The sequence below is a fragment of the Emydura macquarii genome, unplaced genomic scaffold (assembly GCF_026122565.2).
Source record: "Emydura macquarii macquarii isolate MOO-44397 ecotype Brisbane River unplaced genomic scaffold, CSIRO-AGI_Emac_v2 contig_712, whole genome shotgun sequence".
Classification (NCBI taxonomy): domain Eukaryota; kingdom Metazoa; phylum Chordata; order Testudines; family Chelidae; genus Emydura; species Emydura macquarii.
The window spans coordinates 476,095-548,183 of NW_027130849.1; the positions used below are offsets into that span (position 1 = coordinate 476,095).

The 72,089-nt window shown below is 41.6% G+C and overlaps 1 long non-coding RNA gene across 1 annotated transcript; it reads right to left on the reverse strand.

The window, feature by feature from the left end:
* Positions 1–40,496: 40,496 nt before the first annotated feature.
* LOC137149163 (uncharacterized) lies at positions 40,497–53,700 on the reverse strand. The gene is made up of 3 exons (XR_010918689.1): positions 53,562–53,700; positions 53,258–53,301; positions 40,497–40,699 (listed from the first exon to the last, which is right to left on the reverse strand). It is a non-coding gene; the product is annotated as an uncharacterized lncRNA (long non-coding RNA).
* Positions 53,701–72,089: the final 18,389 nt, after the last annotated feature.

Genomic DNA, 72,089 nt, shown 5'->3' on the forward strand with positions numbered 1-72,089 from the left:
AAAATTATTCACAGAGAAGATGAATTGACAATGCACTAATCCTGTGTTCTGCAGGGTTCTATCCTGCAGCCTCATTTTACGCAATACTAATGCACAGAGCTGTCCGCTGTAGAACATTATTATGCAGTTGTGTTCATTTCATTTTGTTTTAATTGAACAGTTCCAGGATCACAGCAATCACTACATGGCAGGGGAGCATGTACTGAGCAATATCCATCTCCTGTGATGCATAAACTACTCATCCTGAAGTCTTCAGTGTTTATCACTCAGTGGTTCTGGAGATGTAAATTAACAAATACTGAACATGAGTATCTTTATCAAATAGCTATCACTGAAAATGGTTTCCTTTTTTTCTGCAATTTATTTTCTATGTTACTAACTTTCTTTGAGATTCTTTAACTTTATAGTACACATCAGTGTCTTTAATGTTGTACAAACAATAGGCCAATTTCAGACCCAACTTTATTTTAGTGCTCAGTAACTTTTGCAGCCAGATTTTCTCAATAATTGACTTAAACTGCAAACACATACACAAAGTGTGAAAAATGTTCACAAAAAGACCAGACATGAATGGTGCCTAAGGCCAGGTCTACACTACAGACTACTATCAATATAACTACATTTGAACAATCCATACCCCGTAGCGATGTAATTATACCATCCTAATCCCCCCTGTAGACAGTACTATGTCGATGGGAGAAGCTCCCCCGTCAACATAGCCACCACCTCTCATAGAGGTGGATTAACTATGCTGATGGGACAAGCTCTCCCATTGGCATAGGAGCATCTTCACTTAAGCATTACAGCGGCACAGCTATATCGGAGCAGCTGTGCCAATGCAGCGTTTTAAGTGTAGACCTGTAGAAAAGAAAAAAATTAGAGAATAATATTTGCAAAGGGCGGAGTTTACTACATCTGTATAAAGTCTGGGTGGAATGTGGAGAAGAAGAGAGGTGAAATTAACTTCTTCAATTCATGGCCAATCAATGTAGCTGACATGCAGTCCCCTTGTGGCTACTACTGCAGCTTGTGGCCTGGAATGGTAAACAGAACTCCTTTCCTTTGGTTCAACGGGTCACTGATGTCAGTGGTTTTGCATAAAATCCAGGATCCCTTCCCCTGTTCACTCTGTAAACATCCCTTTGTCTCTTCCTCCTCTCATCCTTGTTCTGCACCAGCATACATAGGATAGCATAGTAACCAGTTTGGTTGTGTGCAACTGGTGTGCAGGCACCACCGTTAGGTTATTCAGCATCATTGATTGGAGTAGAAGTACTTATGCCCACCCTTCACCTGAAGGGTAAATTTAGCCTTGATAATGAATTTTGAAGTTGTAATCACAAGCAAAATTACTCATTTTAAAAGATTCTTTAAGCCGGACAGGAAATAGAAATGTCCCATTTGACCTATAGTCCCAATAAAAATAACTAGAATTTTGAATTGCGTATACTGAATACTCACTCACGACTAAAAGTTAATGAGCAATCCACAGGCTGAAGTGTGTTTGTAGAAAATATTCATCAAAACATTTCAAATTGTGTAAATTAATGGAAACATTTTAGATTTTTCAGCAGGTGTAAATGAGTAGATTATTGGCTTCAATGGATTTGTGCGAGTTTACACCACCTGAGTATCTGGATAGTCTATTCTTGGACAATTCATAAACAAGAGAAATGGTGAATACACTGAGGAATGGATTCTGTTCCCCTTACTCATATTGAGTAGTAGCTTACTTTGTAAGCAGAGCTATTTATTTCAGTCAAACCTTACTTTATGACCTTTTAAAAAAGTTTAACTAAAATTTGTTCTGGAGGTAAGAAGGATCACTTAATACAGGCTTCAGAACCTCTTAGAGTAGGATTATACATACAGGTCTGATTTTGCAAGGAATGCATTTTAAGTGCTTAAAAAGTGCATAGGAAAGATAAAAGTTTAAATAAGATTAATTAAGTAAATGGTGTATATGGAAGTAGAGAATTTGTATCCAACTGAGACCACCCTGAACAAAGAAATGTAATTTTCAGAAATGTTTCTATGCTCATAATTTCACACAGATCACTAATCTTATGCTTAGTTATCATAGACATCCCTCTCTTATTTGTGTGCTTATTTCTCCCTTGTAAACAGATTCTTACAGCCCTTTCTCCTTTTCACTGTTATAGACACTCCAATATTTTCCTTGCTTAGCAGTAGTACTGGTTTTACACATTGAGAGTACAGGTGACAGAATCTGGACCTATGTAAACTGCTTGCTGCAGATTCTTCACCTACTGTAGTTTTGCTTTTCAAGTTCATCCATTAGCCACTGTTAGCATGTAAGTGACTTATCAGTGTGCGCTAATAAATAATTATCTATTTCACTGAATCCTGTGTCCCTGTTTCTTCCTTTAGGTAGTAATTTCCAAAGGGAAAAAAATCTTTCATATATATTCAACTTAATTAAAAACTATGTGTCTTGTAATTATTCCTTCCACATTTCCTAATTAACAAATATATTTTTGTTTGGAAACTCCTTCTCAGCAATTCTTTGTTCCTACTTTTCATGAAATGAAACTATATTGCAGAATTTGTGATATCATAAGGATTTCCATGACATTAGATTTTGTAATGGTGCAACAGTGTGAAGGATAACTCAACCCAATCAGTTTCAGAAAGTGCACTGCTATAAGTGATTAAGCCCTGCATTTCTTTCACAGACTTTCCCTTCTTCGGCTTGCCTATAGAATTTATTTCCCCTCCCCTTCCGATTCAGGATGAAGGACAGAAGTATGCTGTCACTGGACAACTCCACAAATCAGGCAAATGAGATGGCTGCCTTATCCAAGACCTTTCCCAGATGGAGAGGTTATTTTCTTGGGCTCCAGTGGTGATTGGGTTCCAGCCATTGAGCAGTTAGCAAAGTCTTTGCACTTCATTCATGTAACCCCCAAGTTCATGTGAGATAAGTGCAATTTCTGGATCTTGACAGTATGGGTCATCTCCTGGTGCAGATTTTCCATTTAGCTAGGAGGTTATTGAATACATTCCACATTTATGGTTCCTCTCTTCCCCTGCCTCCCACACTATGATGGCACAGACCATCAAGTGGCCACTGGCAGCTTATAAGAGAAGATCTCAGTTGGCATACTGGTGACAGCATCTTCTGTTGTGAAGCCTTGTAAGGAAGGGGAAGTGCAACAGAATGGCAATGAGGAAATGGTGAAAGAAAGGAATGACGAGACAGAATGAAAGGAAGGGGTCAGGTTCTAAAGGGTTTTCCCTGCAGCTTTCTGTCTCTGATGGGTGATGCCTGGACTTGAATAGCCTCTGATGCAGAAGCACAAGTCCTAAATAAACTCAGCAAATATTGATGCTGAAGCTATTTAAATATTCATGACAGATATTGAAAAGTTATCCTGTGTTTCAATTGACTGGTTTTTTTAACTCTACCACACAGAATATTGTAGATCTTATCAGTGCTATAACTACCTACAGTTCTTAAAGCTCCACGCACCATAAAGTGGATGAGAAACAGCTAAGCACCTTCAGTTTTTTTTAAAAAAATGAACCATAGAATCTGGGAAGCTGGATGTATACCATCTAACTTTAGGGTTGAAAATTCAAACAGTTCTGCAGTGTTTCAGCTGCAAAATTCCCACTGATTTTATTGGGATTCACACAGCTACAACCCACACAATCCTGTTCTTTGCAAATTTACCTATAAGTGACAAAATTGGAGGGGGATTATTTAGAGCAGATGTTCTAATATATACACCTCCTCCCTTCTAGCGACACTTTTTCTAAACAAACTGCAGGTTTTGTTGCTGCTGTCATTTGAATCTAATGAGAAAAATATCACATAATGAAGATGTTGGCTTTGTTTTGATTCAAGTTGCTTATTAATGATGCATGTGGGCAAACACCTGCCTCTTTCCAGACTTCTTCATTATTAAAATTACTTATTTCAGATATTTTCTCTGTGCTTTATTGCTTCCTAAGTGTTTATTTTTGTCCTGGAAGGAAGGATGGTTTAGTGGATAAAGCACTATACTGGAGCTCAAAATATCTTGGTTCAGCCAAAACCCTCCTGTGTGACCTTGGGCAAGTCACTTCATCCCACCTTATTCCTCAATTTCCTATCTGTGAGATGGAAGTAGGGAAGACCTATCTTGTGATATTATAAGGATTTCCATGACATTAGATTTTGTAATGGTGCAATAGTGTGAAGGATAACTCAACTCAAGCAGTTTCAAAAAGTGCACTGCTATAAGTGATTAAGCCCGGCATTTCTTTCCCAGACTTTCCCTTCTTCAGCTTGCTTATAGAATTTCTTTCCCCTCCCCTTTTGATTCAGGGTAAAGGACAGAAGTATTCTGTCATTGTCATATTTGGGGATGATTGCAATGTACTCAGATATTATGGTGATGACAGCCATAAAAGTATCTTGATAGATGTGATGCAATTCTTACCAACTGGGTTTTGATCTCAGCCTTTATTTGAGACTTTCTGCTCTTTAATCTTGTTTGCAGTGTTGTTGTAGCTGTGCTGGTCCCAGGATTTCAGAGAGAGAAGATTGGTGAGGTAATATCTTTTACTGGGCAAACTTCTGTTGGTGGAAGGGACAAGTTTTGAGCTTGATGGAGTTCTTCCTCAAGTCTGGTGAAGGTGATCAGAATGTCCAAGCTAAATATATGGTGGGACTATTGTTAAACATAAAGTATGTTGGGACAGTACTAAATTATTATAGATCACTGTGGTTGACTTAAGTCTGGTAAAGCTTGGTAAATCTGAGTGCTAAAGGATTAGCTCCTAGCATTAGACAGATTACATGGCAAATCACTAAAAATACAGAACTTACATTTGGCTCTGACATAAACCATGAATGTCTATCCAGGCCTCGTGTGCATAGCTGTGTTGATGTGACAGACCAACGGTCATGGTCAGCTAATAGCCAGTTTGCCTAGTATGTACATGTGGAGGTGTGTAATGGTGAATCTGGAACTAACTGACCTGGCTCTACTGGCCCTATAGAACAGCACAACATCAGTGCTACAACTACCTACAGTTCTTAAAGCTCCACACACCATAAAGTGGATGACAATATGTACATTTTAGCCGATCCCTGTTGTCCCTCCCAAAATTAATTAGAAAAAGAAGTTGTAAATAATCATGATATGCTAAATAAGAGCTAGCAAAGCATATTTTGGGGACATGTGACTCCTTTGGGGAAAAATATATAAATACTGGGGAAAATCACTTGCCACAGAGACATCCCAATTAACATCCGAAGAGGGATTTTAGAACTAAGAGTCTCAGGGTAGCCAAACACCTTACCACAAGGGACCATTAAACAGATCAGGTACTCAAGAAGAAGAAGAACCTAAGGGTCTCAGTAGCCAACACCCTACTTTGAGAGACTCAGAAAACAGACCAAGTACCTAAAGGGACAAGAAGAAGGAAGGAAACAGTCTCCACCTAGAATTGGTATCTATATCTGCTTTGTTTGCTAATCAGGATACTATGTGGGGCAAGCAGAGTTACTGAGGGATTATTCTTGGAAAATTGAGGCTTATTAAGGAGAGGCTTTGTACAGCCTTTTCTGTTTGTCTGTGATACCTGCTTTTAATAAATAGCTTTGCATTGAAGAAATTGAATCCTAGTCTTCACTAGTATGGTTATTGAGTGCCCAGCTGTGAGTACGTGAGTCAATCCTGACCCAACAGGGGGTTCATAAATAACTAAATTGGAGGGAGGTTATTTAGAGCAGATGTTGCAATTTATGAAACCTCCTCCCCTTGCAAACACCCACTTTGTCCTTGATCTTTAATCTGTCCTACTGTTCCCCACCTTCACTTTCTGGCTTGGAATAAGAATTATATTTGAAGCAAGAATTTAAGCTCCAATTTTTGAAAACCTTGACTTCAAATCTTCAAATGTATTATAAGATGTCTGATATTGATTATTTATTGGTAATAGGGACAACCAAGATCAGATACCTAGAGAGAAGAAATCTAATATTCCAATTTTATATAAGTGTGAGGTAATAGTCTTGAAAACTGTTAATAATCTCATCAACCGTTAGTCTCTAATTTATCTCATTACAAGTTTGGGACTTTATATACCACAAAACATAATATATATCCCATGTAACTCTTTACAAATGATCATTATTCAACTGTCTCAGTTACATGCAACACAAAGACTGTGGTGGCAGTTTCATCCCAAATAACTAAAGGAAGAATTTTCTAGTCCCTTTTCTAGACACTGACAACACAACACAGTATTACAGATAATTATTAAGAGTGGCAAATCTGTATCCTCTCTAAAACTAAACAAGGACCATTGGAATTTTAATATTCAGACAGGGACAGATTATTTTGTTTGTTTGTTTTTTCCTGATCACTTTATTTGGAAAGCAATGTAAATTATAGTAACTTTTCAACATTTTAGTCTACTTTTAACTCAATTGTTTCAATAAATTAATTGAAATGAAATGTAATCCTTTCACTTTTTCAGGTGTGGTTAGAAACAACTGTACCTAAAATATACATTAAGTGAACTCCATTAGTGAATCTGTTTTGAGTTCATATCCATTGCAGATGTCTAAAATATTTCCAAGATGATAGGACATGGCAAACATAATTTATTTTCATGATCAAATTCAAAGCAAATATACACAAGTTTTATTATTTGCAGGAATTACAAGCCATTCATAAAAATGGTTTATATAAAACAGATTTTTATTTTTTAAATTAGGTAATTTTAATTCCCTTATGACACAGTCTTTACACTTGATTGAAGACAGAGGCTGAATAAGCATAATCTTTTTTAATAATTTCAATAAATTCTGCTAAGTGTCAAAGAGCCAGTGTTAGTGATGATTAAGTAAAGGAATATTGTAGAAGTTAATATTGCATTGGAATTAATTATTGAGATATATATATCACTGCACATTCAGCACACATTAAGGGAGTGTTTGTGGGGTATCACATTAATCCTTTAAGTCCAGGGTCAAGGAGGGACAATGAAGGGTCAAGGAGGGACAGCCTCGCAAGCTTTTTAAGATCTGAATTATTATATGAGGGTCCACAGGCTCTGCAAAGTGATAGTTGGCAAAACATTTGCTGAATAAAATGTGATCATTATAAGATCTTTGTGTAAAGGAGAATACATTATTCTTCTTGGGCACTCTGATATTCTTGATAAGTGTTACCATAATTCACATAATTAACATAATTAACATATTATACTTACTTGCCACTCTCACCAGAAAGCATCATGAACGAATATTCAGTGGCACCTCAAGTACTGAAGCAATAAGAATGGAAAGATTGGTAGGTGGAACATGAGCACTTTGAAATGCAACAAAAAGGCAAAAAAATGTGCATGCATATTTTCAAACAAAAACAGTTTGATACTGCCTCCTGCCCCCACAACATAACCTTTTTCTTATTGCATTTTCCAATACAAACGTTTTTCTTTTGACTTTAACTAAAGACTGACAAAACGGGGTGACTTAGATCCAAACAACACCGATCAAGAAATGGTATTTATTATGCAAATCATCTTTTAAAACAAGATAAGGAAAGCATTTAAAATTGGCTTAAATTATCTGAATGTATAGTGCAAGGCTTACGACTGTCCTCAATTTGATTTAAGTTCCTGGCACCACTAACTTGACTTTTGCCTTTGTTTGAGAAAAAAAAATCCATCTGCTGCAAAACTTTACTGAACCTTCTGTTAAACAGTTCATGGTGATATATAGTACACTGTAAGTTTACAGGAAGCACAAGAAGTTGTTTCCTTTCTTGTGTGAGGTTAGGTACTTTTGGGTCTATTTATAAGGGAATAAAACAGTGGTGGACATAATGAAAAAAATATTAGCCCTCTAAGAAGGTATGAAAAATGTCTAAAAATCATTGTATTTAATTTAATAGGTTAACATAATTTTAAAAAGAGCATACCATAGAAAATAGATCAGAGACACTAAAAGAGAACAACCCTGCTGCTCTTTCACAAAGAAAAATCTTCTGGAGATATGCACAATACTAATCTTATAGTTTTCTCTGTCTTCTCTTTATACATTTCAACATCAAAACCTTTTTACTGACAAATGTTACATTTAATATAATTGTAAAAAAGGTCATTTGTATTTCTAGCAACATAATTTGACTACTGAACTGAGTGAGGGCTATACTCAAGGATGGAGAAGCCATCCACTTTCTTATGAAAGCTGAGTCAATGTGTTGCACGGTAAATATACATCCTATGTGTTTGTAACAAAGCCAGATTTAATTGTCAAATGTTCAAAAATCATGAGTCAGGCCACCAAAAATCTTCAGGTTGGCTTAAAAATCATGAGATTAAAAAATAAACAAACAGAAAACCAACCTAATTTGAGTTATTTCATTTCTGTTTTGGTTTTGAGGGATTCAGGCAGCACTTGGGTCAAGCTTTGCTCAGCAATGCTAAGTCTAGAAACGTAACTCTTTTTAAAAAATAAAACCCAGGATTCTCATTAAATCAATTGCCTACAGGACCTGGGGTTTTAAGTAAACCATAAACTATCACGAGACTCATGATAAAATTGCAAGAATTAGAAACACTGCTTTATGCATGTGTGGTCCCACTGAGTCCATGACGGTGCTTAAATGTGGATTCAATGGTGCTATACTTGTGCATAATGTTTCTCATGTGCACCTGTGCTTGCAAGATCAGAGTTTGAGATACCAGAATAACAAGAAGAGATAACACAGGGAAGGGTTGGGAAAGGGGCAGGGTAACGGAGATGATTATGTGATTACTTATGAGGCTAATGTATGTGTCCTGGTGGTTATTGTTAGCTAATATAAATTATTTTCCTAGAATTAGATCTCCAGGCTGATGGGGAAGCCTGAAAAAAGGGATAGAGGTGGGTATGGAGAAGTCATCTAGACAAGTAGCTTGGGCAGAGAAACATTGCCAAAATCAGGATCAGGAAGCCGAAAGCAAATGGGGCGGGGGGTACTGAGCTGTAAAATGTTAATACAGACATACACTGTTTACAAGGGGGAGACGTTATAAATAGATTCCTGTGATGAGAGCTATATTTTGACTTTTCCCCTTGTATAGCACTCTGTCACGAATGCCACAGACCTTAACATAGACCTTATATAAGAAAATATTGATGATTTTAGAAGAGTTGCTCATTTAAATGTAAATATTAGAGCAACCTTTGTTTAGTGGGAAAATAAATAAAGCTGGGATCCCTAATGCCACAATACATTTGTTAAACAGCTGGCTTAAATAGACAATGACTCTATTTTGATAGGTGGTTTTACAAGAGTGCCACATTTTCATTTTCGGTTAATAAGTGTGTTTGCATTTTAATTTCTAGTCTCATTTGGCATTTTCCTATTTTGAAAATAATTAATAAGCCAAAATTATTCTTAAAGACCTAGTCAGAGATTGGTCTGAGTGTGCCGAATGTGCAGGGAGGATTTGTTCTTTTGGGGATGCCATGATGTTGATGTGAATGAATGAATGAATGAACATTTAGGGCCAAATTCTGTCTTCCAATGCTAAACATACAACTACCATTGCAGGCACATCTGGGGCAAAATTTTGGCTTTTTTTTTTTTTAGGAAGTTATCTTGCAAGGGCCCGAGAACCCTCTATGCTTATTGACTTCAGGATCAATGGAAAGCGTGGAGAGTTTTTCAGGAAGCACTCAACCCTATGCAGAATTCGACCATTACTGTCAGCCTGGTGTCAGTCTAAGACCTGGACTACACCTAAAACGTAGATGGTTGACCAGACTGTATCTCTCAGGACTTTGAAAAAAGCATACCCTGTGCAACGTAGCTCACTGTAAGTGCAGCTAGGGTGATAGAAAAATTCTTCTGATGACCTAACTATCACCTCTCGAGGGGGTGGATTTACTGTAGTGATGCCGAAAGCCTTTCCCTTGCTGTAGTAAGTGTATACACTACAGTGCTACAACAGTGTAGCTGCAGCACCACAGGTGGAACACTTGTAGTGTAGACATACCCTAAGCAGGACAGGATTCTTTCCGAGATTAAAACAAAAAATCTAGACTAGACAATATTATTATTATTATGAACCTGCTTGACTTTTGCTTTTGTTTTTTTGAGATGGGATGACTAGAATTGCAGACAGTATTCCAGGCAAGGATATAGTATTGATTTATATGCTGAAATTATAATAATTTTAGCTTTACTTATAGCCTACTCTTAAAGCAGCCCAGTATTTGTTTGCCATCACTGTGTAGTGGCTATGACACTGTTCTGGGAAACAGGGGACTTCGGTTCTAATTCTGGCTCCACCACCGCTTTGATTGGTGACCCTGGACAAAAACACCTTCTCTCTCTGCCTTTCTTTTCCCCTGCCACTGGTTGTCTATCTTTTACTCTGCACGTTCTTTAGAGCAAGGACTATCCCTCACTATGTGTTTATACAGCATCGAGAACAATGAGGCCTTATTTCAGTTGGGACTGCAAGTCATCATTGTGATACAAATAAATAATCATAATAATAACAGCCACCGCCACCACCATAGCACAATGAGCAGAGGTTTTCATCAAGCTGTCCACACTGATGCCCTTAATGGTTACAGTTAATTCAGAATCAAGCAATATATACAAGCAGTTCAAATTATTGCGTTCAATATTTGTTACCTAGCATTTTGAGAGGATGTTTCATAAGTAAGTTTGCAAAGTTCACAAAACTTATCACCCAGGTATTTCCTCTGGCTAACTCCTACTGATTTCTCTCTGGAAGGGGTCATCTGTCCCTTGGATAGTATTATCAAAATGGCGAAAGATTCCCTCAGGCTGTTTTAAGTCAAGTTATTTCATGAGATAATATTTATAGCAAATGTGTTATCTAAGTCATGTTTTAGGAGTCTCTCAATTTGCAGGTTCTACCTCTTTTGGCACTAGAGCTGAAAAATGACTGTAAAAAGGGCTCAACCTGCTTTCTTAAAAAGAGTCTACATTGATTCTGAAGACTTATGGAAACAATGGGATAAGATTGTTCTGACTCACTAATAAACATTAACCATCTATTACCAGGGTGCTTACACTGGACAGTAATGCCATTTTGGGGCACTTATTCAGTATCAACTAGAACTAGTCAACCTATCGTAAGAGATGAATTTAGTAATTTTTTTCTGTTCAAAGTGATCATCTAGATCATAGTGTTTACAAGTTTTTTGTTATTCAAAAACTGTTCATGAACAATTTTAATGAACATATTTAATCAATGAATTGTTCATAATGACTATTGAGTTGTTTATTTGCATTATGTAAAACCCAGAGTTCAAATGTTGCCATCTAAATCACATAGTTCACTGACTGGGTAATCTAAAATTAATTCTGCTTTCATTTTAAATAATTTAGTTTTGTCATGAAACAAACTCTGTTTTGGAAAAAACAAAACCCCCATTATGTATTAAAACTCACTCTTCTAGAGCGATGGAAACTTCCGCTGCCTTCCTCAATAACGTTCCTATATCTGAAATATGTAGGGAGGCCACTTGGGTTTCTAAACACAGGTTTATAAATCACTACGCTATCAAAACTAATGCGAATCTGGACACTCAGCTAAGGTTTGTTGATACTGGATGCTTAGTGTTTAGTGTGAATACCAGTGAGACACAGTACGCTCGATTTGCAGATTACTAAGGTTTAACGTGCAAGGTCCACAGTATTAACATCAGTTACTGAGACTGCTCCGAAGTTCCCCCACCAGTAGCAGGACACTGCTTTTCAGTCATCTGAAGTGGAGCACCCACAGGGACAGCATTTGAAGAAGAAGAGAAAGTTACTCACCTCGTGCAGTAATAGAGGTTCTGTGAGATGTGTGTCCCTGTGGGTGCTCCACTACCCGCCCTCCTCCCCTCTACTTCGGAGTATCTATAAGTCTCCATGGTAGAGAAGGAACTGAGGGGGTCGGGCTGCATGAGCGGCGGTTAGGGCGCCAATAATACTGCGAGATGTCTTCCATGTATGCGCGGCCCGTACAGGTACATTGCACAAATCTCCGATCGACGGCTCCAGGACATCACCTTACATCTTTTCTTAAGCACCTATCATAGCCTAGGACTCTCCTCAACATTGGGAAGACTAAGATGCTGCCCCAGCACAAGTTGTCTTGATGTGGACATTGAACATACAATCTGTTGTGCCAGCATATCCTTTGGAAAATTGCTCTGCTGTGTCTTTATTGACAGAGATCTGTGGATGGAAACTCAGATACTGGTCTACAATGCAGTAGTCATCCCCACTCTTCTTTATGGGTGTGAGACATGGGTGACATATCAAAGCCATCTTAAGTGTCTGGAGTGGTAACAACAATGCTGCCTTAGGAAGAGTCTGCATATCAGATGGGAAGACTGTCATACCAAGGCCAGTGTTCTCTCTGCAGCTAACATCACCAGTGTTGGGGCAAAAGATTATGAAACATTAACTTCACTGGGCTGGTCGTTGTGTGCGGATGATTGATACCTGTCTTCCGAAGCAAGTCCTCTTTTCTCAAATTAGTCACAGAAAGCGGACCTGCGGGGGACAGAGGAAATGCTACAAAGACACCCTGAAAGTATATCTTAAGAAATGAGGCATTGACCCCATGAATTGGGAAGAGATGGCTGGCAATAGAGTCCAAAGGTGGCACATCATATATCAATCCTCAGCCCGTTTTGAAGTTGATCACCTTGCTCAAGAGGCTTAGAAATGACAACGGAGGAAGGAAAATGTACAACATCCCAGCCAGCAGTTGTGGTCTCTCCAAGCAACCATCTGTCACATATGTGGAACAATCTGTAGCTCATGAACTGGACTCCTCAGCCATCTAAAGTTTCATCAATGACTTTCCCGATGGCAGACACCATCTTTGTATCAAGGGATAAGTGCTGCTGCTGCTAACAACTTGTACAAAACTTAACTTTCATGAATGTTCTGAAACAACAATAATAAATAAGTATGAACAAATCAGATCAATACCCAGAATGAAATCCTGGCCTTCATTGAAGTTAATGACAAAACTTCCATAGATTTCAATGGGGTCAGCATTTTACATAGTTTCTAATTTTGTGAACTATCTGGGGGCAGGTTTTTATCCAATTCATCCAGCTGTGTGAAAAATAAAGGCAACATGTACTGAATCTCTAACAGTATTTCTTGCAGTTCCCTTTATGTTTCTTATAAGTGTCCCCTCCAAATATTAACTAGACTTAACTGATATAGCTGGAGACTTGGAACAAAGAATGTTAATATCCCTTCTTACTCATGTTTCAGAACAAAATCTGCATAGTCCAGTATTAAGAACAGACAACATTCTAGTTCACTCCGTGACAGTAAAGTATTGCACATTTTATTGCTCTGTGCACAAGTGCATCTTGGGATGTCTTAGGACTCTCTCTCTACAAGTTTTATAGGATTATCAGATGCATGTGTTCAGCACAAATGTCTTGTTTGTTTTACAGCTGATTTCCGAGGGCTCATCTGCACAAGGGGGGTGTAAATTGTGGTGTGCGCTAGTGTGTTGCTCACTAACTGACACATGTGGGCTCTATTGGCAAACACTAAAAATTCCCTAGTGCACATTAACATTGTACCTTTTGAAACAGGACTACATTAACGCTAACTAGGGAACTTTTTTGTTTGCACCACATGAGCCAGTTAGTATATGACATGATATCGCACACTAGGATTAACACATCTTGATGAAGACTAATGCACCATTTAGACAAGCGCTTATATAATTTTGGTAGGATTTATGGCTTGCTATGGAAACAAACAGAAGTCTGGACAAAGGTCAGAGGTAAGGGGAAACTAATTTTCCATCTGTCAATGAACTACTATTTTTCTCATTTTTGTATTAAATCTGTTTAGCTTTTTTCCTTGCTTTTCTCTAGAATTGTTTATTACATTTTTAAAAACAAAAATCCTATGGGTGTTCACAGTTAACCTCTTTGATGACTCTTCTAGAACAAATGGCTTGTTTTATAAAATAATCCTTGTTATTTCATTTTAAAGGTATAATGTGCAGTTTCATAATGTCATGGGTGTTAAAAAATACAGAAATGCATTCTTCTTTATAAAGACTGTTTCTAAAAAGAAAAAATAATAATCTCACAATCATTGATAGCTAATAGAATTTGTTCTTCATCTGCTTCCAAATTTTGCTTATTGTATTTTAAAGAGTGGCTCAGGCAACAGAATTTGTCTCCATTTCTGCATCATCATTTTCCAGCATTTAGAACATTTGGATCTCCAAGTTTGGTTTGAGTTGACATGTATAGCTAGAGACTCTGTGAAATTCATAACAGGTTATTGAACTTTCCACTGATATCTGTTGGAAAGAGATTTGGATTTTGTTTTGTGGGCCTCTCATTGTATCAAAAATCTGAAATAATTTCTGTATCCAGAAATACTCCCATTTCAGTCTTCTGAACTTTAAAATAAACAACTGAAGCTTTGTTAGATAACAGATCCATTCCCAGTAAATTTAATAGCATAAAGGGTAATAAGAAAAGATGGATTTTATATATCCCACTTAAATCATAGGTTTATTAAATATTCCCTTTGTAATAAAACCAAACACTATTTTGTTTAGTAGTTTCTAAAATAGTTTAAAAGAAGTATGTGTGTAAAGAGAATGAAAAAGGAAAGCTTTATTTAATCCAGGACCCCTACATACAGATATTATGAATTCAGCTGATAGTAATAACTTTTGGAACTTGATTATCCCAAAATACTCCAATATGGGCCTATATTTCAGTCAGGCACTGCTTTGTTCATCCTACAAAACACGAGACCCATAAATGATGTAAATAGTTTGTGGATGTCAAGGATTATCATACACTGAATGTTAATGCACTGTTAATAATGTAAGCAAACAAACTGGAGTCCAGGAACCTGGGAGAAATGCTTTTCTTCAGTCCTGAATACACTGTTCCATCACTCAGATTCTTCAAAGGCAACTTAACAAAAACAAAACAAAACACAAAAAACACATGATGTTAAAATTGCTCACTAGTGTATGCAATGAAAAAAATATTAAAATGGTGTGTAAAAGGAAGCAATTAAGAACTACAATATATTTCTGTCACCTTGAAATGGTTAATCATATGGGAATAAAACTCCAAAAACATAAATCAACAAAAAGGCAAGACCCTACAATAAAGGTGACATATATGCTGGTGAGATAACAAGTGTCTTCCAGCCACTAGCAACACCAGAAGTGTTGAAGGACTGTCTGCATTTCCATATTTGTATCTCTTCAGAGCCTGAAGGGTAAAGAAAGTGCAGATCAGTACTCATTATGTCAGACTAAAGACAGGTGTATATCCTCAGCTCTACCATGGAGATATTTTTGTACCTTTGTTCCCAGATGATATAGCATCTGTCAAACACAATACATCAAATGTATTTATGGACTACTCCTTGAAATTATAAATGAAGTGTAAAGCAGTATGTTCAGTAGAATTTGTATTCAAGTATCCATTAGACACACATTATTTGGATAGATTCAGAATTCACAGGTACCCAAAATTTGGCGGGTGAAATCTGGATAATGGGACATACGCTGATTGAAAATTATGCCATTGCTTTAAATTTTTCTGAAACAAAATTCTACCCCTCTACTCACCTTATTTTACCTTGTCTATGCTCCCACCTGCTAGCCTCTGAAAGGAATGTATCCTAGGCAGTGACCTCCCAAAGGAGGAGCCGTAGCAAAACCAAAATCAAAGTACACAAGCTTCTGGGATTCCACCATCACTGTCACATTTCATAACCTAACATTCCAATAGTAATTACCTGTAAATTCCTGAATGTTGTGAGGTAATATGTCCTGCATCCCAGAGCACTATTGAGACACCTTCCACTAAATTGACCTCTCAGGGCTTGATTCTCAAGTGTGACTTAGGCAGTGCAATACTTAGCTTTCAGATAATATGCCATTTAGTGGAATTTACAACCCTAAGTTAGGGGCCTAGACTTCTCATACAAAGCAAGGGGAGAGTTAGGTACTGTAATGGGATATATACCTCATCCTGTCTTTAAAAGAGTTAATGTGGGCCTGAGAGGCCAATTTACTCACTTGGCTACACCTGGAAGGTGGGTAACCCAAATTAAAGATGAGTCTTAGTTGGGAGAGAAACTGGGTGGTTTGCTATAAAGGTAGGAAGTTTGAAACCGAAACTCTACAGCCATTTTTGGGATTAGCAAGTGGAAAGACCAGAAAGGTCAAGGAGGAATCATCTTCTGAGTAGTAAAATCTGACAAGAAGCTAGGAGACACACAGGGTAGCCACTGAGGTGGAGGAAGCTCTGGTGGTGAGCCTGATAATAAAGCAGGATTTAGACTTCTATGGAGGGAATCCTGGGAGGTATTCAAGTGAGGAACAAAAAGATGAAAGGTAAAGCCTGAGGAGGGAAGAAGTGGGTTTAAATTTATTCTTCTGGCTTGGGATTTACTGGGGGATTCTGAGGAAGAGTCCTGAGAATCGTAGCCCTAAAAGAGGGGTAAACTTAGAGAGGTGGTGGGAAAGGCTTGCTCAGGAAGTAGTCCAGGAAGGGGACAGCAAGGAGTTTGGCAAAGTGATTCTTAATTGTCTGTCCTGAGGCCCCTGGACTGGGCCCAACATAGAGAGTGGGCCTGTGTTCCCCTATCAGCCACAGCATGAAGCCCAGAAAGGGAAATAAGAATGACTGAGAGCCTTGAGAGAAGAATGTGAGGACTATGAAGCACAGAGGCAGATCTGAAGACCTTTTGTAAGGACACCAAGCTGTTGTTTGTTGGACTTTGTTGCAATAGAAGGGGTGGGACTAAAATGTGACCTGGCCAGAGGCCCAAGTCACAAGAAGATGCGGACCACTGCAGGATCAGAGCAACTGTCAGCGAGAGGCACTAGAGAGGAGGAGAGTTAGCTATGCCATACCCAGGCAAAAGGCAGTGATGCAGCGGTGAGTCAACCTTTCTATAGGTGCCCAAAAAGATTCAAAGAAGCCAGCACATTGAGTAGGGAACAGAAGCTAGCCAGTAGGAAGGTCTAAGGAGACAGACTTAGGAATCTCCCAGGTTGGAGGGAAGCCTCTACACTGGGTTCACTGTTGTGAACTCTCTCCTAGGGTTATGTGCCTAAGATAGGTCAGCCCTTCCTTGTGGAAAAATCATGGTGATGGTAGTTTCCAAACTCCTGAGCTAAAGAGTCATTCTCTCTCTCTGTGGTCCCATGCATATTAATTATTTATATAAGGAGGAACATGTTTCTCACAGAGATTGAGAGCCCTGTGCCCCATTATAGACAATAGTCCAGTCATAGCTAGGTCACTCATTTAGGAGATCATAACATTTAAGGTCAGAAGGCATCACCCTTCTACATACCGAGTCTGCCCTCCTATATATATTCAGGCCATCAGAACATGCACACTAAACACAACAACTGAAATGAGTTCAAAGTATTATAGCCCACAGGAGACTAGACTATTATGTGCCACAGGAAAAAAATAGGAGGAACCAATATCAGAGGCTCCTTCAATGGCAGGGAAATGATTAAGTGAGATATACATGCAAACAATCCTTGCAAATGAGCCACACAGATGTGCTTCACAGGAAGGCAACTCCCTCACTCTCACCCCAAGGTCACTGTCAAGCTGACATGGTGGAAAATCCTTTCCTAATCCCTCGTCCAGAATACTGCGGGGAGAAGAAGGGTGGGCAGAGGAGATCCTTTCCTGATCTCTGGTTGTTGAAACCCTGACGCACGAGCTTTTAGGAACCTAAGACATAAATAAGTGAGCCTGACCATCATAACCAAGCCCATCATACAATCACACTCAAGTTTGTCCAGCTCTCTTAAAACTAATTACATTGTTGCACCACTACTTCTGTTGGGAGGCTGTTCCAAACCTCACACCTCTGATGACTAGCAACCTTTTTCTAATTTCCAGCCTGAATTTGTTCATAACCATTCATTCTTGTGCCAGCATTGTCCTTTAGCTTGAAGAGCGCCTCACTTTTCCTGGTATTTACCCCACCATTGTTCCCTTCAGACAGCACTCAATTTTCTAGTTGGATTATATATAGTCCTTTCACTAACTGTAACACCTACCTGACTACTACTCCAATCAATACTTGCACTTTCTTATGCCTTGTTGTGCATACTCTGACCTTGTGGTGTTTCATTTTCTCTTCCTATTTTTTTCATTTAGCTGACTTTCTTCCTCTTATATATTGAAGCTAGGCATAGAAATTACAGGAGTCTCTCCCAGGTCTCCCCTCACTCGTCATTTAAAGTTCTTTTATCAGTTGTGCCAGCCTGGATCCCAGAAGGTTTATGCCCCAGGTATTCAAGTGGAATCTGTAGAATAATAATAATAATAATAATAAATATAATAATAAACTAGAGTTAGTTTAAGTTTGGTTAAGAAAATAACATTTTCACTTTATATTTCATGGCCAGTAGGGAAAAGGCCCCAATCAACAAGTAAATGAATTCCTTGAGAATAGTAAGTAGTGTTGCTTGCTTATAAATCTTACTTACTTACTTGCTCTAAACATATCTAACAGCTGCTCAGGTTGTGAGACATGGTTAGAGCAACTGCATAAAATACCATTTGACCTTTGTATTTAATAAAAGAATGTATGGTTAGAATTAGTGTTTGGTTGCTTCCCATATCATTGTTAATAATTTCAAATATTACTAATTCCAACAGAGTCGATCAATTAAATGGTTGTCTTTCTCTGAATTTCTCCCAGTTGTGGTTCATCCCAGCATCTTCCTCATAGTACAGAAGTGGGAGACCTGGATTCAAGGTTCTGATCCAAATCAAGCAGAATGAGGATTTAAACCTGGGTCCCCCATGTTACAGGTGAGTGCAATAACCAATAGGATATTGCGTAGAGGGGGCTATCTTGGCTATTCTTTTGTGTGGGTTAGGCACACTCTGAGTATAGCACCAGGTCAGATCCTACAGGTGACATGTACAGGGGGATGCCTAGTTTGAGAATCCCACCAGAATGTAGGTGTGAGGTAGATACTGAGTAGCTCAGTGGTGCAGGGAGTTATACAGCTGTGTCCATGGCCACCAATAGAAATTTAGATATTTAGGGACATTAGGTAGCAACTGGGTAGGGGTTTTGTGAATGCCAGTGGTACCTAAATGATGAATTTAAAGCTAGATTCCCAAGGGAGCTCAAGTGCCTAAATCATCTGTAACCACAACCAGGGTGTGGTGCACACACCATTGTTCCAACAAATCATTTATTTTCTACAAAGTTCTAAAATGCAAATCATACAGTAGTTTGGCCTCTTAAAAAATATATTGCAAACAAACTGCTGGGTATAGTCCCGCACGTGCTACTGTGAAGTATTCTCATCAGGAGAGACCACATTTAGCTGAACAATAATAATTAGGTCTCGTATCTCATTCAAGTTCATGAAGAGCTTGCTTATTTGCCACAGCTTTTCATCCATGTTCCTGTGAACAGATAAGTGTTGCTGGTCAGAGTGAATTAGCTAATCTTTATACACTCACATTTTTGTTTTAACACATATGCTCCTATTGGACTTTCAGAAGAAATGTATTTATGCCACTGTATGGACCAGTGAGCCATTAAGGTTCCAATTCAGTAAACATCTGCTAGATACCAGATCACAAGTGTCTTTCTTGATTAATTGTTGATACCTTTATTGATGACAGATTCTCATTAGTTCTCAATAAAGAATGAGGGGGGCTAGATCTGGCCATTCATCACAGAAAGCACATTCAGCCGGGCTATAAAACCCCTAAATTAAAGACACAGATGAGAGAGATGGGTTGTCCCAAATAAGTCTCCTTAGGTCATTGTGGAAGACTGAGGTGATCAGGCATAACTGTAGATTCATGAAGCTAGATCCGCAAAGGGGCTTGTTGTTGTACTGCTTAACTTTTAGGCACCCTGCTGCCTAGTGGAATCCATAGCCCTGAGTTAAGCTCCCAGGTTCCTTATTATAAGAGGGATGGTTGGATGGTTAATAATGGGATTCACAGAAGCCAGCAAACTGAGCAGGGAACCCAGTAAGCTAGTCACTTTGAAATGCCAAGGAGAAAGAGTGGGGACTAAACCCTGACACTCTTGGGAAGAGAGGTGCACCCCTCTACTTGGGATTCAAAGCTGTGAAGCCTCTCATTGAAAAGCAAAGGGTGAATAAATTGAAAATGATGCTGGAGAAAAGTTAACTAAATGTCAAAATGTTAATCAAACCTCAAAATTCCCTCAAATTCAGCTTTGGTTTTGGAAGAATGTTCAAGGGAAGGTTCATTAATCCAAATTAGCTTGCTGCTTTTTCTGCTTATGAGTAATAGGTAAATATAGCTTCCTTAACTGAAACACTGTGTGCTGTGCAAATGTGCAGTTTGAATCTGAAGGAACCCAAAGATAACTCGATAGCATCATTTTCTGAAAGTTATGAAAATCTCCATGATGATGATAGTGCAAATGGAAACACTCTAACAAAGCTGTACAGAACTAAATCATTATTTTCTCCATGTACTACTTGTGATAATGTCCAGCACAGACAGGCTTTATAAATATTATAGCAATATGAAAAAAGACATGATAGCTGGCTAATAAGAGTAGATTTTCATACCTCTCTACTGTAAACATGCTAGATATTTCATCATAAAAATGATCAGTCAGAAACTGGAAGCAAGAATACCAGCACATCTAGTCATTAGAATGATTCTTCTGTAATCTAATGAACACTGGGTTAATATGTATGTCCAACTGTATAATGAGTCCCTCTTTGTTTTCTAAAGAGCACAACAGTCCCTTAATTGTTTTTTGCCTATGACTATTGTAATGCTATTATCAGTGATAACAATTGTTAAAAATACATCAATATCCATTCTTTTACTTAACCAGTAACTAAATTGTTAAGTAAACTATGTGTAAAGCAGCGCACTTTTGGTAGCACCATTAATTATTATTATTAATGAACATGAATGTTTGCTTGGATCAAATTCTTGCTCGTTCAAAAAGTTAGTTCTTTCTCAAAGCTCACTTTCAGGGTCAAAGGTTTGCACAAAGGCATTTTCTTACCAGCTGATTCATGTGGGTTTATTGATTTAAAAAGATCTTACTACCAATGGTCAACTGTTCATCATAAATAATACTGCTGTCCCATTTAGAGAAATGCAAAAATAACTGATTGTGATCAAACAGGGTCACATTTATGACGCCATTTACAAAAGAGATGTGGCTTTCTGAAATCAACAGAAAGTAATTGGAATAAATAGTCTACAAATTTAGACTTCCTAATGGTTTTAGATTAAAATGTCTCAGGTGGGATTATGTGTGTGAGTATGTCTGTAGTATGATGCTGGACATGTGTCCAGAACTAGAACCATTTTGCCATTGAAGGACATGATGGCTGAGGGAAGCTATATACATTTTTTTCTCCTTCCAAGAAACTCCAAGACAGAGCAGAATGCACCTCCATTGGGATATACTGCTAACCTCAGCAGCCATAGCTTCTTGCTGTTGTCCTGCCAACGAACAGTGATTGGAACACTGTGGTGCACTAGCTGATTTGGTTATCAAGCTCCCCTCTCAAGCAGTACATAGGCCCTGCCTACAGTAGAAAGGGTTTGCCAGTATAGACATACCCTTCTAGTATACACAGATATGCTGTCAGTGCTTTTCCTTGTACAGTTAGTACAGTACCTTGAATGACATAAACTATACCAGCAAAAGGACTTTTTTGCTGGTATAACTGCAGCTGCACTAGGGGTTATTCTGGCAAAACAATATTATTTAGGGATGTGGTCTTTCTGAACTTCTAACCAACACAGTTATGCCTGCAAAACCCTTAAATGTAGACCAGGCCTTAAACTTCTGCCCTGCTATTGCCTGGATTAGCCAGAAAGAGAAGAGGCCACCTAGACTCTTGTCACTCCCATCTGTCATGTGCTTCCCAAGAGCAGGATTGGGTCTTAACTCCTTAACAACCACTTAATAGTTTAACATCTAATATAGTTCTATATTGTATTATAGCTCAAGATTATAATATTATACTATAATAAAATACTATACAGAGGTAGGATAGTCTTGTGGCTATGGCTTTGTACTGCGACTCTGGGTTAAATTCCATTTATAATTATAATGCCTACAGATGAGGCATGTTGTTACCCCCAAAAATATTTAAAAGCTAAAAGGTCTATTCTTACTCAGGCCTATAACTGTGATTCTCCAAAAATAATCATTGGCCTTAAATAATAACCTCATTTAACAAAAATACACATCTGAGTCTAGCAGAATGCACTCTGCTGGCTGATATCATACATATTGTTTGGGCTTAATTTTGATCTCAGACTAGTGTAAATTCAGTGTCATTCCAAAAATTAATTATGTTACCTTAATTTAAAAACTAATAAAAGTGAGAAAACCCAGAATCAGGCCCTGGGTCTTTATTTCATACACTATGGAACTGCACAAAAGACAATGAGAACAAATTATTATCAGACCAGAATAAATTTACACTTCTATTTCCCCTTGAGATTCTTAAAAGTAGCATCAAGTTAATTTATCAAGGACTCTGCAAATATCAGGAGTCCACGCAAAAGATTGCTACTAAGAACACTAATAGTGGTAATTAACTTAATACCATTTATCAAAACAAACAAATATCTGCTTGAGGTTAGTGATTAGACTTAATGATATTTCTTTCTTCAGACAGATATGGTATAAAATGTTAGGCAACTTGGGCTAAATGTATTTCTCATGTAATTTCATTTTCTTTCTCCAAAGACAAATATGTCCAAGTAGCTGTATAGGGAGCTACCTTGCATCCTTTAATAGCAATGTTAAACATAAGAATAATATTAAGCCGGGGTGTGCCCAGAAATTTAACTTTTGGAGGGGCACGTTCTGTGCTGCATCCCCTCAGTCTGTCAGAAGCCTGTTCTTCTCCCCCCACTGTGGCCCCCGGAAGAAGCTCACGCTTCCCTCCCCTTTCCCACCCCAGTCCTGGCAGGAGCTCATACTTCCCTACCCAGCCCCAGCCCAGCAGGAACTTGCTTTCCCCTCCCGCTCCCGGGCCAGAGGAGATCTGTGCCCTCAACCATTTTGGGGGGGTCCCTTGCCCCTGCTTGGTCCCCCCTTGTGAACACCCCTGAAAGTGTTAACTACAATAAGTGTTGGTAACTTAGGGCAAGACTGAAACTTTACTTTTTGTCCTGATTAAGGAACATTGTACCTGTGCCTCTCCTTCCCTGGCACTCTCTTTGTGATGGTGGCAGACCCGATGCCAGCTCATGCCAAGGCCCATAGGCCCCAGCTGAACATTGAGGAATGCATAGCTGGAAACCAGTCTGGCTTACCTAGGTGTTAGTATTATTAAAATGTATATTAGATTTATAAAAGTGTGTTTAGACTTTATGAAATGCTTGTAGGATGCTGCATGTATTAATCTCACTTAACATCTGTAGCCCATGTTATAAGATTACATTAAGTGTTTGTACTGTAAACTCTGTAAATGTGTGAGTCATCAGACAAGAAAGAAGCCTTAATTAATGTAAAGGGTGGCTTCTTACAGAAGATGTTTTGTCCTGCATGCAAGAAGACTCATTGAAACCAAATGAGCTAGAGTGAAACATCAAAGGTCAACAACTTTGTTGATTCCTTCCCCCCATACCCATGAAAAGGAGATTGCATGAGGACTTGTCCCATCATCTTGAATTCTGGGGGAAGGGAATCAAAATCTTTGACCAGAAGAAACTGGGTCTCTGTGCTGTTTGAGCTTTGGGAGGGCAAGATTTCGAAGCATAAGGATCTCCAGATACTTAGCCTGAGTTAGCCCTAGAAGATTTATAGAGCTTGCATATTACAGCAACTTCTATCACCTTTTGGAACCTATGACTGTAACTCATTTGTGTGTGTTCACTTGCTTTAACCTTGAAAAATAATTCTCATTTCTTTGTCTTTGATGTGGGGTCTGATGTGCAATTGATTTGGGATAAATGACTGTGCCTTTGAGACTGGGAGCAATCTGAATATTGTTGCGATTTTTGGTGTAAGGGACCATCTATCACAAAGGCAAGCTTACCTGAGTGGCAAGAAAGATTTGAATACTTAAGGGGACTGTCTGACTCCATGGTTAGGATGTTATAGTGCTTGAGAAGTTCACACTTGACATGTAGTTGGTGATATCTAAGTATAGAACTCGCATCCAATTTGGGATTTGTGCCTTGCTTCCTAACAGTCTTCCCTAAGATTGGTATCCACACTCCTGAGCAACTCCAGACAGCTTTGTAGAGGGGCATTTTAGCAACTAGCCAGGTGTCCGAAACACTGCAATTAGAAGGACCAGCCAACCTGAAATCTGTAACTGAATCACCCAAAGAACACTTCAGACTGGTGGGGTAACTATCAGTTTTGGGGTACTCTATGTTCTATTGTGCTTGAGACTAATAAGGCAGATACTTTAAGCAAAGACATTCTGGTGAGAGTGCTGGAGACTAAATAAGGTGAAAGACTCAAGTAAAAGCACTTGATTCTGACGTGTCTGTGCTAGGCATATAGCAGATGGTGGTGCTGCGATTCCCTTAGTTTATGTCCTGTTACTGACTCGCAGAGAGTAAAATTATGAGTTTGAGGAATCCTGGGTAACAGTCACAGAGAGTGAAATTACAGGTCTGAGGACAGCTTGACACCCATGTTAGAGATATATATTAGTAGCAGATTATTTTCCCCTATGTAGTGGCTCAGATGCATTGGCTGGTGCACTGGGAGGGGAAGAAGCATTGAGGATCTCCCTATTCTCTGCCCATCTCCACCAAATCTCCACCAAAATGAGGGTGGACTAGCAGCTCTACAAAGCTTGGTCTCCACTCCTGATGTTGATTTTTGGGAGACTAAGCAAGATAATAAAGGGAAGTCTTATGTCCCAGTCATTCTCCTGTATGGTTACAAAGAGCAAGTCATTATTTTGCCCCAAATAGTTGCAATAATTTGATTATACATTTACTCAGGAAAAAGAAGTGAAAGATAAGAAACCAGCATATCCTCAGTTATTAACATTATAATAATTAGTAAATAATACATGTAAGACAAGAGAGAAAAATATTAATAATCTTTGTTTCAAAGCTCCTTGAAGATATAACGACCCTCTTTGCAATTGTTTGTAACTTTGTCATGCTGTTTGGTCTGAGATTTTCCCTACCAGGTATCTGCCTAAGACTGATTTTTTGGAAACCTTTCAGTTACAATGGTTTGGTTATTTGTGTCAACAAGGAACTAAGAAAATACTTTATTTTGCCCATTTTGTTAAAATCATACTACCAATTTATTGAGAAGATCTAGTGCTCTCATGCTTAGGCATAAGGGTTTGAAATTTTGTATCACTATGGTGTAAGGGATGTGACTTTTGCTGTTCCCATGACAAATCACTATATTTGTCCAAAGTATGAACCTCTGGAAAATCTCCTTGCACCTGCTTGGTAGAAGCTTCTTACAGTTGGGAATCTACGTTCTCTGAAGCTTTCATGGACACTGAGCATGCTGCACCAACTCACAGCTTCTACACGTCACTGGACTGTACATGCATAATCTCTTCAGAGCGATTGAGCCTGCTTTATCTCAGGGCTGCAGGAGAGGAGCAGGATTTTACCTACAACTGCTCCCTCTGGCTGATGGAGACGCTGTGATGCCAGGCACTGGAACTGAGAGCACTGAGACTATCTCATGCTCTCGATGCTTCTAGACAGCAGGAAGGAAAAGGGAGAAGCTGCCCCTGATTCAAATGCTGAAGGGGGAAGAAATGCTGAGCAGAGGGAGGGTGGCGTAGGAGCTCAGGGGAAAAGGGTTAGGAGCAGACAGAGACAGAAAGCAATTCAAAATTAAGAAATGGCAGAATTAAAGTTGCGTGCAGAACTTCAGCCCTCTTGTGCATAAGCATTATGATATATTCTTTAATTATACAATTATATTATAAAATTAATTAAGCATACAATTTGCTCATCCCCCTCAGAGGTGACACATAGCTGTGGCTAGTGGGGGCATTTCCCCCCATTTCTCAGAACACCCAGAAGCGAGGAGGCAGCACTTCCCCTGGCAGCAGTGTTCTCAGTGTGTCCCTGACTCACAGGGAGGAAGGAAGCAGCAGCAGGCTGCCAGCTGATTGCTGGCTGAACTCCTCCCCTGCCACAGAGGACTCTTTTGCCTTCTCTGCTGGCAGGGAGCACTCCAGCAGGGCTGCCGGGCGCTATTTCCCCCTGATCCAGCCCCACGCCTCTGAGACCCAGGAATGAGGCATCAGCATGGCAGTCTTTGAAATTTTTTTAGTACATTGGGGCCGCAGCTGTGTGCCAACTGGGCCACAAGCAGCCCACAGGGCGCAGGTTGAAGACCACTGCTCTAGGGGATATAATGGAAGGAAATAGAACAGCTTATTTTGAAACTCTCAAATACAGACTCAACCTGTCATCGAATTGTAAATTTAACAATCTTCATTTGAGGGATTGACTAGACAAAACCTTTGTATTGGATTCCTTTATTCTTGCTCCATCTGACTTGGAAATCCTCTGCAAATCACTTAAAGAAGATAAACACCAAAAAATGTTGTCTCTGTAAAACCCTTTAAATATTAATAATAACTTTGATCTTGAGCTGTTTATTACTACTCATTCACATAATTGTCTCTCAATCCCTTTTAAATCTCTCCATCAAGTTTAACTAAACATGCCCTAGTCTTGTAAGATTCCCACCCACCCCCTCTTCTTTCTAAATTGCCAGGCTTTTTTTTCTATGTTTTTTTCCCTCCCACCAAGCTTCCAAACCTCGGCATATAGCAGCTTGTGAGGCTTTGAAGCATCCTGTTGCTGTGATGACTCAAAAGTCAAAAGGTGGAGAGCCAGCAGCAAATTCACATATTGTGCAGGTGATCCAGATCCTTGAGATGAAAGGACGAAAGCAGACTTTGTCATCTATACAGTGACAGCTATGCAGCAGGGTAATTTCAGCTATAGTTAACTGTGGACCCAACAGTTTGTTGTTCTTCACAGTCACTCTGATTTGTCTTTTTTTATTCTAAAGAATACAGCTGCTCTGACTCAAAAAGTTGACATATGCTCACAGTAACATGGTAACACACAGTAACACAGTAACATGGCTCACAGTAACATTTGAAGACATCAGTTAAATGGACTTTCTGATGCTTATATTATATAATCTTTTAAATTTTGCTATGACTAGTTGAAGAACATATATTAAAGGTGGCATTTTCAAAAGTGCCTAAACCCAATTTAGGTGGTTAAAAGTATAAATCCAATTGACTTTTTAATAGGATTTATGCTTGTTAGTCACTTTCATTATCTTAAAATCCCATCCTAAACTAACAGTACAAGAGAGCTGTGGGGAAACAAAATCCTTATTCATGGCTTGCTCCTCCTTCTCCTACTCAAGTTGATGGCAAAACTTGCATTGACTTTCATGGGTGAGGGATCAGGTCTTAGTTCCTACCTTTTAAAGTAAAATGCAAAAATCTTCACCATAAATAGGGTGATTTATGATTTTCTAACTGAAATGGGAAGAGGTTGTATTTCAATGTGAATTCAAATTCTTAATATTTTAGAATCCTGAATCAATGTTTTTAGCTTACATGAAGATCGAGCAATTAGCTGATTTTTTGCTGGCTTACATTCAAGCTAAACTATCACAAACTGTTTTGGTGCAATATGAACCTATTTTATTTACTGCACTTCTTCCCCTTTGTGTTTTATAAAAGTTTCCCTTTTCATCAGAGCCAAAAGCCACCAAAAATGAATGTAATATTTCACAGATTTGTTGATATGATGCATGGACAAGATTAGAAGGATTAAAGTCTTAAATCTATTTTATTTATATCTATTAAATACTGTAAGAAATATGTTTATTATATTCTTTCTCTACCTACTGAAACAAAGATTATGCTCCGTTTGTTATAAAGTGACAGGTTCCCTTCAGGCCACTGTTGTTCCTCTTTCTTTAGAAACCTGTATAAAGAGTGCATGATTCCATTATTATCACTGTTCAATTTTATTTACAGGTTACAGGAAGGAAAATGCTAATTACTTTAAGAAAAAAAGGGTCTCTTGAGCCTCTGTCACTACATAATCACATTGCTTCACTTAGCTGTTTTACTAAATTTTAAGTTCTTTGAAATACTCAGAGCAAAGTTACAAGTTACTGTTGTCCTTCAAAGGAATTCTCAGTTAGAAAGAGCCTAAGGCATAAAGGAGAACGGTTCCAACACACCATGTGTGCTTGCTTGTCTACAATTCAACCTTGTTTCTTGTTGATTGTTTAATATTGGCTAAAGAAAATGTGATTAGCTTAAAATTACTGGTATTGATTTCTCCAGAGCCAAATGAAACTATTTTTGGAGGTGGCAGAAGCATGAGGGTAGGGGAGAATAACTTGAGTGGTGATCATCGTAAATTAACTCAGACATAGAGCAAGATCCAGGAGAATAATGTGGTTAAAATAAGCCACAATGTTATGACATTTAAACTGCTAAAAAAGGCTTGAATCACCTTAACTGCTTAGCCAGTAGCTGTTCAGTGCAAGTTCCCACTACTGGACCACACCCCGAAGTGTCAGTTCCCATAAACAATGAAAGGAATAGACTAGCCAGCTTTCCTTGCAAAATTTTCAAGACAAATCTCATTGACTCCTATTATAAGGTCAGAAGGAACCATTATGATCATCTAGTCTGACCTCCTCCACAACGCAGGTCACAAAACCTCACCCACCACCCACGTAATAGATCCCTAACCTAAGACTGAGTTATGGAAGTCCTCAAATAATGATTTCATAAAGTAAAGTAATTCATAAAGTAATTCAATACATACCCTATCTAACATCCCATCATAGGCCATTGGGCATATTTATTGCTAGTAATCTATGATCAGTCAATTGCCAAATTAGGCTGTCCCATCATACCATCCCTTCCATAAACTTACCAAGCTCAGTCTTGAAGCCAGCTAGGTTTCTTACCCCCACTGTTCTCTTTGGAAGGCTGTTCCAGAACTTCACTTCCCTGATGGTTAGAAACCTTCATCTAATTTCAAGTCTAAACTTCCTGATGGCCAGGAATCTATTTGTTCTTGTGTCCACATTGATGCTGAATTTAAATAATTCTTCTCCCTTCCTGGTATTTATCCCTCTGATGTATTTGTGGAGAGCAATTATATCTCCCCTCAGCCTTCTTTTGGTTAGGCTAACCAAGCCAAACTCTTTGAGTCTCCTTTTATAAGGCAGGTTTTCCATTCCTCAGATCATCCTAGTAGGCCTTCTCTGCACCTGTTCCAGTTGAATTCATCTTTCTTGAACATGGGAGACCAGAACTGCACACAGTATTCCAGATGAGGTCAGACCAATGCCTTGTATAACGGTACTCACACCTCCCTCTCTCTACTGGAAATATCTCGCCTGATGCATCCTAGGACTGCATTAGCTTTTTTCATGGCCACATCACATTGGCGGCTCATAGTCACCCTGTGATCAACCAATACTCCCAGGTCCTCCTCTTCCTCTGTCACTTTCAAATGATGTGTCCCCAGCTTATATCAAAAGTTCTTGTTATTAGTCCCTAAGTGCATGGCCTTGTACTTTCCACTATTAAATTTCATACTATTTCTATTACTCCAGCTCACAAGCTCATCCAGATCTTGTTGTATGTTATCCCAGTCCTTCTCTGTATTAGCAATACCTCCCAACTTTGTATCATCCGCAAACTTCATTAGCACATTCCCACTTTTTGTGCCAAGGTCAGTAATAAAATGGTTATATAAGATCAGTCCCATCCCTGAGGAACTCCACTAATAACCTCCCTCCAGCCTGACAGTTCACCTTTCAGTATGACTCATTGTAATCTCTCCTTTTAACCAGTTCCTTATCCTATTAGTGGGAGTGGAGGATTGTCCTAGGGAATCTACCACACTAATGATCTAGCCTGGTTGGGTTACTCAAGCTGTGCACTAGGTAGCAGCTATGTAGCATGAGAAAAAACAAATAAACAAACAAAAAACCTCAGTTTGGTGTATTAAACTGTGTTGGAATTGCAAGCGATCACTTTAAAAATGGGAATATTTACTAGTCCTCCATGCAGGCTACAGTGAACAGTGGCAATGTATGTGATCAGAGTCAGTAAGAAAAGTTTGAGCTTATAGCGAGGTGAGATGAATTGTGCCTCGTTGCCTTTGGGAACAGCCTGTTTTCTCTTTCTCTGTTTCTCAGTTCATGTGTTATTGTTCTGAATTGTAACAAAGCAAGTTGTTAATTAGAAACCTTTCAGCAAGAGTATTTATGTTTTTACCTGATTTTTCTGTGTGTGTTCTGTGAACATAACACTCAGGTGCACCATATGGATAGATAAGATCACATTTTCAAAATAAGGACTCTGTTTGGACAATACACTTTTGCATGTATGGTCTGTGAGGAATCACAGGTTTATGAACCCAGGCCCATGGGTCCCCAAGCAGCAATCAGGCCACAACAACCTCCAGCAGCTCACCTGAATAACTAGGGAAGGGGCTAGAGAAGGGCTAACTCACAGAGGGCCCTTCCCCCAAAGCTCCTGATTGGGGAAACAACCCGCCCCCTGACTGGCTAAGGAGTACTATATAAATCAGGAAGTAATAACAAGAAGTTGTCTGAGCAACTAGAGGAATCCTCGGATGGCTGTGACTAAGGACCCCCTTTCACTTACCTGATTCTTGAGCCATGTATTCCTGCCTGCTCCTGGCTCCTTTCCTCTCTTCCCATCCCAGACCCTTGTCTACTACCAGTTTCTGCTGTCCTGCCCTACCAGGTCCCTGCTCTTCCCCCTTACCCTGACACTGTCTTTGACTCTGACCTTTGGCCTGGTATCTGAAGCTATCTTTGGTTTTGATCCTCTGCTCTGACTATTAGGACTGACCGCCCATTCCCTGTTCATTGCACAGTAACTCACACAAAATTTTGATTACTATTAGTTTTGGTCTCAAACAAACAAAATAATCATTCGCACATGCAACTCAGAATGTATATAGACAATCCTATTTACATTTATTATTTGCATGCATACATGACTGCACACAGAAATAATTTCTGTGCAGAAAGTTGTGTATGCACACACAAAGAGGCTAGGCTAGGCTGTTCTCGGTGGTGGCAGATGACAGAACAAGGAGCAACGGTCTCAAGTTGCAGAGGGGGAGGTCTAGGTTGGACATTAGGAAAAAGTTTTTCACTAGGAGGGTGGTGAAGCACTGGAATGAGTTACCTAGGGAAGTGGTGGAATCTCCATCCTTAAAGGTTTTTAAGCTGAGGCTTGACAAAGACCTGGCTGGGATGATATAGCTGAGGTTAGTCCTGCTTTGAGCAGGGGGTTGGACTAGATGACTTCCTGAGGTCCCTTCCAACTCTAATATTCTATGATTCTATGATTCTAAAGGCAGGATTCAGGAATTTTGTCCCCTTCTGTCAGCATAATACTCCCTAATATAGAGTTATCCAAATTGTGATGCAGGGACCACTGGTGGTGGAATTTGGTTCAATAAGACTTGACTTGTCACATGATGAGAGTTCCTTCTTATTTCAGCTTTTGAAATGCACTGAATATTTTCCTAGTGCTTCTTTTCCATGGAAGTCAGAAGTTGCTATAGTTGTCATGAGAATTTTAGGAGACTGTGAATGGTGAACATTAGTGGTCATAGCCACTTTGCAAGCCAAGGCAGAAAATATTTCCAGTACAATCACCCCTCCTCATTTGAGTGGCAGAACAAAAAAAAAAAAAAACCTCAAAAACCAAAAACCAAGTCCGAAACAGCCATCCAGTCCAGAAAACCCAAGCCAAGGAGGCCAATGCATGGTATAATAATGTCCCCTGTAAATTGGCGCCCAGGGAGATGTCCTATTCAGCCGCCCCTAAAAATGAACCTGATGAGAAGTTAGAAGGTCCAGTCAACCATCTTTTTATTACAACATGGTTGTACCATTTGTAATCCGGAAAGTGGGTAGGCACGAGCCCATCCACTGCTAAAAGCCCCTCCCCCTGAAGGGGAAGAGTCACTGGATCCAGGACACAACTAAGTGCATGGGACAACTAATAAAAAAGGAGCGGTCGTGGGGGTCACAGGTTTAAACGAAGGGAACCAAAAGGAGACACTGAGCAGAGAACCTCAGACAGTGCCCACTGCTCCCGGAAGATGTCAAGAGAGCCAGAGGATGCTGCCCAGAGGAACTCTGCCCGGATGCGTGAGTGCACAAGGGAACGGAAGTAGGTCCCACAGATGCAGAGCACCCCCCCGCTAACCTCCTCTCCCTGGTCTTGTAGATGGCCATTTTGGCAGGGCTAGGAGGAGGTTGACGAGGAGGTCCCGTGACTTTGTGAGGCCACGGATGGGGTGTGCGTAGATGAACAGGTGTGGTGAGAAGAGCCGGAAGAGGGGCTGCAACCTGGCACACTCGAGATAAATGTGCGCCAGGGTCTCCCTCATGCCGCAATAGGAGCAGGTGTCAGGGTGAGGGGTGAACTGTGCCAAGTACACACCTGTGCTCTTGGTCCCATGAAAGAGCTGCCAACTGATGTCCCCGGCGGGCTGTGGGGTCAGGGATGAGTACAGACTTGCCCACCGGGGGTCCTCGCTCTCCGCAGGTGGCAACAGGTCCCGCCATTTGGTGTCAGAGCAGGACATGAGGGCAAGGAAGTGAAGGGTGTGCAGCACGAGTATGTAGAGATGGTCCCTCAGCGCAGTTCGAAAGAGGACAGGCTGCAGGTTGTGCAGCCAGCTCGGTGCATGGGGAGAGGGAGGCCGGGGGGCTTGAGGGGCTGGGGCCCTATGGAAAGCACCGGAGGTCTGGGACCGAGGGAGGGGGGCCGCCCTCTCGCAGGACCTGCTCAAGGTAGGCCCGAGCAGTGGGGACAAGGCTGCCCTCACCTCCTGGAGTACGTCAGGAGGTTCGAAGGGTGGAGAATCCCATGCGCCGAGCTAGCACGTGGGGATCCACCCAGTCCCCCCAGTCGTAGTCCAGGAGATCTCTGACCCTGGTGACTCCTGCCAGGACCAAACTCCGGTGCACCGAGATCTCCCCCTTGGTGGCCGCAAGAGGCCTGGAGGCTGAGACCAGCCTCTAAGCCCGTAGGAGGTCCTGGTAGAAGACCGGCAGCTTGGAGAGGTCTCACGGAAGACCTCTCGGATGGAGATAAAGGAGCTGCCGGTTGTATCGGAAGCGGCGGAGGAAGGCGTGCGCCAAGTGACTCCACGCCGGACTACCTGCACTATAACGGAGTCTCTGCAGGGCCTGGAGGCGGAAGGTGTGGACCTGGCTGCGGAGGCAGCACAGGCCCTGCCCTCCTTCCTCCAGGGGGAGACTCAGGATCCCTGCAGAGACCCAGTGCAGACCTGGCCAAAAGAACTCCAATATTGACCGCTGGAGGTGGGCAAGGAGTCTCGGGGTCGGGACCAGGGTGTTAAGCCAGTGCCAGAGCATGGACAGGACTAGCTGGTTGAGCACCAGTGCCCTCCCCCGAAGGAAGAGAAACAGGAGCAGTCCCGTCCATTTCCGCAGCTGCTCAGACACCCTGCCCGCCAGTTCTCTGACAGGTAGGGATGGGTGGCAGAGAGGTACACGCCCAGATAGAGCAGCAGACCCGCACTCCATCGGATGGCTTGAAGCGCTGGTGGGAGGGAGCTCACCCGCCACCCAGCTCCTACTATTAGGCCAGAGCTCTTGGCCCAGTTGACCCGGGTGGAGGAGGCTGCCGAGTAGATGGCCAGGCAGGCTTCTGTTGGAAAAAGATTCCCAGAAGTTTGTTTCCCTGCATCGATAGAGACCCACGCAGGTTCAAGCCGGACAGTCTCCATTTAAAAGGTTTATTCTGCAGAGGTCAATCTCCAAGCCCACACGTGGGCAGTGGAAAAAGACCCTGGATTCAAAGTTACAGACAGTTTTATACCTCATTGCTACCTACATACGAATAACAAAAGCATACATAACCCCCTTACAAGGGCACAAACCTATTTCCTTTATAACTATTGGCCTACATTATCTTTACTGCACTTACAAAGGTATGCATATTCATAAGATACTTGTACAGATGTTTTGCAACTAGCCACAGCTTATCTATCAAGGTTGCATAGCTTGCTTAATCCGGCCAAGGCTTATCCCCTTTTGCATTCCTGCGAAAACTTTCCATGATCCTTACACATCCTTTGCCTCTATAAACAAAGAAGCTAGCTAAAATGGAGTAACTATGGCCAAGCAACTAAAAATCATCATACACTTCCAACCGCACCAAGTCATCCGGATCCTGAATCGCGAGTACGTCATCGGCGTACACAAACAAGACCAGCCTCAGCTCTGGCTCATGGAGCACCAACCCCATCAGCCACCAGCAGAGGAGACAGAGGAAGGGATCGAGGCCAGACCGTACAGCTGGCCTGACAGCAGACAGCCTTGATGCACTCCTCGCCCGAAGCTGACCGGTTCGGTCAGGGTCTAGTTGAGCTTGACCAGGCACTCTGTGGAGGCATACAGCACCCGGAGAAAACCCATGCAATGGGGTCCAAAGCCGAACGCCCACAGGGTGCCCAGGAGATACCTGTGGTCCATCCTATTGAAGGCCTTCTCCTGGTCCAGGGACAGGAGGGCGAATGACAGACCATCCCCACTCCTGAGCTCCAAGAGGTCCTGGACCAGGTAGAGATTATCGAAGATGATATGGCCCTGGACGGTGTAGGTCTGGTCAAGATGGACCACGTCCTGCATCACAGACCCAGCCTCAGCAAGATGGCCTTGGCCATGATTTTATGTCTGTGTCAAGGAACGAGACGGGACGCCAGTTCCAAAGGTCGCAGAGGCGAGCACGGCCTGCCTGCATGAGAGGGGGAGCTCTCAGCTGGCCTCTGACTCGGCCTAGAAGGCGGCTAAGTCCGGGTCGAGGACGTCCCAGAATGTGCGGTAGAACTCCATGGTCAACCCATCCATGCCCAGTGATTTGTTCATGGGCATGAGGGGGAGGGCTTCCGAGAACTCGGCTTGAGTGAGAGACAGCTCCAGCTGGTCCCAGTCGCCCGCACTGACTGTGGGAAGTTCAGTCCAGAGTACTGTGGGGGGGTGACTTCGGTTGGATCCAGGGAGAAAAGGTCAGCATAGAAGGCCCTGGTCCTTCCATATATCTCCACCAGATCCGTGAGGGGGCACCATAGGCCACTAAGAGGCAGGTGACATGCTTCTTAGCCCCCCTCCGTTTCTCCAGGGCATAGAAGAAGCAGGAGCCACGATCCATCTTCCGAAGGAGACGGATGCGGGATCGAACAGAGGCGCCTCGAGCCCGGAGGTCTTCGAGGGCCCGGAGCTCCTCCCGCTTCTCCCGGCATGCTCCGCAGAGGGATGGATCCTCGGGGCTGGCGGCCAGACGCCTCTCCAGCTCTAAGATCTCCCGCTCCAGCTGCTCTATCCACGCATCCCACCTCCGGCTGGCCCCCCCGAGTGTAGTCATGGCAGAAGAGCCGGGCGCTCATCTTCCCCACATCCCACCAGCGCCGTGCCAAGGGAAAGACGTGCCTCTGCTCCTGCCAGGCCAGCCAGAACTCCTGGAAGGACGCCACATGTCCTTCAGCAGGCTGTTGTTGAAGTGCCAGTAGGCCGGCCCCAGCCTCTCCGCGAGGAGAGAGGTCGTCACGGTCACCAGATGGTGGTCTGAGAAGGGGGCTGGCCGAACACTTGAGGAGCGGGCCCGTGAAAGATGGTGACGAGAAATATAGATGCGGGCCAACCGGGAGTGGCATGACCGATCTTCTCCCACCCGCACAAAGGTAAAAGTGACAATGTCGTCTGGGTGGTGGTTGCGCCAGACGTCCACCAGTCTCCTTGAGGACGTCCGTGGCGGCCGGGCACTGCTCGGTCCCTGTGTGGTCCCGTTCCTTGAGGGTGATGTTGAAATCCCTGCCCAGGACCAGGCACTCGTGAGGATCCAAGGTGCCGAGGAAGGCGGACGCCTGCTGAAAAAAACGCAACCTCTCCGGACCTGATGTTGGGGCAAGATTCAACGCTAGCCCCTCCATGCAGACCCAGAGGTGCAGCAGGTGACCCGGCACGACCTCAACAACCCCCAGCACCTCGGGCTGTAGGTCAGGGGAGAACAGGGTGGCCACTCCGCCTGCGCGGGTGGAGAGGTGACTAAAGAACACTCTGTGCCCCCACTCCAGCCGCCAACTAGCCTTGGCGGCTGGATCCATATGGGTCTCCTGCAGGAACACCACAGAGTTCCCTCCCTCCCGCAGGAAGGAGAGCACCTGGTTCTGGCAGAGTCCCATCCTACAGCTCCTGGCGTTTAAGGTTGCGAAGATTGTTGGGGCCATGAGGAGGGCTGGGGAGGAACCTCACAGGCAGGAATGCTGGTGACCTCCGTCAGGCCCTGCAGCAATCTGTGACCAACCCCGAAGGCCAGGAGGGAGTCACAGAAGCTGAGGGCCCATTGGTAGGAGGCAGCATCCTGCCTCCCGGTCCCTTTCCCCTCCTTCAAGATGGCCCTCACAGCCCAGAGGATGAGATGGAAATCCCCCCAGCGCTGCAGGGCAAGCTGCACCCTATTCCTGGCCCCATGACAGTCGACCAGGAAGGTCCGCAGCTCGTTCCGCAGAATCTTGGGGGCCGGGTTAGGAGACCCCGGAGCGTCCTCCGGCTGGGACCCCACAGCGGCCCCATGGCCAACAGAGATGGGCAGACAAGGGGCAGAGCCCCGACGCGGCACCGGTGTCGTGGGTGCCGCACTGCCCGCCTCAACCCCCAGCACAAGGAGCGGTGGCTTGGGAAGACAGCAGCCCCTGGTGGAAGGGGGAATTCAAATACCACCTCCAGGGAGTTCGCAGATGTTAGGGGTATGACACAACCCCAGGGGCGGTAACAATATGGGAGGTGGGCAGGGGAGGGACAGGAACAGGATCGAGCAGGAACAGGGATAGAGGCAGGGACGGGGTTGGGATCAGGGGCCCCAGTGTCATAGCCACCGGGATGCAGCTCCGCCTGACCCAGCATGGGGGTCAGGGGCATAGGGTCAGGAGGGGGGCCCTCACCGACACCGGGCCCGGGCACCAAGATGGACACAGTGCCTGCAGCCCCTGTGAGAGACAGGGGGCGGCTCGGGTCAGGGCCCCAAGAAGGGGTGAGGGACAGCTGCCCTACCTCAGACCCCCCTTGCCTCAGGAGGCCTGGCATCCGCAGACATAATGCCAGCCGCAGCCAGGCAGACAGGGGCATCGGATGGTGGCTCAAGGGCAGGGACAGCAGTCTGGGGAAGGGGAGAGGGAGGATGGTGAGGGGCCGGCACAAGACCACACAGATCGAGGCCCAGTGGCAAAGGGTCGTCCTCCCACTGGGTAACGGGGGTCAGACCCAGGGACTCGATCTCAGCAAAGATGGAGCCATAATCCGCAGATGCCTCCCCAGATGCCACTCCGCCAGAAGCCGGGGCAACAAGCACCTCGGCGACGATGGGGGTTGGAGATGACAGGGTGGCTGGGGCAGCTCCCTCCGGGGCTCCCCCAGGGAGGGAGACGAAGAGGGCCTCCAAGAGGGGGACGGAGCTACTCCTCCACGCCGCTGCAGTGTCCCCCTCAACCGGACGTCATCCGGGGGCGCAGCAGAAGGCTCAGCGTTGGTGGCCCCCTTCCGAGACTTCCAGGGGGCTTCCTCCCCATCCAAGTGGGCAGGGAGGTGCTGAGCCTTCTTCCGCTTGCCGCGCTTCCCCCCAACAAGCACCCAGCCCTCCAAGATGTTGACCAAGGGCAGACCTGCAGGGTCGGGGCCAGGTGGCAAGGCGATGGTGTCAGGGATCAAAGGGGTGGGGACAGGGCGGCAAGGGGATGGGAAACCTCTCCCTGGGGCAAGCCTTTCCCAAACCCGGATCCAACCCGGGCGCCCTCTCCTCCACAGGCCCTGTCCCAGAACTCACTGTGGGGGCGACAGGGTCCGGCCACTCACCGGGGCACAACGGGGGGGCCAACCCCGCGTCCCGAGCGGAGACGTGCACAGGAGGAGGAGGAGGGGGGGCGGCCACATGGGCCAGGCGGCCAGGGCTGCTGGCGGTGGCAGGGCCAGCGCCCACTGGGACCTCGGGCGACCCAGGTGCTCCTCCGTGCCGGGCCAAGGGGCAGTCCCTCCGGACATGCCCCATCGCCCGGCAGAGGAAGCGCCGGGCCTCTCCCAAGGAATAATGAATCCGGTAGTGGGCCCCCTGATGGGGCACCAAGAAGGACCCCTTGAGGGCCTCCCCGTCATGCGCCACCGCCGGCAGTACCTGAAGCTGAACCTGCCGGTGGAAGGACAGAACGTTACGGAGGGTGGGGTCCTTGCATCCCAGCGGGAGAGGGCTAAGAATGGAAAGTGGTTTCCCCAGGGTGGAGAGGAAAGGAAGCAAGGCAGCATTAGGGAGGAAGGGCAGGACGGAGATAAGGACCACCCGTATGCCCAGGTCCTCCAGAGGCTCTAGGGGGACGTAAATACCCCCCACCGCCAGGCCCTACTCCGCCGCCTCCTGGGCGGTGGTCTCTGATGCCAGAAAGAAGACGACCTTGCCGAACATCTTGAAGACTGCCGCAATGACTGAGAGCCCCACCACCTGTGCCAGAACCCGCACATACGTCTCAACGTGGGACGAGGCGGGCACCAGGAGGCAACGGATGCTGTGCTCCCTGGTCGGGGTGGGGAAGGGGCCCCGGTCCTCAGGGATGGTGCCAGAGTCGGTGGTCGGGGCAGGTGACGAGGCAGCGAGCGGGGAGCCTGTGGCCACCTGGGCGTATGCCCTGGGAGCGGCGCTGCCCCCAGAGCTGGGGGAGGGGACAGGAGGAAGGGGAGGGTACCCCACCGCTGGAGGCGTCACCTTACGGGCAAAGCTCTTGCTCTTCTTTCCACCCTCCCCCCGGCCCTTCTTGCTGGTTGAGGGCATGCCCACCAGACCGGGGGGGTGGGTGCAGAAGCTGTGGCAGCAGCAGCAGCGGAGTCCCCGGAGTCTCTATGCGAGTTCGCCTTCACCGGTGTCCCGGGTCAGGTTCCCAGTGACCTGGGACCAGTGCCCAGTGACCCAGCAGTGGCAGCAAGGCCAGGCGCCGGGGGCAGGGACCGATCATATGGGTGCGAGGGAGAGGCGGGAGCATCCAGGGAGGGGGTCCCAGCCCCAGGCATGCCTGCCATCCTGGGAGTGGGTAGGAGCAGGTTTGGGGGGTGTAGGGGAAGGAAGAGGGAGGGGAGGGGAAGAGATGGGGATTGGGGGGGAAAGGAAAGGAGGGGGCAACCACTCCTCCCCACTAGGCTGAGAGCAGGGGAGGAGGGCACCAACACAAAGGAATAGGTAGGAATGGGAGCAGAATGGGAGCTCCCTGTAACAAGGTGCTGGGGCCATCCTCACAGTCTGGGCCCAAGGAAGGGCTGCAATGCCCCTGCTGGGCAGATCAGGACCCTGCAGGCCAAATACCCCAGGAGCGAAGGGCCGGGGCCAGCTCAGGAAGGGGAAATACAAAAGGCCGGCCTAGCAGCTCAGTCACAGAGATGTTGCTGCTGGAGAAGGATGTGCCTTGCCTAAGGCTGTGGTCTGGCCCTGATCCAAGCCCTGCAGCTGTGTGGAGCGAACACCCCCTGTGATTGGAGCCTTCAGTGCTGCTGGGCCCCAGTAGCTGGGAAGAGCAACCAGAGACTTTTGACTGGGAGAAACCCCCCAAAGCTGGCCCTGACCTAGGGGAGCTGCTTGCTGCTGGGGACCCACCGGAGCTGCTGGAGCCCTGTGTGCTAGAGGACCCACTGAGACCCTGTGACCTGGAAGAGCTGCCATCTGCTGATGGCCCTGAGAAGTTCCTGGACCTGCTGCTGGCCGATGGTGAGGAACTAGTGGGACTTCCTCTAGCTGTCTACCCCAGTGACTCAGAGGAAGATCCCTAGCTCCAGGTACCCCGTTCAGGGTGGGAGGATGTAGTCCAGGGGCAGCTGACCATAGTTTGGCTGAGTTTGTGGTAGCACCAGTGTCAGTGTGTTGTGGCTGGAGTCCTGCTAAGCCAGTGGCAGAACCTCTTTGCCACTGATAGGGACCTGGGCTGGGAAGCAGTGGGGTTGGGTGGGCCTGTGTCCCTCTCCCTCACCATCCCGAGCCACCCTGGGAGTGTTTGTCCCCTCTGAATCTACTGCCATTGGGGAAACTGAGCTGGGGACTATAGACTACTTTGGCTGCCCTGCCCCACCTGAGGGCTGGGGACTATAGACTCCTTTCCAGCTCTGCCCTACCTGGGAGCTAAAGACTCACAACCTGCTAGCTTCTTGTTTTGCCTTAGAAGAAGGTGCTGTGGCCTTCCTTGGAGCCTGGGCCTGAGGAAGGGTCACAATGCCCCTGCTAGGCTGAGTAGCCAGCCTACAATGGTCCATATTTAAAAACAAAACAAACAAACAAAAAAAAACTGGATGCCCCTGACCTGAACATAGGCCATGAAAATAGAAAGCTTCTCTGCAGTAGCCCTGAATGAGTCTCTTGCTTTATTGAAGAAGAACACACACTGTGTACTTCTCATTTAAAATTTGCACAGCTCTTTTATGTGGCTAGAGTAAAGTAATTCCCACTGCCCATATTTTAATTGAGCAATCAAGTAGTACATGGTCAGCCAAACTTCATCAAGGAGCCAGTTTGTGGTTATGTTCTTTTGAATATCTCTGAAGATTGTTAGGCCATCCTGAAACACAGACCATTAAGGTAAAATTAAGATAGGCACATATAATATTTATATCAAGGAATAGAACCCTAAGGATTTTATCATTGCAATCTATAATGGGAATAATTTCACTCTCCATCAGCCTAGATAGTATAAATTATTTTTTTGGCTGCTGCTATTAACACTCTTTGGAGAGGACTTAAAAATATAGATGTCATTATCTCAATTTTTTCCTTTTTTTAAATATTCCTTGTTTTAAACATGGATATAAAAATGCTTGTGAACCACTGATTTTGAGGACAACTCTTTACCTAAAAAAGTAAGACAATTTTATCTGACTCTATTAAGTTCTGTAAGGAACTGAACATAGACTGTTTCTCATCCTCTTGACTAAATAATATAAAACTAGAACAGAGCACATAACTTCAAAATGTTCATAGTGATCTATTTGAAGGGTTATAGCCTTTGGAAATTTCTGTAGATCTATAAAATTTTAGGGCCAAATTTTGCAGTGTTCTTAGACTTTCTATTATTTTACTTTTTAGAACTTCTCCTTTATCTTGTAATTATTTGCTAATCTCTCAAGTCCATTCTTTCATCATGTACATACACTTTTCATTTACCCCGTCCCCAAAACAAAATATATTGTATTTAAACAAAACAAAACAAAGAAACAAACAATGGTAGGGTTGGGAGTGGCCGGTGGGGGGGAAGTGGGTAACCCAATGGAACAGGTCCAGGGCAATGCTAGGTAAGGTAGTTAAAGTGTGAAATCCTTATTCAGCATTCATATTCAGCAAAGTGCTTAAGTTCCTTTGACTCCATTGAGCCTTAGGGCATGCTTATGGCACATAGGCAAATGTTTTGCTGAATTAGGTGGGGCTTTGAATTAAGTATCTCTGAAACCTTGAGCACAAAAGCAGGTTTGTCCCACAGAAAAGAGGAAAACCTGAAACAAAACAATACCTTCCAGGCTTCCTTCATATTATACAGAGAAGCACAATAAGGCTAAGTCCATACAAAAAATGATTTGTACATCACTCTTAAAAGTGTAAAAACTCTGTCCTATTCAACATCCGCAGCTCCTACTGCTTTCAATAGTCACTTCATAAGTTGAAATAAATAAATAAAATAGGTTTCTATCTACTTATCTCCTCAGAAAAGCTATTGCTGAGGTATAACTGGAACAATTGTCTGTTTGAATCAATGAGCCTTAGTCATGAATCATAGCAAAACTTCTCCCCAGAATGATTTTCTTCATTTCTCAGCTCACAGAAACTCAGCTAGTTTTAACATTTTAAATTTCTCATTTAAAAAAAAAGCCAAGAAATCTCCTGTCATGTCTCAATTCCTAAGTTAATGCTCCTATTTCACTGACTTGTGTGTTGCATCAGTTGCAATTTCAGATCACACAATCATAGAATCATAGAAGATTAGGGCTGGAAGGGACCTCAGGAGGTCATCTAGTCCAACCCTCTGCTCAAAGCAGGACCAACCCCAACTAAATCATCCCAGCAGGGCTTTGTCAAGCTGTTCTTTAAAAACCTCTAAGGATGGAGATTCCATCACCTCCCTAGGTAACCTATTCCAGTGCTTCACCACCTTGCAAGTGAAAAAGTTTTTCCTAATATCCAGCCTAGACCTTCCCCATGCTTCTTGTTCTATCATCTGCCACCACTGAAAACAGCCTAGTTCCATCCTCTTTGGAATCTCCTTTCAGGTAGTTGAAGGCTGCTATCAAATCCACCCCCCTCACTCTTCTCTTCTGCAAACTAAATAAGCCCCAGCCCCCTAATCATTTTCATTGCTCTCCACTGGAATTTCTTCAATTTGTCCACATCCTTCCTGTAGCGGGAAGCCCAAAACTGGATACAATACTCCAGATGCGGCCTCACAGTGACAAATAGAGGGGAATAATCACTTCCCTTGATCTGCTGGCAATGCTCCTACTAATGCAGCACAATATGTCATTAACCTTGTCAACAAGGGCACACTGACTCATATCCATCTTTTTGTCCACTGTAACCTCCAGGTCCTTTTCTGCAGAACTGCTGCTTAACCAGTCAGTCCCCAGCCTGTGGCAGTGCATGGGATTCTTCCGTCCTAAGTACAGGACTCTGCACTTGTCCTTGTTGAACCTCATTAGATTTATTTGGCCCAGTCCTCCAATTTGTCTAGGTCACTCTTCATCCTATGTCTACCCTCCAGGGTATCTACAACTCCATAGCTTAGTGTCATCCACAAACTTGCTGAGGGTGCAATCCATCCCATCATCCAGATCATGAATGCTGTTGAATAAAACTGATCCTTTCTTGAAAGGAGACTCAGATATCATCATGCACATTTAGTAGAGGAATGACTGATTTCATTGCATAAAATTATTATTGTAACAGTGACAGGACACATGACAGGTAATAGCTGAAAAAAAATTGTTGATTAAAAGATTCATGGAAAAGTCCATCTTCCGGGAAATGGACTGAATCTGTAAAACTAGGTTACATTAATGTATTCTTACTGTGACATTTGGCTTTAATTTTTGTTTACTTTTTCAATTTCAAATATCTAATGAGGTTTAATGGAATATACACCAAAGGGATGTCAGAGAATATATCCCATTCCCACACTTGCAGGTATGTGCTTTAGTGATAGTTAAAAGTAAGTCCTATACAGGCAATGTGACATCTTACAACAGTTAATTTTTATCACTCTTTGCCAAAAGGCCGAGAAGCGATTACACTACATTAGCAAAAAGTACATATAGGATAGAGGCCATAGATCTTTATTTTTATCACTGGAAACACAATGATATTTTCATTTTACATCATATAAATGAAGCAGTACTTTGACTGTGGAATTTTATAACTGACAAGTGTAGAATATGGATATTTGGATACTGTTTGTTGGTCTGGAAAATCAGAAACAGAAGGAAGCAGATGAGGAAAAAAGACATTTTTTTTTAAAAATGCAGGGCCATCATGCTATTCATTTCACTCAGACCCCACTGGCAGTATAAAGGAGTCACATTTATGATCACTTTGAAATTGTACAGTTTGGAGTAACATAAAGACACCTTGGTATAAATAAGAATCAAGGCTCAAAAGATTTTCTTCTATTTTATTTACAAATCATTTGTTGAAACATTAAAGAAATTTACAACAATGGGAGAACATGAATATCCATCTTTGATGATCTTTGGCTCATTTTATACTAGCATGGGTTATTTTGTTCAATGATCTTTGCAATGAAAGAGAACCACTTCAGCTGTACAATGCCTAACACAATGGGGTCCTAGTCCATGACTTGGTTTCTGGGGTTTTATGATAATACAAAAAACAACCAACAAGGTTAGTTGGATTTTTTTTTTTTTTTTTAGAATTTTCTTTTCACTAGATATTTAAAAGGGCTTGTGGTTTGCCAGACAGGGTTATGTACATGACAAATAAGACATACTTTTTACAGCTAGATCCTATCTGTCACCATTTAACATGACATGATCAGTATGTCAAACACAAGAGACATCTTCAGTCGTAGCTTACATGTCTACCTATTTTAGTTTTTGCGTAGAGCTTTTTAAATGCAGAATTATTCAAACTGGAGAATTATCATGGATACCTTTCTGTTTATTTTAATAGCTAATACTTTCATTTGGGAAAACAGCGACAAGAAGATTTCTATGTTCAAAATTTGTTCAAAAGTTTTGTCTTATCGTGAATAGTGTTTCTAAAGGTAATAAACTTGTTTAGCTAAAATGAATTGTATATAGGTATTGCAATGAATTTTAAATATATTTCTACCTAGCAGAATACTCAGATGGCAAATCCTCAGTCTCTTCAGAGAGAAGGTTAAGATGTGACTTGATTACAGCTTAGATTAGAAGTACCTGCATATGAGAAGTATTTCTGATAATAGAGGACTCTTTAATGTAGAGCACAAAAACAGAACAAGATCCAATGTTAGAGACCGAGGCTAGACAAATTCAGACTAGAAAAAAGGCTCACATTTTTAACAGGAAGAATAGGTAACCCTTGGGACAACTTACCTATGGATATTATGTACTGTCCATCACTTGAAGTCTTTAAATCAAGACTGAATGGATTTTTAAAAAGATATGCTCCATTCCAGCCATAAACTATGGGTTTGATGCAGGAATCACTTGGTGACATTCTATGTCCTTTGTTGGCCTTGAAACCTACAAAACTATGAATTCATGAACAGTCATCCAACTTAATATAACCATTTAAGATGATAGGCGCAAATGCTTCCGTCACTTTTGAAGAATAATTTCATTCAACTCTTTGACTCCATTGTTAGTGGTGCCATTGTTTCTAAGAGAAGAATTGGTCCTAACTGTTACTTCAGATAAAACATCTATTGAAATATACTTTAGATTTCTTATCCTTTGCCGCTTTACTTCTTTGTGATTTTTATAACATTTCTTATCATATACAGTATAGCATGTACAGTATCTTTGTAATAGCAATGCTTTAATTTAAGGTAAAATAAGGATGTTCATGTGATCACCAAGGTACAATATTGTATTCAGTAGCTTCTTTAGAACTCATTCTATGAGAGCGCAGCATGTTAGATGTTATAAAATGATGTTACAATGGAGGAAAGATATTTTTAAAATACATTTAGGATTTGCTGTTTCCAAGGTTTCAGGCAAGTCATTTAGTGTTCAAATTGTCCAACTGTGAGCAGCTGAAAAAGACCACCATTCATAGAATCATAGACTCATAGAATATTAGAGTTGGAAGGGATCTCAGGAGGTCATCTAGTCCAACCCCCTGCTCAAAGCAGGACTAACCTCAGCTATATCATCCCAGCCAGGGCTTTGTCAAGCCTCAGCTTAAAAACCTCTAAGGATGGAGATTCCACCACCTCCCTAGGTAACCCATTCCAGTGCTTCACCACCCTCCTAGTGAAAAACTTTTTCCTAATGTCCAACCTAGACTTCCGCCCTGCAACTTGAGACCATTGCTCCTTGTTCTGTCATCTGCCACCACCGAGAACAGCCTAGCCCCATCCTCCCTGGAACCCCCTTTCAGGTAGTTAAAGGCCACTATCAAATCCCCCCTCATTCTTCTCTTTTGCAGACTAAACAAGCCCAGTTCCCTCAGCCTCTCCTCATAAGTCCTGTGCTCCAGCCCCCTAATCATTTTTGTTGCCCTCCGCTGGACTCTCTCCAACTTGTCCACATCCTTTTTGTAGTGGGGGGCCCAAAACTGGACACAATACTCCAAATGCGGCCTCACCAATGCTGAATTGAGGGGAATAATCACTTCTCACAATCTGCTGGCAATGCTCCTACTAATGCAGCCCAATATGGTATTAGCCTTCTTGGCAACCAGGGCACACTGCCGACTCATATCCAGCTTCCTATCCACTGTAACCCCCAGGTCCTTTTCTTCAGAACTTCTGCCTAGCTCATCAGTCCCTAGCCTGTAGCTGTGTATGGGATTCTTCCGTCCAAAGTGCAGGACTCTGCACTTGTCCTTGTTGAACCTCATCAGATTTCTTTTGGCCCAATCCTCCAGTTGTTTAGGTCCTTCTGTATCCTATCCCTACCTTGCAGGCTATCTACCACTCCCCCCAGCTTAGTGTCATCCGCAAACTTGCTGAGGGTGCAATCTACCCCATCTTCCAGATCATTAATGAAGATGTTGAACAAAACCGGCCCCAGGACCGACCCCTGGGGAACTCCGCTTGTGACCGGTTGCCAGCTAGACATGGAGCCATTGATCACTACTCATTGAGCCCTATGCTGTAGCCAGTTCTCTATCCATTTTATAGTCCATTCTTCCAACCCATACTTCTTTAACTTGCTGATAAGATAACATTGCCAAAGGATAACAAATAAAACAATAATAAAGCATTTATATAGTGTTTTGCATCTATAAACATTAACTAATTAATGGTTAGAACAGGCCTGATGTCAATGCTGATAATCTGCCTATCTGGTCGTATAAACTTGTGAAAACATCTGTGTTATCAACCAGTTGAACCATCAAGCCTCCATGCATTAAATTCAGGAGATTGTCAAGGATTTGTTTAGTTAGACATCCCTCACCTTATAAGGAAGTGAAAAGCATATCTAAGAAATCCCATTCTATTGTGTTTTACAATGTCTACCCAGTGTAAAATTGATTCCTCCATGTATGCTGACTGTTGGCCACGTGACAAGCAGTGTTTATAAATAGATGCCCCTTCATGCATAGCTCTTGGAAACCAATGTATGATGGACTAGTATCAGAGAAAATGTTACACTATGCAACATGAAGGTTTATTAGTTGTGCACAATTCATTATGATTTCTTTAGGCAGACACACAGAGCCTAAGCATTAGAGCCATTTAGCACTCTAGCAATAGATTTAAATTAGGTCGGAGTATCTTTCCAGATAATTTGTAAACACTTTGTTAGGATTCAATCATGGTCATTGTCTGACTTTCATATTAAATATGTTTTATAAGAAAGTGCTTTTCCAATCACCAACCATATTTTAATGTTAAATATATTTAATAGATACTGCTTTTCTAGCCTGCAGCTTAAAATGTTCTGTTTTTTAAAGCTGAGAGGACTTTTTCTCCCAGACACAAGTTTTAAAATAAGTTAACTTTTTATTGATTCAAAATAAAAATACAGTGCAAGATTTCAGTGTTGCCACTATCTCGTTTTAAAATATCTGTTTTTTCCCAAGTGAACCCTGCTATGTAAGGTTGATGTAGCAGCAATACACTGTGTTCACATCCCCATTACAAAAAGGCATGAATTGGTATACAATAAAAACAATATTTAGGGTTTCATTTGCTTGTGTTTCCAGACAGCAGTTCAATCAAACAAAATAAAATGCTATCAAAAATGCATTTCATATTGTATTTGTATTCTATGATATACTTTTGGAAGAGAAGAATAGAATGTATGTCTCTGCATGATAACATAATCATACTTTAAATGCTCTTTTGAAAATGTCTTCAAATCACAAGATGATCTGTTCCACAAAAGCAGAGAATCTATTGTATCCCTCAGAAATTTGTCATTACAAAGGTCATAATATAAAAATGCAGAACATTAAAATATTAACTTGCTAAACCTTCCTGAGAATGCTTACAATGCAGGTCATGTATTTCTATCCCCCTCCAATTTCATACATCTAGCAAAAAGTTAACAATTCTACATGGATAGAATTTGTCTTTTTTTAAAAAAAAAACAACCCTTTGGTTCTATATTTTAAAAGCATTTTGCTGGGAAACAGTCACAGCTTCCTGAAAAGTGTCCAAAATATAGCTACAGTCATCTGGATTCTGTTCTGAAAAGGCTATAGTATTTCTTTCCTGACATTTTCAAAGTTCAGGTGATCCTGAGCGATGATTAAAGGTTATCTCTAGAGGATATTGGCAATGACAGTTTCACCATTTTGCTATAGTTCAGAGGTAACACACATACTCTATTTTCTTCCCCAATCCAACCCTCTTTCACAATTTAAAATTTTTCTTTTTTCTCTCTTTAGAGCTTGACTCTGGCTCTGAGCATGCTATCTCTATATGGAAAGCAGAACAAGTTGCCTTTTCCTAAGTCAGCTTCCATGCAACACTATGTCAATTGATTGGCATGAAATCTGAGCAATATGACACACACGCTGCTTGACAAGCACTTACCAAATTTGCCTGTGCTGTTTTTTGTCCTTTTGCTGAGCCAAATTCCATTCTGGTGATTACTTTTCACAGAACTTTTAACTATGTCTAGAAAAAAACAACTCAGTAATGCTCAAAGATTCCTGGCATTAACAGTTCTAAATGTGATGTAACAGTGTTGGTTCCTATAGCAATTGATCTTATGATTGTTACTCTTTGAAGGTTGAGTTCCAGAGGGGTAGCCATGTAAGTCTGTTTTTTTAGCAAAATAGCAAGTCCTGTGGCACCTTTAAAGACTAACATTTATTTGGGCAGAAACCGACTTCTTGCATCCGATGAAGTAGGTTTCTGCCCATGAAAATTTATGCCCAAATAAATTTGTTAGTCTTTACAGGTGCTACAGGACTCTCGCTGTCTTTGAAGGTTGTTTCAGGTTGTCTTTTTCCTGGTTCTGTATATTTGACATACAACCTATTCTGCAAATAAATGCCATTTTAGCCATTTTCATAGATTATAAACCCAGAAAGGACTATTATATATTCTAGTTTGACCTACTTTTTAACCCCAGCCAAAGAATTTCACCTGAATTTCAAAGAATTTACCTGTGAACAGAGGCTTTAATCAGACACATGTTATCAGACTATCTTCCAGAAAGGCATCTAGTCATATTTGAAGACATCAAGAGATGGAGAATCCACCACTTCCCTTTGTTCCCACCCGCACTGATAAGGTATGCTCTGTTTCTAAATTGAATTGGTCTCATGTTAACTTCCAGCCATTGGTTCTTGTTATGCCATCCTCCACTAGGTTATAGAGCCCTTTAGTACCTGGTACTTTCTCCCTGTGAAGGTGCTTTTACACAGTAATCAAGTCACCTCTTTATCTTCCTTTCAATAAGCTAAACAGATTGAGCTCCAAATCATTTTTGCAGGCTCTCCCTAGTGCAAATGGCATTATTTTGACTAACAATGGTAATACACCAAAGAGGGTGAGGAGAAGAAAGAATTGTCAGAGAGCCCTCTTTGAAGCATGCTAATCAATATTCCAGAGGGATCCTGGTAGATGACCTTAGCCCCCTCTGGTCAACTTACACATCAAAAATCATGGCTAATACTGTGGCTGATAAAAAACTTATTTTACCTGTATTTAAATGTTTTCTCAGAAAATAGGCAGCTGAATGGGTAGAGGTCTTCACAAGATTTATAAAATTTTGATTGTTTTTTTTCCCCTCCCCTATAAGAAGTATCCTATTCCCAACTTGGGCTCCCACATACAAGGTGCTGAGCACTCTAGCCCTACTCCAGCACAGTAGTTAAGTATGTACTTAATTTTAGGTAGATGAGTAGTCCACTAATTTCAGTGGGTTTTATAAGGTGAAATGCAGGATATTGGGAAGAGAAATTCTATTCCCCAACCTTAGATCAAGTCAGTCTTTAGCACAGCTATCACACAGCTACTACTTCAGTTTATGGGCAGGAACGGCAGCATAGATATGTAGGGTCAGTGGATTCATGAAACCTACCCCTTAGACACCTCCTAATGCCACTCTTCACAATCACATATGAAAAGCAGTTATAGAAGCATATTCCACAGAGCTCAGGGGGAGCTTCCAGTTCCAGTTGTGAAAGTTCATTGAAAATGAATAGGGCTGCATTGGACTACCTAAGAGCAGAATCTTGCCACTTATTTTCTAATCTGCCCTCTTGTGCTGAGTCTCTTGAATTTATAAAAACTTTTTTGGTTGTTGTGGGGAAGGTAGCCTTGAGAGATGAAGTTGTGATTGATGTCTGTAAGATCCTAAGCTGCTTTTTTCCATATTTTTATCCCAGCTGCCCTCTTTTGTGCTAGAATCTTTAAGGGTAGTTTGTATTACATTTTTTTTCTTTTGTATTTCTTTTCTTACCCCTGTAGTTCCACTCTCACTGAAATGCTGCAGGGGAAGAACTCCAGTGAGAAGATGACAATGGGTTTTTTGCTCTGAGATGAATTATGAAAAAGGATAAAACTGGCCTTAAAAAAGTGTCCAAATATGATTTTTCTCCATTTGTGTAAGTGAATTCTAATATATTAGTTTACAGGTCCCTCCCTCCTAAAATGAAAAGTAATGCTACCACCAGCAGGGTCTAATAAGAGAGAAAAACACTTCTTTAAAAGGATCTTTGGGCAGAATACAAAACCATTTGCATTCTCCTTCTAGCTGCACAGTGTGTGGAAATTCTGCCTGTATTAAGTCAATGACACAACTCCCACTGACTTAAATGGTCCATGATTTTACCCAATGTTTTGGGGAGCAAATCTACTGGAGGGAAAAAAAAAAAAAAACTATGGCAGGCCCCTCTGGAGGATGAAAAAGATTAAGTGGCTCCATGAGCCAGCCTTTTTCTGAAGTGTTGACGTGCTACCTTAGCTCCAGGAGGAAAGTGGTTAGGCCAAAGGTAGTGAGGAGAGAAGCACTAGCACATATGGTCCCCCAGAAAGCTTCACCCCAAACTTCAAGACTTCTTATGAAAGGGTAATGTTAACTGAGGCAGAATTAATTCTTTTTTCATGCTCTGTGACTGCGTTCAGTGGAGCGAGAGTGTAGCAGTAGTGGCAAAAGCCAGTGACAGCATGGTGTCTAATCTGGCTGCACTACAAGAGCTGCACAATAGGACACAGAATAGATTCCCTCTATGCAGCTTGTTGCCCAAATCCCAGGTCCACCATTTATTTTTGTACTCCCTGAGTTCTGTTGACTCGGAAAGAATTTCTGATCTCTCCTGAAATGGCCAAAAAAAAAAATTGTTTTTAAACTCTCCCTGTATTCTGGCACAGGAAGAAAGGATATGGATTTACAGTATTGCCAACACTATAAAAATGTATGGTTGCAGTGTTTTTACCAATAAGAGTGTCTACTTTTGAAATAGATAGCAATATATCAGATTGAAGAGTAATATTTTTATTCATTTTGATAAAATAGTTTCTGGAATTTGCAGGACTGAATTTTTCACTACCATTCTCCAGTATAAATATAATGCTTCCCATTTTAGCTTTGTGTGCACTCCTGTATACACTTTCAGGTGTAGTAAAACTACAAAGATGTGAATAGGCAGTCATTCAAGAAACCAAGCTATGTGTGAAACCAGGCATCATAACCTAGCTGTCATATTCTGAGTTGTCACACTTACATTATGATATATAACACTCCATGATTTCAATTTTATTTGTCATGCTAGTTTACAACATGAGAGGAAGTGTATGTTCCCCGTGGTTTAACATGACACTAAGCTCAAATTTAAGCTTACGAATGGAATTTTCAGTGTCATCTAGTTTGCATGGCTGTAAAGCTGCAGAATAGAAACATAATGTATTTATTGATATCTACATTAATCAACTATCAGGATTTATTACATAAGATTTATCATATTATTCATGCCTTCAGATCATCTGGGGACAGTTTTTCAAGAGCTCAGCTCCCATTGTCACCCAACATGCTGAGCTCTTTTGAAAAGTCAGTCACTTATTTTGCTCTCTAAATGGGAGCTGAGTCTTTCTGAAAAAAATGGGTTCCCCAGTTTTGTATCCTACCTCCCAGCTGGAAACTATACTTGAAAGTAAAGCCAGTGTAATTCTGTATGTGAGGAAACGCCCCTTCTACTCTCTGTAGTGAACAGTTTACACCTTGAAGAATGAGAATTGATTAGTTATTTTGGCTTGTTTGGCAGTATATAGGTTATAAATAATCACAAAATTATATAGCCCTTTTTAAAAATCCAGCTACAGTATTTCAGTGACCTCAGATGGCAATGAATTGAATCAGTTTCTATTATCTGTTTAGTTTATATGCCAAAAGCATTATAATAGATTAGAGTGACATGATTTTTTTTTCTCTGTATAAGCCTTTTAGTGACAAGGTTATTCCTCATTAGTCATGATCATCTAGATGTTTTATAGTTCTATTTTGAATTGTTTCCAGCAATTTGCCTTTCTGAAGTGCTTCTGCTATATAATTGACAGATCCTCAGTTGGTATGAAGCAGTGCAGTTTCATTTATTTCTATGGAGCTATTCTGATTTACACCAACTAATGGTGTGTGGCTCTGACTTCCTCTCCAGCACACAGATATATATCTGAACTAGACATCCAGAATATTTGCTATATATATTAAACATAATCCGGTGAGTCTTCCAATGGAAAATGCAAAATGCAGAGGGTTTTTTCCAGAACTTATGTTAAAAACTTGTCCATATGTTAAGACAACATTTCAGTAACATTGTTTATTGTAAATTTTCCTTATTAAAATGAACTTTGAAAATTTGCCAGTTACATAAAGTTTAAAGGAAAATATATAGAGTTCTTTCCTAAATATAATGAAAGCACAAAAGAGTAACATTTTCACTCAGTTATAATTATGCTATGATTTTGTTGCAGAACACATCCCTCTGGCCTAAATATGGAGTTTTACAGTTCCTCAAATGAAGTTTTTACAAGTTTACTTTATTTCTATGCTTTTAACCTTGTGATAGTGCTAAAACTAATTGTAAAGCCTCTAACTAGCAAAGGTGATGATGCTGATGAATAGAAGTTAGAGATAAGTGAAAAGGTGTGGAAAAGCAGTGTGTGTGTGTGTGTGGAGCAGCTATGGGAGATAGGGTTTCTATATAAATCCCCTTCTTTCTATGTGAATGTAAGGATAGAAAGAAAGGGAAAGCTTTTTAGAGAGTAAGAGGGCCTAAGTCTGATCTCACACTGGTGTAATTCTGAAGAAACTCAGTTGAAATCAATGGAGCCAGAAAAATGGGTAGCCATTAGCCAAAAGGGGGGGGGGGGGGAAGAAAGAAAGAAAGGCTTGTGGGCAGGGCCCATCTTTTTGTTGTGTATTTGCAAAATGTTTAGCATAATGGAATCCTGACCCATTCTTGGGATCCTAGGAGCTAACTCAATACAAATAATCATGCTAGTACTCACAATTAGACAGGGTGAATAATGGATTTTTCTTCTCACTGGTAATTCTGAAATAATAATTTTAAAAAATCATTTCACATCAAACCAAAGCCAAAATGTTTAAAAAAATTGAGTTGAACTAAACTGTTTCAATTCTGAAAACTCAATTTCTCTCTTTTTTAAAAAAATATTTAAACAAAATCAAAATCTTTCATTTTAAAAATGTCAAAGTGAAATTTTGATTTTTTGGGGAAATTTTTTAAGTTTGGTGAAATCTGCATGAATACAGTGAATATTTTGGTCCAAAATGTAACCCAACTCTACTCACAAGACACTTAATGCCTGATTCAGATCCCACGTATATCAGTATAAATTGTGAGGTAGCCACTGAAGTCAGAGGAGTTAGTCCAGTATATTACAGTGGAAGTAAATGAGATCAGAACTAGAGCACTGAGCTCCCTCTTTTCTGAAAACTTTTGAACCAGTGTCATTGCAGGACAAGAATTACAATGATTAGAGACAGGTGACCTCTTCCTGGAGTAGCATCTGTCATGAAATACTTAATGAGAATTGTCTCTCAAATTGTAGCTCAATAGAAGGATTGTAAAACAGAATTGAGTCTAGATATTTGGATGGTGGATTATGGTAAAATTTTGACAAAGGAGAGGTTGCAAAGTAAGTCACTCAAATTGAGAATTCTATGTGGGAAATGAAACTGTAGCGTTAGCTGCCACAGTATTGGCTGATTATTTGATTTAATGCTTAGCTGCAGCAATGAAGCAAAAGTGCTGTTGATACTAAACTAAAGATTAACAATCACTCAGAACTGCCATGAAAGCTAGAGTAAGAAAGTCTGTTCTTCACTCTTGTAGCTCATTTCAGCATATTGCACCATATCATTACACTAATCTTGATGGAAATTGATTAGGTGTTAGATTATTGAGATCTGACTAACCATTTGGCCACATCTGTGTTTTTTAAATTCATTCTTCAAGGCACTATCTACATTGGGCATAATAATGGGAATTTTTTTCACCAGGGAAAACATTCAAAACTTCAGAACTGTTCAAATAAAAATGAAAGACAGAAAATTTGTAAGAAATCCTCCCCACCCCTTTTTTGGTATAGTTGGAAGTCACAGGTTTGCTACAGTCAAAGTAGGCTGCTGTAAACTATCCTTCATCCCACAGAATACCCCCTTGCATAATGGTCCTCCCTGGCAGGTACAGAACCAGCTGGTCTAGGCCTATGATTCCCAAGGACTTTCAGACTATTTCCTTACAGCCCCATTCTGCTATCAGCTCCCTGGCTTTATAGTAGCCTACCCTGTTCCTGCACAGGTTAGCTTTCCCCTAATTAGGCCTTCTTCTCAGTCTTAATTCCCCCACCTTGCAGCCTCATAGATGAATAGGCCTATCTAGCCTCCATTAACCCCTTCAGGACAAGTGTGGAGTCAACACCCATCATATTCCCCAGAGTCCAAGCAGCACTGAGAAAACCAATTCCTTCTTGCTAGGAGTTTCCCCCCCCCCTCTTGCCATGTGCTCTGAGCTGCAAACTCAGCTGATGAAAGGAATCCATTTGCATGACTAATCTTAATGGGGTGGGGAGAGCAGAACAGCAAAGTTTTTTTTCTCATCTTTAATGTCCCACAATTGACTGTCTGGTGCTGATGGACCTTTCCTGTTGGGCAGGACATAACACTTTCTGTGGAAGATCAGCACTTCACACTACTTCATGTCTCTCTCCTGCCTGGTGATTTACACAGTCACAGAAGTTCACAATGCAACTCCTAAAATATTACCTTCCAATATGGGATAGAAATGCTATAGGTGGGATTAATGCATGCAGCAACTCTCACGAGCATTCAATAAAGTCTAAATACTAAACATGTTGTTATAATTCTAATACCTGTTTTAACAACACCAACACACAGGAGACCCAGACTGATCCCAGCTATGTTCATCATAGGATTGTCTACAAGAATTGTTTTAGGTGTGAGATACCAGGTGCAATTGACTTGGGCTAAGTTATGACATGAGGACTTTGGCACAAGCTGGCGCCTGGCTTGCCAGCATCTCACTGCATCCCTCAGGCTTCTGTGCCAGGCTTTGCACTTGAGTCGTTCTGAATCTGGCCTGTAGTTGATTATGTTTAATTTACATAAAATATCATCCTTCTCTCCATTCTAAAGAGGTCCAAAGAAGGAAAGGAACAGATGCAAACATAAATAAAGCATCATTTCAGATATCTGTTTAAATTAAGGGGAGCCAAACAATGTCTAGCAATACTTCCTCTCTTCACTTTCTGTGTTTGGTCCCATGGGGTTTCTTTCCAAAATGAATTCTGACACTAGTCTTGTTCAATATCATTGTCAAGGTTCTATTGTGGCAGTTCTGCACTGGGCACAGTAAGGAGTCTCATCAGCAGTGGTAGCCACAGTGCCTCCTGGAGCTCTCAGGCACATGAGGGGAGCACATCTACTATGCTGCTCCTGTGCACAGCCAGCCTCTTCTCATGAAGTGTTTTGATCACACGGCACACATCTGAATTTGGGTTTGGATGTGTTGTATCCTTCGTTGCAGTGTCTCTACCTATGGGAGAAATGAAACCCGCATGCATCTCAAATTCAGGAAATAATGCTAAATTTAAGGTCAGCATCTTTGTGGTTTAGTTTGTTCTTTCTTCTGTCAGTCTATCTGAGGGTTTCTATTGACAGCTACCCATCACTGTAATATGTGAGAGCCTTTCAGTTAAAATCAATAGCAAAAATGAAGTTCCTTCGGAACTTATGTGTGTGTGTGTGTGTGTATGTGTGTGTAAAGAATAAAAAAACTAAAAAACACACAAACTAAACCAAAGTAGAGTGTGTGTGAGCTGGGGGTTTAGAAGTAGATCTTCAGCTGGCATAAATCAGTGTCATTCCGTTGAAGTCAGTAGGGCTAACCAGTTTACATCATCTGAAGAGCTGCCTGATTTTTTTTAAAAACACTGATACAGTATTAAAAATCAGGAATGGTAACATCCACAAACCAGTAGGAGATCACTTCAATCTCCCTGAACATTCAGTAACAGACTTGAAAGTTGCCATACTTCAACAAAAAAACTTGAAAAACAAACTCCAGCGCGAAACTGCAGAGCTGGAACTCGTATGCAAACTTGACACTATCAGACTAGGTTTGAATAGAAACCGGGAGTGGCTAGCCCACTACAAAAAATAATGTTCCCTATTTTGACATTCACACCTTCTCATCAACTGTTATGAATGGCCTAATCCACCCTGATTGTATTAACCTCGCTAATACTCATCCTCCTCACTGTGATGTAACTCACCCATCCTTGCACGTGTATATATATCTACCAAACTGAAGTTTCCATTTCATGCATCTGACAAAGTGGGTTTCTGCCCACAAAATCTTATGCCCAAATAAACGTGTTAGTCTTTAAGGTGCCACAGAACTCTCGCAGTGTTAAAAATATTATTTTGCCATGCTGCTCAAATTTAGAAATTGTGCTCTTACGAGGCACAAAAGTGATGACATTAGCACAACCCTAGCATAAAGTTATGAGCTTAAAGAGTGATAGTAAAAAAATAGTGGAGTTTGAATTATTTATGGTATTCTTGCTTGTGCACCAAGTTCAGTATGCTGTAGCATTTCCTTACATGGTTTAGTATCCCAGGTTATAACTGTTCAGGAAAGGAAAGCTGCTCTATTAAAGGGATTAAACACAAAGGCATTAACATAACTTAATGATCTTCTGAACAAGGACACTGAGGGCAAGCAAAACGTGTACAGAGGTTAATTACAATTAAAAACCAGCAGATACTTAATTATGTCAGCCCCAAGTTCAAGTAACTCAAATCTCCTTATAAGCCCATCATCTTTAACTCATTAGTGCAAACCCCTTCTTGAAATTAGCATCCATCACCCATTTATAGTATATTCTCCAAAGATCCATACTGTTTTCGAGACCTCTCTGATTTATAGCACAGGTAAAGACATTGAATTAATTGTTTAAGTGTAGTCTATGTTAACAAAGGAGAGCTAACTACTGTGCCCATGACAAGTCTTCACAAGTTAACCTTTTGAACATAAGAAGTGACACAAATTGTTAAACAACATGGTAGTCTCTTTCTGTGTAACTAATTAGCATAATCACATTATTTGTACTAAAAGAGTACAGGCAGGTGTCTAATGCTGCAGAGATTACTGCATGTTAAAAAAATTGACCTGACCAAATCCTTTTTCAATGCACATTCTTTGAGCTGGATGCATAATTCCTATAACTCTTTGTCAAGAACTTCACTATAAAATGGAAGCATAAATGACATTATTCAGGATGTGCATAGATACCTGTTAACTATTGGCAAAATTTTCAAAAGTCACTAATGACTTTGAGGGCCAGATTTTTAAATGTATTTAGGTGCCTATGAATGCAGATTGGTGCTTTTGAAAATCATACTAGAAACCGATGCACCATGGAAATTAGATCCCTGACTTTTGAAAGTCCCACTAGGTGGGTTTCTGCATCCTTAAGCATTTAAAAATCTGTCCCTGAGTTCTTCAACTTCTGGATACCAAAACTGAGTAAAATTAGCAGGGCATAATTTTCAGGAAGTTGTAAGCACCTGTCCTCTGATATTTAGTCTCCCTACAAACTCTCTCAAGTTGAGCACCCAAAAATTAAGGCACCCAAGCTCACTAGTCCCTTTTTAATATCTTGATCTATAGATTTACCCTAGCAGATATCAAATATTAGCTTAATGGTTTAAGATTTCAAATTAAAACACTTACAAACCAGGTAATAATTAAAAAAAAAAAACGCTAAATTTCTCAAAGGGCTTTAGTGTGGCTTTGCCATGAGGCTTGAGCAAAGGGCATCACGTAGTTCCATTGCCCCAATAGCAGAGTCAGAGACTATGACTCAGAGTCATATTTGTCTCCTGTTTTTTCTGTGCCTGCACATCCTGTCCACAGCACAGCATACATCCCCTGGCATGAGAGTGCATTGAGAGGGTGAAGCAAATGGTCTCTTTATTCCCCACCTCCCACCGATATGTACGTGGGGTGAAGAGTGTAGTAGCCCATGAAGTCTACCTCACGCCCCTCACTTAGCTATCCATAGAATGAAGAATCAGTGCAGTAGAATAAAGGGGTATCTTTCATTCTGCACACCAATCTTCTGCCTGCTAGTTCCCCAGAGTCTTGTGGAGAGACTGTGTTTTTTATGGCATACATTTATCAGTACAAACATGAATATAGTAATGTTCATATTAAAAAAGCAAGACAGAACTAGAAAAGGCTGCACACAGAAACCATAGTGATTTCACTAAAGTTTGTTGAAGACTCATTGCAATCAATTTGTTTGGTAAATTTAATCCTTTACCTCTGTGCTTTGTCTGTGACTAGATCATGATTTTTACTAATTTACTGATTATATCAAATTGTCAGATAAAAAAATCTGGGAGAACAAGACTACAGTTGTTCATGAGCTCTTTGTAGGAAATATTGCTCCAAGTTTGCACTATTCATAAATTAATATTTGCACTTTGTGAGTTGTCATTTAAGTCATGAGGCATTGTTTCTGTTGCCTGTCTTGATGGCTTAACCACTGCAAATGACTTTATCTTCCTTCTGTCACACATGTTCTCCTTGTACAAACTAAAATTTGTCATCTATGCCACCAAACTTCGCTCATGTGAATGCAAAAACCAAAATGAAAAGCATATGTGTAATAGGGCATCCTCCCCCTGTAAAGGCCAAGAGACCTCAGGCCTGTCACTCTGATCAATTAGCCCCACCCCACCCCACCTATCCAGATGTGGGATTTAAGAGGAGGAAAGCCCAATAGGTAAATGCTGTCCAGGGGGGAAAGCAGATAGGCTTGAGATAGCCTGAGGAAGTAGAAAGTCTGAGAGAGACTAGGAAGTCTAAAACCGAAGCTGTGATGCATGAGTCAGGAAGCTGATGAGGCCAGATTCAGAAAGATATGTAAAGACTGAACCAAAGAGGAGCCAGAGGCTTGTGGATTGAACTAGAACTTGGCAACTGAGAAAAGGCCAGCAGTTAGGGCTGGCTATGGGGAGAACAGAAGGAAGGAGCTCAAGTAAGGCAGGGGCCTGTGGAAGATGACCCGACAGATTAATGATCCCCGAGAGACAATAATGAGTCGGTTGGAAATTAAGGGTTTATTAAAACAACAGGAATATAAAAACTAGATGAGGGGGAGGGGGTACGGCTATTACTTTTAGAGCAAGTTTTAAACGAAAGCTAAAAGGGAGAGAGGAGAGAAAGGGTTAATGTCTTACCAGCATCAGAAAGAGCTGCAACATGACACCCAGAAGCTTGCTGAACAGCAGAAACACAGAAAGACGGCTTGTACGATACGCACTCGGAGTCTGTTGGGAGCGGGAGAGATAGAGACAGGCCAGATGATGAGTCTGGCGGACGGTGAGCTCTCTCAACCGGAGCCTGTGGCGTGCCCTGGTTTTATACTAGGGGCTTCAGGTAGCCAAGGTTGCTCCGGATTGGAGGGGAGATATTTGAACCAGGACAAACCTTTGGCTGGGTGATGAGGCAGTTGCTCTCAGTCACCTGGTCAGTTTCAGGAGGGGCGAGGAAATGGCCTAATAAGGTCAGTTTCAGGAGGGGCGAGGAAATGGCCTAATAAGGTCAGGTCGAGGTTTTGCTGATGCACCAGGTGGTTAGGTGGGGGCGAGAGGTGGACATATCAGGTACTGTGTTGCAACAGAAGACTCCAGGGAGAAAGTTGATCAGGAAAGAACAAAGTGAAACCTAAAGCTTGGGTCACCTGGATCCTATGTAATAGCTTTCCAGTCTGATAAATTGGGAGGGTATCATTTCTTATCCATAGCAATATTTTGCATATTGAAATTATAGGGAGAGTTAGTATTCTAGTGTGAAATTTAGATACAATTAATTCTAAAGAAACATCTCTCTGAACAATAACAATTGCAATATTCACACAAATGAGGGAAAGTAGGCATTTATTACTAGCTGTTCCATGCATGAAACCTGAATTCTCAGTTGAATTGGATACCATGACCTCAGGGTAGCAGATTAAGAGGATGTTGTACATATCATGAAGGGAGTAGGGGAGTTATAATGTCTACTATTAACTACTGCCTAAGGATGACCAAAGAGTACTGTTAGCATAAGTTGTGGGGAAAACTTTGTACATGGTTATATTAGCCCAATGGCTGGTGTCACAGAAAATGATTGAGCAAAAAGGAGATACATGCAGAAAATACAAAATAAAATGTAAAATGCAATGAGCATTTCCCTAAGGTAAGTTCAGAAATCTATCAGAAAATGATCTTCAGACAGTATAAAGAATTGGTGACGTTAAAAAAGCATATACTTTTAATCACTTATAAATATTTGTAACATAATGAATTAATGCCTTTATAGTGCTCTTAACACAATTTAAAGAAAATAAAGCACCATAAAACCAGTAGCATCCCCAAAGGCAAAAAGCAACTCTTGATATCTAATCAAAGAGTGTCCAACATATTCTTGATAGGTTCTTAGCATTTAAGGCCGGAAGGAACCATTAGATGATATAGTTGGACTGCCCGTACATCACAGGCCATTAAATTCAACCCAGTTACCCCTGTATTGAGTCCAATAATTTATGTTTGGCTAAAGCATATCTTCCAGAAAGTCATACAGTTTTGATTTGAAGACTCCAAAAGATGGAGGATCCACCACTTCCTTTGCTAACTTTTCCTGTGGTTAGTCAGCCTCACTATCACAGCTGGCTAGGAAATGAAATTTCAGTTCCATGAAAACATGAGTTTGCAGAACAAAATCTTAATTCTGAATAAACTTGGTTGGCTGCTCCAGATCTGAGGACCTGGAGAAATGGCTGAAATAACTGTGGACTGGAGAAAGGGAGTCCCAGGTGGGGAAAGCAGTCTCTGCCTGTGTGAATTGAAAACCTGTAGCCTACTTGTACCATCTCTCAGGGTGCGATATTTTTAGATTCAAATCCTGTTAGAATTTAGATTGTGTTTTTATTTTTATTTTTCCTTCAGTAATTATTTCTAATCTCTTTATGTTTGCAATTTATAATCACTTAACATCTATTGTTCTGTAGTTAATAAACTTGTTTTATGTTTTATCTTAACCAGTGTGTTTTTGAGTGAAGTGTTTAGGCAACACAGCTCAGTAACCAAAGCTGGTGCACATCCCTTCTGCTTTGAGGGAAGGGCGGACTGGACAATACATTTCACTGGGCAGGCTTTTGACCTGGGCAAGACGGTACAAGTCCTGGGATCCTGGGCTGGTAAGCTAGCTGGAGCTTCTGTGTTGTTGGTTCATGAGCTGCTGGGGAAAGCATTCACTGAACTAAGTTAGGTGTGTGGTGCCACATGCTGTCAGGTTAGGTGACAACAGGGTCTGGAGAGACTGTCTGTGTGTCATCGGCTAGAGCATGTTGTAGAGCCCACCTCAAGCTAAATAACTGATAAGGGTACCTGGTGGTTCCACAGCTCCCAGGCAGTACCCAGGGGTTCAGCACATCATCACATTCTCCCCTCTGTGTACTTGGGCAACTCTCTACTAATATGGACACTTTGTGCATGCACTGATTATATGTAGCAGTGACCATTACACAACAAACATTTGAGATAAGTGTAAGAGACTCCACGACACTGAAATGCACATCGCACAGTTTTCAGATATAAAAGGCATTTACATGCATCATTTTAACAAAGAAATCCTTAATTATATTTAAGTGCGGTTACAGTTTTATTAATAATTCTTTAAATCTGCTTGCTAATTCTGAAAATGAGAGCTACACAGGCATGCAAAAGAGAGAATGGGCCCTTTAATTACCATTTTGCCTTTATAATGGGAAACTTAGAACATGTTGTAATGCTGTGGTACCTCATCAATTAAAACAAAATCAGAGTAACTATTTAGATCCAGCTATTTGATCAGATCCTTTCTGCAGGCCACAGCATTTATCTGCTGCTTGAGACTACAGAAATTAGAGCCTTAAGACAGCTTTACCTAACACATTTATAGATTGCACAGTACTTAATCATGGAGTTGTCACAGGCATTCTTACAGCAGAGCATCACTTAGGCCCTTGCTCAGGCCCCAGCAGGCACCCTGGCTTCTGCGTGGGTTTCAGCACACCAGTTCAGTCTTTAGAGGCTTAGTCCTTTGGCTGGGAGCCAATAGTCCACCCTTCCAGAGGTTATCAATAAACATAAAAGTAAAGACAAACAAATTGTGCGAGCGATGAGGTAAAGCTCTCTTCCCTCAGAGGGTTTCTGTAAAAACTGTGGGCTCCTTTGGCTCACTAACTAGTGAAAAGGTACAGTCCCATCACAAGTGGAGCCACAACAGGTCCACCCTTCCTTCAGGGTGGAGTTTCCAGGAAGCAATCAGCGGAGTAACCTTCCTTTAGCCCCTCCTTGCTACAGGAGCTGAGAACTGGAGACCTGCTCTACTTGCTTGTCTGCTCCCTCCCCAACCTCATGAGCTAGGCTTCTTCCTCCAATTCTGGAATCTCTCACAGATGTGGACAGGAAAAGCCACCTGGCTGCACATTAGCTCATTAATTCTGAGTTGTCCCAGTTGTGGGGTTTATATACCTCCTCATAGTACCCATTTAATCTGAAAGAAAATTCTGAATTTCCATGGTTTCTATCATAGCCTAGTAGTATGTTTAATTTGGGGGGGAAATGGGTGATCTAACTTGATACACAAGAGGAAAGATTGCCTAGGGGTGAAGTCACCTGTTTGACACTCAGGATGGAGACCTGGATTCAATTCTTTTCCTTTTCATAGTCTTTCTGTGCACCTCGTGTCTAATTGTTAGGGTACTTACTAGGATACAATAGAGTTGGGTACAATTCCCCACTCTGCTTTATGTGAAGAGGAGACTTTTGAATGTGGGTTTTCCATTACTCTAGTGAGTGCCCTCAGCAGTGAGCTATAGGATCTCATAAAGTGGGTCTCTTTCAATCTCTCCTGTCGAAGGGGGTCCGCTATATATAAATAATTAAATATTCATTGAACGAAAGGAAGTGTGACTCTCCAGTCCAGTGGTTAGGGCATTCACTTTCATGCTGGGAAACCCAAATTCAAACCCTTTCTCCATATCAATCAGAGTGGGGAATTGAACCCAGCTGTCCTCTATCCAGGTAAGTACCTCAATCGTTGGTTATTAAGTTATTAAGGTGTCCTTCTTCTGCTGCTGTTTCTTGTGAAAAATGATGTAGGTGCCTATCTCTAGGAGAAGATTCACTGCTGTGAACATCAAGAGTAGGTGCTGCCCTCTAACCTGGACTTAAGCAGCCATGTCACCTTTAGAGGTAGTTCTTAAATCCCACCCCTTTCCTTGGCATTTCCTGCTGACTAGTTTAGGCACCTACCTGCTCAGCATGCTGGCTTTTGTGGATCTCATCTCTCTCCCCAAGCATTGTATAGCGAGTCTTTGTGGCTGTGGATTCCACAGGGAGGGAAGGCACTAAAAAGATACGGGCTGCAACATTAAAGCCTATTTGTGGGTCTATCCAAGGCCTCTGTGGGAATGTCTATATGCCTCCCCCATCATAAATTGTGACCTTGAGTGTAAGAGCCCAGGTCTAAAGATTTGGGCTTGGGCTATGGTATTAACAATAGCTGTGCAGCTGGAGCTTAGGCTCAGAAGCCCAGGGAGGAGGGTGGATTTCAGAGCCTGAACCCAACCATCTAAATGGATAGTTTTAGCACTGTCATGTGAGCCCAAGTCTTTAGACCCAAGCTCTGAGATTCACTGCTGCAAAGTTTTATTTATTTATTTTTTATTTTTACCATGCAGATATATTCTATGAATAGGTCTACACTGCACACTAAGCCCAGGCTCTGGCTCACATGTGAGCCCAAGTCCTCTTCCTGTCCACACATAAATCAGTTTGACTCCGGTCAGCACCTTTCAGGACCCAGCTCCTAGAACCTTGCTAGGAGGGGTGGGTCAGAGCCCAAGTCCCACCGAGACTTGGATCCAAGCCCTGTCATTTTGCAGTATGGATGCAGGTAAATCTGCAAAACCAAGTCAAAAGGCCTGGGTAGTGCAGCATGGATGCATTAGCACAGATGTGAGACCTGGGTCCAGCAATTGTAAACCCAGGCTTATAATGCAGGGTGGATGCTCAAGAACAGGCTTGGAAACCCTGAGTCTGCAAGCCTACAGACCCAAGCTTAATGCATAGTGATGTACCTTTTGCCAGTAGCCCTTCGCTCCTGAAGATCTCATGGGTGTGGCCTGTTTCTCATGGGAGAAATCTGACCCAGGATAGAATACCTAGGGACAGATCTCTGTGAGATAAGTTTCCTTGTAGACCCTTCCTCTAATTCTAACATGGGGGGGAGAGTTGACCCAATGCATGAATATTCTTATTTTATTCATCACATTGTGATGTGAAAAATCTCTTTCTTTTTAATGTATGGTATATTTTATTTTAGTTATAAAGGCAATTAACACATAGTAAATGTGAGAAAATTAACATACAAATTTTGATTTTGTACAGAAGAAAGAAAAATAAACAAGTTAGTTGCACTTCCCCTACTATAAAATCCATAATATAAGAAGGAAAAACAAAACATGTATAAAATGAAAGGAGGGAAGGAAAAAATGGATATAGAAATATTACATTATGACAAATAAAGTGAAAACCACGGTTATAAAATGAGAGACATAAAATGCTGTTACCTTCAAATTTGGTAAAATACATTAAGGTTTTAGATTCATTTTCTGATTGTTTTCTGGTTTAACCTCCAACATAATTAACTGAGGGCTCAAGAGTCAAATTTAGGTCCTGAATCAGACCAATTTAGATTAATGGGAACCTTTCCATTGATTACAGTGGGCTTTGCATCAGGACCTTAAATTTCAAGGGCCTGATTCTCCCATCACTTCTGCCAGTTTCACACGAGTGTGATTCCCTCCATTTACCTTGGTGGAATTGTTTTTGATTTAAAACAATGTAAATGAGAAGATAATCCTCTCCATCTTTCAATAGCCTGAAGGATGGTATTGAAAAATCAGCATCTTCAGACCCAGATAATTCTACTTGATCTAGGAACCATGGTCATTTTGGCCTGGGATGAAGGAAGCATTTTAGTACACCTTCCAGTAGCACCTTCCCTCTCTACTGCTGAAGAATTAGGGGCAAAGAATTTCTATGGTTTTCCAGAATGCCATCGGACTTTAAGGCACAATACAGTACTTGGGAAACACTGAGAAAAATATTATAAAAATAAGAACATAAGAATGGCCATACTGGGTCAGACCAAGGGTCCATCTAGCCCAGTATCCTGTGTTATCACAATGGCCAATGTCAGATGCTTCAGAGGGAATGAACAGGAAAAGGCAATTTATTGAATTATCTATTCCCTGGCATCCACTCCCAGCTTCTTGCAGTTAGAGGCCTAGGAAACCCAGAGTATGAGGTTGCACACCTAACCTCCTTGGCTATCTTCCATGAATTTATCTAATTTTTTTTTAACCCAGTTATACTTTTGGCCTTCACAACAACCCAAGGCTATGAGTTCCACAGATTAACTGTGCATTGTGTGAAGAAGTACTTCCACCCGTAATTGTCTCTTTTCCAAACTGTACAGCACCAGTCTTTTTAATCTCTCCTCATATGGAAGCTGTTCCATACCCCTAATCATTTCTGTTGCCCTTTTCTGTACATTTTCCAATTCTAATATATCTTTTTTGAGATGGATTGACCAGAACTGCATGCAGCATTCAAGGTGTGGGAGAATTATGGATTTATATAGTGGTATTATAATATTTTCTGTCTTGTTACTTTCCTAATGGTTCCTAACATTCTATTAGCGTTTTTGATGCCACTACATATTGAGCGGACATGTCCACAATGACTCCAAAATCTTTTTGTTGAGGGGAAACAACTAATTTAGATCCCATCATTTTGTATGTAAAGTTGGGATTATGTTTTCCAGTGTGCTTTACTTTGCATTTATCAACATTGATTCTTCATCTGCCATTTTGTTGCCCAGTCATCAAGTTTTGTGAGATCCCTTTGTAAATCTTTGCAGTCTGCTTTGGATTTAATTATCTTGAATAATTTTGTATTGTCTTCAAATTTTGCCACCTCACTATTTACTTCTTTTTTTTACAGCTCATTGATGAATATATTGACTCAGAGTCACATTTGTCTCCTGTTTTTTCTGTGCCTTCATCCTGTCCTATATACTGCTCTCCATTCTGAAAACTGACCATTTATTTCTACCCTTTGTTTCCTATCTTTTAACCAGTTACTGATCCATGAAAGGACCTTCTCACATAAGAACATAAGAATGGCCATATTGGGTCAGATCAATGGTCCATCTAGCCCAGTAACCTGTCTTCTAACCACGGCCAATTCCAGGTGCATCAGGGAGAATGAATAGAACAGGTAATCATCATGTGACTTTCATCCCATGACTGCTTACTTTACTTAAGAGCCTTTGGTGAGGGACCTTGTCAAAGGCTTTCTTAAAGTACAAGTACACTATATCCACTGGATCACCCTTGTTCAGATTTTTGCTCACCCCCTCAAAGAATTTTAATAGATTGCTGAGGTAAGATTTCCCTTTATAAAAGCCTTGTTGACGTTTCCCCACCAAACAGTGTTCATATATTTGCCTGATAATTCTGTCCTTTACTATAGTTTCAGTCAGTTTGCTTGATACTGAAGCTAAGCTTACTCGCCTGTAATTGCCAGGATCGCCTGTGGAGTCTTTTTTTAAAAATTGGCATCACATTAGCTATCCTCCAGTCTGATTTAAGTGATAGGTTACATACCATTGTTAGCAGTTGTGCAATTACATATTTAAGTTCCTTCAGAATTCTTGAATGAATACCATCTGTTCCGAGTGAATTATTATTGTTTTATTCATTAATTTGTTCTAAAATCTCCTCTACTTGCACCTCAGTCTGGAACAGTTCCTCAGATTTGTCACCTAAAAAGAATGTCTCAGGTGTGGAACCTTCCTCACATCCTTTGCAGTGAAGACTGATGCAGAGAATTCATTTAGCTTCTCCACAATGGTTTTGTCTTCCTTGACTGCTCCTTTAGCATCTCAATTATCCAATAGCCCCACTGATTTTTTGGCAGGCTTCATACTTATGATACTTTTTTTTTATTGTTAGTTTTGAATCTTTTGCTAGTTGCTCTTCAAATTCTTTTTTGCCCTGCCTTATTATACTTTTACACTTGACTTGGCAGAATTTATGCTCCTTTCTATTTTCTTCACTAGGATTTGACTTCCAATATTTAAAGAACGTCTTTTTGCCTCTAACTGCTTCTTTTACTCTGTTGTTTAGCCCCATTGGCACTTTTTGGTCCTTTTACTATGTTTTTATAAATTTAGAGTTGACATTAATTTGAGTCTCTATTCTTATGTTTTTTAAAAGTTTCCATGCAGTTTACAGGAATTTCACTTTTTTGACTGTACCTTTTAATTTCCATTTAACTATCTTCCTCATTTTTGTGTAGTTCCCCTTTCTGAAGTTAAATGCTACTGTGGTGTGCATTTTTGGTATATTCCCTCCCAAAAGAATGTAAAGGAAAGATTAACTCCATTTCACTTTACTGAAACTCTAATTTAACCTGCAGGTATTCCAAGCAAATTCTCAGTCAGCAAACTAAAGAAGTTCAGACAAGATAAAACAAATTACAAAAGAGTTCCCATAAAATTCATAATTTGAAAACAGCTCTACTATTTTTTGTTTTTAAAAACAGCTGCCGATTGCTAAAAAGGGCCAAAAAAACCTGAAAAAAGATCAAAAGAAGAATTCAAAATTTCTTTAATTGACTTCAAAGATGAAACATGAGCAAATCTTCCAGAGGCTCCTAAACAGTGTACATAAAACTACGGCAACACTCAAAATCTGCTCCAAAGCCACTAGCTAGCTTACAGATCCACAGCTAAAAATTGTCACCACATCTACACCCTTCTGACAATGTAGTGCTGCTTCTGCTTCCATGTGCCACAGATGTACCATCGCCTCTGCAAGTGCCCTTCCCTCCCATTTATATGCTATACAGTGTACATTGGCATTTGTGTTCTTTAGCTAGTTGGGTGACAGGCCTAGAATGAGTAGTCACATCAGGCCTGATTCAGCAGCATGGAATTGGTCCAACTGATCACAAAAGAGGCATTGAAATGGTCTAACGAAGCACTGATACATGCCTTACTAAAGGTGGGTCAGAGTAGCTTTTGGCACTCTGAATGGTAGAGAATCCTGTTCTGCCCTCAGTCGTTTGGCAAAGCTTTATGGCCTAGAAGCATAACAGGAGTTAGGTGCCTAAATCCCTTTTTTAGGCTCCTAAGACCCAGTTTCGGTGGCACTGTGATGCACAAAACCCTGCCTAACCTGTATAGGCACCTAAACTCACTCAGAGTCTAAATTTTCAGATTAACAGTTCCCCTAGCAACTATGTTTCTGTCTCTGGGCATGGGCACTGCTGCCTTACTCTAAGCACTTGGACACTTATCTGATGCTTGGCCCCAGAGCGATTCACAGCCAGGGGAAGATAGGCACTCAGTCGCCTAAATCCCATGCCACCTACAAGATTCATATTCCAGCAGCACCTAAGGAGGAGAAGCCCAGTTTACAGCTTTTAGCCCAGTGCTTAGAGCACTTACCAGGAGTGTGGGGAACACAGGTTCAATTCCCACCCTCACCTGAGGGAAGAAAGGATTTGAATAGGGGTCTCCCACTCTCATGGGAGGGCTTTAACCACTAAACTATGGGATATTCTAATGTGATGTCTCCCTCATTCTCTCCTGTTGAAGCCATTCCATTAGATAGCTGAGTTCCATTAGAACACTTGCCTGGGATGTGGGCAAATGTGATGGAAGATGTGGGATGAAATAATGAAAGGCTAATTGAATCATAGGGACTGGCCTAAGGGTCTCCCAGTTCCAGATTGGTTCTCTAATCACTGAGCTACAGAAGCATTCTCATAGTCTTCCTCTTTCTGGCTCAATGACTGTTCCACAGTGGATAAATACTTAAATAGCCATTGGTCCAGAAAGAGTGTCAGAATGATTCTGTCATCCAGTGGTTAAGGCCTCCACCTCAGAGGTGGGAGACCCTGGGGCCAGTCCCCTTACTCCAATCGCTCTTTCATTATTTCATCTGATAACTTCCATCACATTTGCCCACCTCCTAGGCACGTGCTCTAACCCATAGGCTACAAAGTTATAAGGTGGCCTCCTCCTCACAAAACACTACAGATGCCTAGCTCCAAATAAAGTTACTGGCTGTGAATTGCAAGCAGAGTTAGGTGCCTATCACCAAGAGAAGAGTGGGGCTTAGCACAACGGCTTCTCATGGGCATCTCACAGAGGCTAATTCAGTCTAAGGTGCCTGTCTCCCCATTCATTGTATAGAAGCTTAAGTGCCTAACTCAGGTTTAGTGGATCATAGAGATTTTCCAAGCACCTAACTCAGGCTTGTGTCACTAAAGAAAGAAGTAATGAGATTAGCATCCTCTGTCCTTCTGACAGAGGAGATATAATAAAATATCTGACACTATGCAGGGTGGCTAATTAAGCAGCAGCAGGAAGACATTCTTTCCCAGGAATCCATTAATGTGAGTAGAATTGAATGGCAGGTGAGAATTCTGGTGTAAGAATATGGACTTCTGTATTCCTGGGCAATAAAGCATTCAATGGCAAACTACATTTCAGTCTTCTTTACAGCTATAAAACCATACCTGGTATATTAATGCATATGGATATTCTTATCAAATGCATAGGAAAACTAAAATATTTGGCACCAGAGGGGTCAGGTTAAGGCTGGAGATCTGTGGGCTCTGATTGGTGCAAGGGCTAAGTTAGGTGAATGGGGGAAACTGGTGAGTATAGTGTAAATGGATATTGAATAACTGCCTATTCTCTTAGTTTTTACAGTCTGCAGTGGTAGCCTATAAAATCTAGTAACCTGCTAACTTAACTATTTCTAAGTGAGTGTATGGGTGAGGGTGGTATATATACTGTAATAAAAATAATCTTTCTTCTGCTTTGGAATCCAAACTTTTCCAAATAATTTCTTCCAGAAAATATGCCACTATAATATTCTGCATTGGACACTTGTGCATTCCAGTCATGCATATAGGCAGGTAATACAGATGCCCTTCACGGCTGATGGCTGAAGCTTTTAATTTTCTTCCAGGTTTAGATTATTACAACTTGTCATGCCCATTAGGGTTGCCACCTGTCTAATTCCAAATGGAGCAATTATTTTACTTTTCATTGAAATTCATCCTTTTTCCCCCCCTGAAAGTAACAGATTCTGGATGGACCTCAAACACTTGATGTCAGCAAGCCTGTGACTGCCTATTTATATTGTATTTCTGGGGAAGGGAATCTTTTTTTACAGAGAAACAAGATACTTTAAGGTTGTATCATGTAGACATTCTCCCATCTTTCTCCTTCTTCATCCACTGGCTCATTGACAGACATCCAATGTGACAACTCAAATATTTAAGGATTCAGAATACTGGACCTGAAAGAGCTAGTTTCATTTTTACTGATAAGAATCTTCCTAGATAAGCACAATGGACAGAGTTTCTGCCAAGAAGTGATATTGTCTTGTATCAGCTAGAAACAGCTGCAGCTTGTCTTGAGAAAGAAGCATAGGCAGCATTGGACTGGGGAATGTTTGTGAACAACAAAGTAAGGAGGGAGGAGATTCTGGAGAAGGGTTTCTACTGCACAATTCTCATCTTATTTTCTGCAGAGGCCACAAGGCCATGCAAGTTATGTGGAACATTAAAAGTCAATGCCAACTAGTTATTTGACGGGTTTTTTTTTTTTTTTTTTTAATGAATCTTGATGAGTTAGCTCTTTGGACAAGCTGTAATTTATATGTGAGCACTTTCATCAAGGAATGCTTTAGCTTGAGTCCCTTTCAAAGGGAACACTTTAAATATCTGTTTATTGATGGTACTTATATGGCCATCAGTAATAAAATATCTGAGTGCCTCATGATCTTTCAGTTTATTTACTAGCAGATTTGAGCAGAATAAACTTTCTAGGTGAATTGACACCTGCAAATGTTGGACTCACACACACACACACACACACACACGAATGTATGCACTGAATCATCTCCACTGCTTTATGCTTCTATCTCTGTCTCTGATCAAAACCAAGTCCTGGTCTACAAACAAAGTAAGGTCAATGCAAATCAGCTTACATCAATCTACTTATGCATGTATCTACAATTAAATTTGTCTCCACCAATGTAAGTGCCCCCTTATGCCGACATAGTAAAACCACCAACCCAAGTGGCATAGAACCAAGGTCAATGCAGTGTGAGTGTAGAGACTGCATTACTTATGTTAATCCTAACTGTCCATCAGCAGCTGTCCCAAAATGTTCCACAATGACCGCTCAGTCACCATTGTGAACTTCACTGCCCAGGGGTCATGGAGACTGGAAGACCTCCTTTCCCTCTAAAGCCCTGTGAATTTTTTAAATACCTTTTTCTGATTGCCCAGCTTGTCAATGACACCTAGCATCTCCTCATTTTTTGTGCAACTGCCCAGCTGACAGATCACTCCTGCCTGGAGTAGACAAGAGATATTGGATCTCCTGGGCCTGTTGGGAGAAGAAGCTGTGCCAGCACAGCTTCAAACTAGCCACAGAAACGTTGACCTCTATCAGCAGTTTGCTCAAGGGATGCAGGAGAAGGCGCATGACAGGGACCATCAACAGCACCATATGAAAGCCAAGGAGCTGTGGCAGGATTTCCAAAAGGACAGACAGGCGAACAATCAATCCAGTGCCACGCTGCAGACCTGCCACATTTA